The sequence below is a fragment of the Phocoena phocoena genome, chromosome 1 (assembly GCF_963924675.1).
Source record: "Phocoena phocoena chromosome 1, mPhoPho1.1, whole genome shotgun sequence".
NCBI classification, from domain to species: Eukaryota; Metazoa; Chordata; class Mammalia; order Artiodactyla; family Phocoenidae; genus Phocoena; species Phocoena phocoena.
The window spans coordinates 38,478,982-38,535,474 of NC_089219.1; the positions used below are offsets into that span (position 1 = coordinate 38,478,982).

At 46.2% G+C, this 56,493-nt stretch overlaps 3 protein-coding genes across 4 annotated transcripts; 1 reads left to right on the plus strand and 2 right to left on the minus strand.

Moving 5' to 3' along the window:
- Positions 1-482: 482 nt before the first annotated feature.
- Positions 483-3,516, minus strand: MOB3C (MOB kinase activator 3C). The gene is made up of 3 exons (XM_065891051.1): positions 3,099-3,516; positions 830-1,032; positions 483-512 (listed from the first exon to the last, which is right to left on the minus strand). Exons 1-3 carry the CDS (start codon positions 3,514-3,516, stop codon positions 483-485), a joined length of 651 nt encoding a protein of 216 aa, XP_065747123.1.
- A 21,450-nt stretch (positions 3,517-24,966) lies between these two features.
- ATPAF1 (ATP synthase mitochondrial F1 complex assembly factor 1) lies at positions 24,967-50,991 on the minus strand. Of its 2 annotated transcripts, XM_065882153.1 has the most exons (9): positions 50,663-50,991; positions 45,795-45,903; positions 42,661-42,711; positions 41,851-41,913; positions 38,855-38,905; positions 37,618-37,665; positions 33,758-33,853; positions 31,964-32,071; positions 24,967-26,012 (listed from the first exon to the last, which is right to left on the minus strand). In XM_065882153.1, exons 1-9 carry the CDS (start codon positions 50,989-50,991, stop codon positions 25,818-25,820), a joined length of 1,050 nt encoding a protein of 349 aa, XP_065738225.1. In that variant the 3' UTR covers positions 24,967-25,817. The 2 variants fall into 2 exon arrangements, with proteins under 2 accessions (XP_065738225.1, XP_065738233.1); XM_065882161.1 differs by lacking the exons at positions 31,964-32,071; positions 33,758-33,853 and having other exon boundaries at positions 25,818-26,012.
- Positions 50,992-54,707: 3,716 nt separating this feature from the next.
- On the plus strand, positions 54,708-56,181 carry TEX38 (testis expressed 38). The gene is made up of 2 exons (XM_065896017.1): positions 54,708-54,808; positions 55,446-56,181. Exons 1-2 carry the CDS (start codon positions 54,772-54,774, stop codon positions 56,021-56,023), a joined length of 615 nt encoding a protein of 204 aa, XP_065752089.1. The 5' UTR covers positions 54,708-54,771; the 3' UTR covers positions 56,024-56,181.
- Positions 56,182-56,493: the final 312 nt, after the last annotated feature.

Below are 56,493 nucleotides of genomic sequence, written 5' to 3' on the forward strand. Positions count from 1 at the left end.
TATGGAGGGCCTACTATGTGCCAGGAACAGTCTAAGGCACGTAGCTCTCACAGACACACCCCACAGTCAAAATCATACACGTACACACCGATATACACATGTCATCCGTGTCCACTCACTCATAGGCTGCTCACGCTCTTGCATCTTTCTTGCCGTCACTTCAGCCACATCCACGTTCCCCAAACAGGCTTGGCAACCACCGTGGAAGGGTCAAGTGTCAGAGCAGACTAGACTTCATGCTAAGGGTTTAGCTGCTCCTTTTTACCTGTCTGCCCACCTTTAAGCTCTTCCCTACTCCACTCACAAACAGTCAGGGGGACATGTGGGCAGACTCCTGAGAACCAGAAGTCCAGGGGCTTTGGGTGTGTGGAGGGGCCCCAGGGCCTTCAGGTCCCTCTGCTACCAGACTTCTGAGGGTCCCCTCCCTGGCCACTCTGTGTTCAGATGGTCCATCTGATGGGCAACAAGGTCCAGGTCTGGGCTCAGTGACAGATCCGCTCTGTCATCTCCCTCTGCAGAGACACAAGGTGGGGAGGGGTCAGTCAGAGCTCAACCTGCCAGGCAGCCCGTTTCCAAACCACAGGGCCCGGCTACTCTTCTGCCTGAGCCTGGCCCCTTCCCGCCACCACCGCCTCCCAACTCCAGGCTGCAGATCTGTGTTTGTAAACTGATACTTGAATGAAGTCGCTATTAAAGTACAAAATCCATTGTTAAATGAATTGCGGTCCCCTAACATATCCGCTTGGATATTCTTAAAGCAGGTAGCCTTCGGATCTGAAAACTCAGAGGCTAGCCCCGGTGGGGGAGGGCAGTAGGGGCTTGGCCTCACCAGTGGTTCCAGCTCCCGCTGGTCCACCAGGCTGAACTCACGGATGAAGTAATAGAAGTGCTTGTAACAGGTGTTGACGTGCGCCTCGGCCCCCATGCTGAGAATGCTGTCGAAGTGGTGGATGTAGACATGCACAAAGACGCGGAAGAGGCGGGTCAGGATCTTGGTGCAGACCTGCTGGAAGTTCTTGGGGAAGGGAACTCCTAGGGGGCGGGATGGGCAGATACGGGGCATCAGCAATCTGATGATGAAACTCTGCCCAACCCTGCCCTCCCCGACACAGGCAGCCTCTGCCCAAGATGGCCTCTTCCCTAGCACACTTCCCTGTGGGAAACAGAGATCAAGGTTTGCTTTCTCCCATACTTCCCTTTTTAATGAAACACTGTGCCTCTCCTCTGCTGAAATACAAATCATCTTCTGATTTTCCCATCACCCTGAACAGGACTCTGCTACTTTGTTGGGTCACTGACCAACCCTTCTTAGACTATAATAGAAGTTATGCCAAAACTCTCCCCAGAAACATGTGCATCTGTAGGTGCTCGCACACAACACCCTTGGATGCAATTCCAAGGAGAGTTCATCAATATCTGGGGTCCATTTTTAAGAATAGGGGCCTTCAGGATTGAGTCCTGACTTCCCAGCATGGCGCCTGCTCAAGGCCTTTCATGATCTGATCCTGACTTGCCTCTCCAGCCCTACCGACTCCTTCCCCTTCGCAACATTCACACGGCAGGCCCCAGACGCTAATCCTGAGAATTACTAAATCTTCATGAACAAGTTCATATATCTCTCAGTCCTTCAAACAGTCAATAAGACTCACAAGAACCTTCCATCTGTGAGCCAGGCCCTGTGCTGGGTCCTTTGCACCTTTAGCCTGGTATGATAATGGGTATGGCAGCCATTCTAGATATGATAAAACAGAGGTGCATAAATGTGGAACCACTTGCCCAAGGCCACACAACTATTAATTAGTACAGACTGGAGGCAGGATTCAAGCCCTCTTTGCACTGCACTGCAGCACCCCTCGGATAAATGCCACAGACCCTGCCAGAGACAAGGTCCAGGACCTGTGAAAAAGGCACAATTTCTGTACAGTCCCCCATGCTCATGGTGGAGATCTTGGTGGCTACTCTCTCTTCTCTGCTGTGGCAGAGCCATCCCAGGATTAAGGCACAGGCACGGGATCTCACAGGCCTGGGGGTGAAGACTAGAAGGGAACAAGCGGTCAGACGCAGGCCCACACTGACTCACCCCACTCCATGAGGCCCTTCCCCTTCCTCACTGCTCTCGGGTGGGGCTGAGCCCTGTCTCCCTGTGAGCCCTTCCAGGCCCAGCCCAGGTCCCTCAGACTTGTCCTGTCCATCTAGATGTGGGGCCCTGGGCCTCAAGAGACCTGAGCTGGTTCTGAGTCCCTCCTGATTCGGTGCACTCTCCCTCTCTCGGCCTATTTCCTCTCATGTGAAATGAGGATACCCATGTTGGACATGATAGTGCAGGAAATGGAAGGCCACTGACTGGGGAGGGGCGTGGGCACTGATTTGTGACTCAAGGCCCTCAGCATTCAGACTTCTCCCCTCCGGGCCTGACCACCCTGCCCCGCCCATCTCTGATTCCCATAGCCTTAACACAGATGAACAGGAGGCCAGGTGGGGCGCGGCTGCTGTGATGAACACAGGGTCATGCCTGCTCAGCTCTTGAGCCAATACCGTGTCTTGCTGCCCTTGGGTGGGGAAGCCGGGCCAGGATGACATCATTCATCTCCTCTCCCCACCCTCACCTGCCCAGGCTGCCCAGCTGAGAAAAGAAAAGGCGCCATGGATTGGGCTTGACAGGGAAAATTCTGCCTTCAGAGCCCACTGAGGAGGACATACCGTCTGGCCCCCATGGGGCCCCACCCCTTTCCCTTTCCTGGGGCCAGGAGTCAGAGGGGACTCCCAGGAGGCAGCAAGTCAGATCAGCCCAAGCAGGGCGGGCGACCTAATAGGAGCACATTGAGGCACTTGTTCTGGAAGGTTTTGAGAATCACAGTGGTCTTGCCAGGGTGTTCCCTGGAGGGACACTCAAGCTTCAGACAAAAAGAGACCCCAAACTGGGAGCCGGGCAGCCCTAGCTCAAGATGCTCAATCTTGAGCAGACACCATCTCCCTGAGCCTCCGTTTCCTCTTCTACAACATGGCTGTATCAAGCTAAATGCCTCATCTGCGCGATGGGCCCCGCTGGCTCCCTTCCTCCCTAGCCAGACCCGACCTGCCTGCCAGGCGGCACTCACCCACGCGCGTGGGAAAGACATCCTCGTCGTTGATGAGGCCCTCAATCCAGTCCATGAGCAATGCCATGTAGCGAGGCGCCGAGAGCTTGGCCGGCCGCCGGTACTGGCGCTCGTCCTGCCAGCGGTACTCGTAGCGGGGCCCGCCGGCCATGACCGGGCAGCTGGTCTCGCTGCAGCGCTCGGCCATGGTGCCGTAGATGAGGTTGATGCGGTTGAAGAAGTCCACCACATGCACGGCGATCCAGTCGTCGATGTTCTCGCCCGGTGGCAGCCTCACCACACTGCGCAGGTCCAGACCCGACTTGAGCGACGCCTGCGCCTTCTTATACAGCTCAAAGCGCTGTGTGCCCGGCTCGAAGCGCTTCCGCGGCCTGAACGTCTTGTCTTTGGCGAACACCTGCTTCAGGCACAGCGCCATGGCCAGGAGAGGCCAAGGGCTTGGGGTCCAGGGGCAGGCCCTGCGGATGCCCTGCCAGGGTCAAGGGCATGGGGGAGCATGGTAGTCAGGTCCTTACCAAATGGGCTTGACTTCCCAACACATCATTTCCCTCCCACCTCTCAGCTTTTGGCCTGGAATTCTCTGCCTGGAATCTAAATCCTCCTCATCCCCACAGTCCAGCATCCTGCCCTATTTCCAGATACCCTAGCTCCCCCTGCCAAGCGTCCACAGCCCTCTCATCTTGTCTAGTTTCCTCTCCACTTTCATTGTGTCTCAGAGAGGGCTGGGCCTGGGCTCCAGACAGGTGCTCCTCAGACTTGCTGTGAACCATTAGAGAGCTGGCAGAAGCTTCCTGCAGGCAGAGGCCCCTGCAGGAGGCAGGGGCCTGGACAAGATGACCTCTGGGGATCCCATGGGCTAGTTGGTAAAGCGTGGGAGAGCCGGCCTGCATTGTCCTGGGGCTATGGGGAGAGCCCCCGCCCTCGGCTTCCTCTGAGATATCCCACAGTCCATCCGGCCACCGGGGATTCCCAGGGAGCACAAGGGACTTTTCTACCAAAAATGTACTTTCCTTTTATTACCCTGAAAGGAAAGAGCTCTCATATGGCCAGCTGGGTGGCCTCTGAGTGTGGCTGCAGGCACTGGAGGGAGGGGGAGGTGGCAGGTCTAGAAGGGCACCACTTCCTCCAGCACGGGCTGGAGATCCTTCCTCCCAAGCTAGCCTCCTCCAGCCTGAAACACAAACCAGAACAGCCGGCGGCCCCTCCCACTGCACCTGACATTCAGTAGACATTCCTACAGCACATACTATGTGCCCGGCCCTGGAAGGTAGGAAAATGCAGTCAAATCACCCAGCTGGGCCCATCCAGAATTCAGAAGGATTTGCTTTGCCTCTTAGAATTGAAGGATCTCAGTCTCCGAACAGACTTTGGGGACGGTGATAAGAGCCCCAGGCTTTGAGGCTGGAGACCTGGGTTCTAGTTTCATCCACCACTGCTGGGTGACCCCTACAGCAGGCATGGATTGGGCCATGCAACTTCCTCCGTCAGTCACAGGCCAAGTTCCTGGGACTTCCAGGGTAGTCACCTCATCTCCCCTGTGTGTGTGAGCTCTTGGGAAATGCAGAGCCAAGTACCCACTGGAATTAGCCACACGAGCACAGATCCTGACCCCAGACTGAGCACTAAGGCTAAGTGTAGGCTAAACACTGAGCTTTTTGGCTGCAGGCTGAACTATGACCTGGCACTGACCCTGGTCAATTTAAGTCCTGGACTCTAACCCTAGACTGAGGCTTGAATACAGCCACAAAGCCTGGCCTTGACCTCAGAGCTGACACTGGAGTATTTTCCTTTCTCACATCTCTAGAAATACTGGGACAGGTTTGGGGAAGGGGGGGTGGGAACAAGGTGACAATTGGGTGTAACCAAAGGTACATGTGGGTCATCATGTCAGACAAGTCAAGCTAGTGGAGAAGTCTAAAACACACAACACACAGGCCATGAAGGGGAAGTCAAGTAAAATGAGAGGAGTTTGGAGAGTAGGGGCAGGTCTCCCAGCAGGATCTTGTCCTCTTGAAAAAACCTCAAAGATGTGGCAGGTCATCCATCCCCTACCCCTCAACTTCTCACCCAAAGAAGTTCCCAGTGTGGGACTTCCTGATCCAAGAGGAGATTTCCATGCTTGAATTGCGCCTGCATTCTAAACTCTGCTTGGGGCAGGAGCTTCCAAAATCATTCACACTGCAATTAGGTTGGGTCCCTGGGCTCTCCACCTTTGCACAGCCCCCCTCAGTGACAGCTACTAACAGACCCTCACCCTGGCATTCAACACCTCACCCTAGCTTTCCTGCCTCACTTCCCTACAGAAACTACCCTGGGCTTCTTCCTGATCCCTGAACATCCCCCCAACTCCTGCTTCTGTGTGTTTTCTTACACTGGTCCCTTGGCTTGACTCACACTGTCAGGTTGAATGCTACCTCCTCCCACAGCCCCTCTACTGAACCCAGATCTCTTTGTCCTTAGGTGGAGATTACTCTTTGGCCATTTGGTCCCCCACCAGCCCCACCCCCCAGCCTTGGTCAGGGCCAGACACATAGCGGATGCTCAGGCTTTAAGGAAAGCTCAAAATCAAGAATCATAGGATTGAAATAGCCCTGAGAAATCAACTGGCCCAACCCACTTCTTGTATGGATGGGGAAACTGAGGCCCAGTAAGGGGACTTGAGGAGACTGCATTCACACAGCAAGTTATAGGCAGGGGATCTCCAATGGCAGAACTGGACACTGGGATAAGGTGGGGCATGACAACTAGTAAAGGGCTATTTTCCTGCACTGCCTGGTCGCTGGTCTGGTGGAGATAAGGGGAAAGGAGGGGAGTGGAGGGAAAGGGGAAGCATCTTCCCATCAACTAGACCAACCTAATTCCTGTTCCCCCAGCACACCGAGCCTTCCCCACACCCCACAGCAACTTTGGTGTCCTAACCAGTGAGCTAGAGTCCCACCTTCCTGCTGCAGAATTTCAAGGCCCGGGTCTTTCCCCAGGAAAATGAAAGCTTGGGGGTGGGGGGATGGATAGATGCCCTTGTATCCGTGCCACTTGTCTGTCTTCACTTCCCACTCCCATCCCTTTACTGAGTTTCTAACTCTCACAGAATCTCTGTCCCCTCCCTGAACTTCCGAACCATGGCCATTCCCTCTCTTGGCCCCAGTTTCCTAACTCTGGATGTCCTTTCACTCCTAAAGTGGCTAGTGATGGCTTGCTCCCCGGGTGAGCATCTGGGTTTCCCAAATGAAGACTACAGAGGGGCCCTGCCTGCTTCTGATGCTCAGCCACACCTGCCACTCCCCCAGGCCTGACCCAGGATCTTGGCCCCGGTCTGAAACCAGAATCCAGCCTAGAGTAGTGCGTGTGTGTGTGTGTGTGTGTGTGTGTGTGTGTGTGTTGGTGTGTGTGTGTTAATGTGTGTGTGGTGTGTGTGTGGGGTGTATGTGTGTTGTGTGTGTGTTGGCGTGTGTGTTGTGTGCGTGTGTGTTGTGTGCGTGTGTTGGTGTGTGAGTGTGTGGTGTGTGTGGTGTGTGTGTTGGTGTGTTGGGGGTGGGGGCAGGCGGGAGGGCTGAGGGCAGAGATCCAAGAGAAAAGTAGAGGCGAGGACTCCCAGCTCTTCCCCGCGGCGCTTGGCCACCTACGACCACTCCTCGGCCTCTCCCAGGACCCCTGACGCCCCTGCCTCCCCAGCCCAGCCTCCAGGACAGACGGGTCGTAGGACCCAGAGGAGCAGGCCTGAAATTTCCGCCTCCGAAGACACGCCCTCCTCAACCGACTCGCCTCAACCCCAGCCCCGACTTTCCAGCTCAGAACTTCGGACACGGATCGAGGGCTGTGGCCAGCCTGCTCGGGCACAGGTCGCCTCGGGACGGTGCCACGCCGGGACGGCCGGAGAAATGAAAGTGGAAATGAGGCTGGGCCGTGTGCGCGGCGGCGCGCGAGGGGCACTCACTCACGGGGTCCGCCGGGTGGGCTAGCGCGAGTCCACTCTGGCCGCGAGGTCACATCCCCAGCAGGCGGTCCCCTCCTTTTGCTCGTCGCCGGCCGCGCCGGTCCTCTCGCCCGTCTGCCTGCCGAGCCCGCGTCGCCCTCCCGCCCCAAGGCGACGCCAACTCCGCCCCGGCCCTCCCTGCCCGGCCACGCTGCGGCCAGGGGGCGGGGAAGGGGCGGGGAGAGGGGACCCCCCCCAACCCCAATACCCCCGCCTTTCCGGAGAGTCTGTATCGCTCCCCCAGCTTCCCAGGGGCAAAGGACTAAGAGCTGGCCCTCTCAGGAGGGCCAAGGAGGCAGCCTCAACTTCTTCGACTGTAAAATGGGGACAAGCCCAGCTTCTGTCTGGAGCTGGATAATGGTGGTTTCCTTGCCCTCCTAGAATCTTCTGTGTCTTGCGTGTCCCTGAGCTGGAGATCACTATGCACTCCCATACCCTCAGCTCCTGGCATAGTGCCTGGCACATAGCAGGCACTTAATGAATGAATGCCTTGGGTACAATGAGCTGAGTCCCTTACCCCAGCACTGAAAGGACTGGCCCTCAAGGGTGCTCAAATCACAGACTTTCACCTCCCCCACCAGGGCTAGGGTCTTGGCTTAGGCTGGGCAGATTCTCCTCACTCCTGGGCGGAAGTCACCCCGTTTCCCCCCACCACATTTTTGTTCCAGCAGTTCCCACTTTGGGATATCTTCTTTCCTTCCTTTCTTCCAGCCAAATCAAAAGACTTCAAGACCTGATTTGCTTTTGCTACTTTTCTCCTTGGGTTCTTCCCCTGAGGGCAGACAAATATTCTGCAGCAGCGCAAAATGCACACGGTGCGCCCCAGGCCCAGGGACCCAGGCTGGCTCTGCCCTAGGGTGGCAGGGAAGGTTCGAGGCCTTCTAGGGTGGGAGAGCCAAGGCAGACAGATGGGCTACAGAAGTCACCTTGGAGGGGTATGAGAGGTGAGCAGGCAGGGATAAGGGAGAGCTCGAGGCAGGAGATGGGCATTTACATGGCACAGAAGCCCCACTGGGCTCCCCTTGTGTCTGGATCTTCTGCTTGCTGGATGGCATGAGAACACACTGGATCCTTAAAAATCTTAGCTCATAGAACTGAAGATTCTTTCTTTTGTTGAATACCTATTTTTATCCCAGTCTAAAGCTCTCTTTTTTTTTTTTTTTTTGGTGTCTGAGTCTTAACTCAGCCCCAGGTCCTCTGTAGGCCAACATTTGCATGCTCTAGTGTATGCAGAAGGAATTCAAACCTAGTCCTTCATTTATTTGATTTTGTAATTAATACGCTTTATTGAGCATGGCTGTGCACTGAGAGCAGGGGATCAGGTGACGGAGCTGACCCAGTTGCTGGCCTCAGGTGCTGACAGGTCAGCTGGGGGGTCAACACACAGAGATAACACAAGGTCAGAGCTTAGTCATCCAGTTGTGAGAACACGGTTATGGACTGACAGCGAGCACTTGGTAAGTGTGGAGTTATCGGCGTGAAACACATGGAATACCCAAAGTGGGTGCTTTGAGGAGAGTTTAAAGAAAGCAGTGTTTAGAAGTATAGTCAGGGTGTAAGGAAACCACAGGGATAGCATATCACCAAAGGACTAGTAGCCCTTTGCTGTCTATCCTGAGCTGGAGGGAGGGGTAAAAGTGGGAGCCATGAGGATGGCATTACTGACCAGAGCTGTGGCCCGAGCTCGAGGGACATACCCAGCCCACAGCAATCATACTGCAAAGGACTGGGGGTAAAAGGGGCCCCACTTCCCTCCCTCTGATTTCTGGCAAGAGTTCCCCATTGGCCAAATCCTACCAGAAGCCAAGGGCAAGGGAACCAGTTGATGCAGCCCACAGAGGTCAGCCTCCTGGGACCTGGAGCTTGGAGGAGGAGGTTGGAGTGCATCTGGAGGGGCAGCGGACTCAGCACGTGGGCCCAGGGACTTTGACTTCACAAAGGAAGTAGAAACTGCTTGTGCTTTCCTTATCATTCAGTTCTAAATGTTTCATAATTTCATTGTCATTTCCTCTTTAACCCATGGATGATCTAGAAGTGTGTTTTCTAGTTTCTCAACCTATGGGAGGTTTATATCTCTTGTTGACTTCTAATTGTATTTCATTGTGGTCAGAGACCATGGACTGTGAGATTCTTTGGAATGTGATGTGACTCCCTCTGTGGCTTTGTACATGGTCATTTGCTGTACCTCTGAGCTGGGTTTTATAAGATAGGCAGGAGTTTGCTTGCTGAAGAGTGAAAAGCATGGAATCTTACACCGTGGGAAATTTAGATGATCCATTTTGAAGAAACTTCAGAAGTTCCCAGCTTATCAACAGAGCCCCTGGGTGTTTGCCTCAGTACAAGCTGACAGGCTGGCATGTGGGATGGGAGGCAGGTGGAAGGGTTGGGAGAAGCCAGAGATAGCCCAGATCCCACAAATATCCTGTACCCGCTTCCTGTGACTCTCAGTCTGGGCTAGAGAGACTGTGTTCTTCCAGGAGGCTCTGTTGGGGCTGAGAAGACCCAGACCTTGGAGAACAAGGTCCAGGCTTTACCGTGTATTAGCTGTGTGTCCTTGGGTTACTCCTGCCCTCTCTGATGGCATGCTGTAATACCACAGCACTGCCTACCTACACAGGACAGGCACTGTTCCCTGTCACTGTGTCCTGAGTATAAGTGCTCAAATAAGGCCATCTCTGAAGCTTGGCAGGAGTCGTCAAGGACCTAGTTGAAGATGTACCCTCTCCCACTGCACAGCCCAGGCTCCTTGATGAGAGAGCCAAGTGGCAGTGGAGTGGTGTCCAGACCTGGGCTCCTGCCCTGCTCTGTGTCTCTGGGAAAGCCTCTGCCCCTCTCTGGGCCTCACTTTTCCCCATCTGTACCGCAAAAGCATCTTCCAGCCATACCATTCCAAGTACCTTATCAAGACCAGCTTCCTGCTCCTGCCTCTGTGGGCCTATACCCAGTGACTCCACTGATACAGAGTGACCTCTCCCTGGGAGCTCCCCAGCCCCTCCTATGCCAGGAAAGGCCCGCCAATCCCAAACTTCTCCCAGAATGAGCAATGAGTCCCAGCTCACCCCACCAGGCATCTGGCTGCTCCTGTAGTCTGATGGAGCCCACCTTCTCCTCACTCTCCCAAGAAAAGGTTTCTATTTCAGTTTCTGCCCCTCCCTGCCCAGAAGGTGGGATCTCCCATCCTGGGTCTTCCATCCTGGCACACTGAGGAAAAGCAAAGGACACCCTCATGGCAGTAAGAATAATTAAGGTTGGACTTCCCTTAGCTTGAAGAAGACAAGTTTCAAGGGAATGTGACAGGGGAAGACAAGGTTGAGAAGTATGTACATCAAAATTTTGTGGGACCTCTCTGAGCCTATTTTCACTTCTGTAATACAGAAACAACAACAACTGGGACTTCCCTGGGGGTCTAGTGGTTAAGACTCCACGTGTCCACTGCAGGGGGCATGGGTTCGATCCCTGGTCGGGGAACTAAGATCCCACATGCCGAGTAGCATGGCAAAACAAAACAAAACAAAGAAACAACAACAACAATAGTAATAATAAGTCTCCCATGGAAGAGCTGTGAGGATCAGATGTGCTAGTCCTCATAAACAGCAGAAGGCTGCAGCCAGTTTTTCTGGGGGTGCTGCCTTCAAGCTCCCTGCAGGCTTTTGTGTAGAAGAGGGATTGCACTTATTTCTCTGGTCCTGGAGGGCACGGGTCAGAGACCAGGATAACACGAGGAGACACTTGGCACATCAGAACTCTCCAACCATGCAGCCTGGATGGCTACACTCACTTCTCTGGAGGGAAGTGTGCAAGCGAAAATGGCACAGCCCCCCTGTGACATGGGCTTCAGAGGGTTTCAGTCCCTTTGAAGAGCAGGAGTGCCCTCCTGACCTTGAGAACCTTGCCCATGCTCCAAGGTCCTCCTCCCTCTCAGCTCCCCATCCACCTCTCGAGTTGGAGGCAAGGAGACCTCTAGAGGCTGTGGTGGAAGCCTGGGGTGCGTAAGGACCTTAGGACAATTTCACAGCCCCCCGACCTGACCCCCAACATGGCCCTGCTAGGTAGGCACTGCCCCCTCCCCCAGGTGCACGCCCTCCAATCACTTGGGTTTGTTCTCAGCTCAGAAGGGTCCCAGGAGTGGAGGTGATAGTCGGGTGGGGGGAGGTTCACCAGTGTCCCAGGCTCAGACTTCCATAGAACCCACCACGAAGCCTGCACAGGACGTTCTGTCCAACCCTAACCCCTCCTCTGCCACAGTGGTGCCTCACATTCAGCCTCTGAAGCTGCCTGCCTGGAGCACCACCCCAGTTCAAAGCCCTTCTCCTACAGGCAAGCCTCTTCAGACTGCCCCAGCCCCCATGGCATCTTCTTCCTTCCTCCGCAGTATCCTTTCTCCAAGTGTGTTCAGTAACATGTGCCTCAGAGTTGCCAGTGGGGATGGAGGTTCCTTACAGAGAACCATCTGATTCTGACTAGGCCTGGAAATCTAACTATCAGTTATATGAAGGACTGGGAATAGAGGAACAAGTGAAATGACACTGGGGGATGAAATCAGCAAAATCCAGAATGAGGAAAATTCTATAGGTTAGATTCTCAGTAAATAAATAGCAAGAAAACAAAAGAGATGAGGGAACACCTATTAGTTAAAAGTGACAATATGGAATATTACTCAGCAATAAAAACAAATCAACTATTGATATTTGTAACAACTCGGATGGTTTCAAGGGCATTATGCTGAGTGAAAAAATTCAGCCTTAAAAGGTAATATACTATATGATTTCATTTATATAAATTCTCAAAATAACAAAATGATAGTGATGGAGAGCAGATCAGTGGTTGCCAGAAGTTAGAGTTGGCAAGGTGCATGCAACTATAAAGACATAGCACATAAACCATAATGGAAAAGACTATGAAAAAGAACATATATACATATATATGTGTGTGTATATATATATATGGATCACTTTGCTGTACAGTAGAAATTAACACAACATTGTAAATCAACTATACTTCAATAAAATAAATTTTAAAAAAAGATAGCACAGAGGACTTTGTGGGTGACAGTTCTGTATCCTGACAGTTCTGTATCCTGACAAACCTACGCATGTGATAAAATTTCATAGACTTATATACAAAAGGAAAAAAATGAAAAATGAGTACATACAAAAACTGGTAAAATGCAAATAAAGTCTGTAGTTGTAATAATATTGTACTGGGCTTCCCTGGTGGCGCAGTGGTTGAGAATCTGCCTGCCAATGCAGGGGACACGGGTTCGAGCCCTGGTCCGGGAGGATCCCACATGCCGCGGAGCGGCTGGGCCCGTGAGCCATGGCCGCTGAGCCTGCGCGTCTGGAGCCTGTGCTCCGCAACAAGAGAGGCCGCGACAGTGAGAGGCCCGCGCACCGCGATGAAGAGTGGCCCTCCCCCGCCGCAACTAGAGAAAACCCTCGCACAGAAACGAAGACCCAACACCGCCAAAAAGAAAGAAAGAAAGAAAGAAAGAAAGAAAAAGAGTGCCTCGTGAATAAGGCAAGTCAGAGAAGCCTAAGGAAATTGAGCAGAGGTCACTCACTAGTGAGGCGATAAATTCAAAAAAAAAAATAGTACTGATGCCAATTTCCTGGTTTTGATAATTCTACTGTGGTTATGTAAGGCTATCATTGGAGGAGGCTGGGCAAAGGGTACACAGGAATTCTGTATCATTTTTGCAACTTTTATGTGAGTCTAAAATTGTTAAAAAATGAGTTTAAAAAACTGACTTAAAAGACTATCCAGTTGCAAGGTATGGATCTTATTTGGATCCTGATTTGAACAAACCAACTGTAAAAAGAAAAGTTATAGGACTAACAGATACACACTACTATATGTTAAATAGATAAACAGCAAGGACCTACTGTATATAGCACAGGGAACTATATTCAATATCTTCTAATAACCTCTAATGGAAAAGAAACTGAAAAAAATACATATATATATATATATATATATATATCAATCATTTTGCTGTACATCAGAAACTAGCACAGCATGGTAAATCAACTATACTTAAATTTTTTTTAAAAACCACCAAAAAATTAGGAACACTATTAATAAAATTCATCATGAATAGATCTAGGGTGAAAATCAAATTATCATCTCCATTTGACAAAATCAACACTTGATTTTTAAAAGTAACTCTGTAAGATAGAAATCAAGGGCATTTTTCCTAATGTGATAAAATATATGTTTTTCAGAGCCAAAGGAGTAGTTATGGTACTAATATTTATTTTTTTAAGAACTGCTAATTGTTTAGCGGTAATTCAAGAATCATTTCTACTAAAGTCACAAACAAGATGAGGATGTCCACGTCTATTATTTAACATTATATTGGAGGTAATAGCCAATGCAATTAGGTAAGAGAAAGACATCAGAAGTGTAAAAATGGAAAAGAAGGAAAATGCTATTATTTGCAGACAATACGGTTGTCTCCCTAGAAAACGCAAGAAGTCAACTAAAAATTTATTATAAACAATAAGAGAACTCAGTAAGGTAGCAGAGCACAAAAATATACATAAATTAATAGCTTTCATATATTCAAACTACAGCTAGCTAGAAAATATAATGGAAAAAGAAAGTCCCACTTACAATGGCAACAAAAAATGATAAAATAACGAATAATAAATCTAACAAGACCTGCAAACCTATATGAAAAAACTTTAACACTGATGGATACAAAATAAGATGAGCAAATGGAAAGATATGCATTCTCAGATAGAAACACTGTCATTATTAAAGATGTTGGGACTTCCCTTGTGGGGCCGCCTGCCAATTCAGGGGACACTGGTTCAAGCCCTGGTCCAGGAAGATCCCACATGCTGCGAGCAACTCAGCCTGTGCTCCACAACTACTGAGCCTGCACTCTAGAGCCCAAGCTCCACAACTACTGAAGTCCACGCGCCTAGAGCCCGTGCTCTGCAACAAGAGAAGCCACCGCAATGAGAAGCCCGTGCACTGCAAGGAAGCGTAGCTCCCGCTCGCAACTAGAGAAAGCCCGCTCACAGCAACGAAGACCCAACGCGGCCAAAAAAATTAATTAATTAAAAAAAAAGATGTTGATTTTCCCCTAAATTAATGAATAAATTTAATCTGATTTCAATAAAAATTCCTATAATGTTAAAAAAAGTTATGAGACAATTGGGGAAATTTGAATATGACTGCACTTTTGATAGTATTAAGGAATTATTGTTATTTATTTTAGGAATTTTTAAAAAGTACTTGTCTTTTAGAAATATAAATGGAAGTATATATGGATGAAACAATATGATATCCAGGGTTTGGAGGAAAAGTGGGTGGGGATATAAATGAAACCAGATTGTCATGTGTTGAAATTTTTAAATGTTGGATCATAGGGACCTGGTTTCATGCTATTATTGGCTCAATGTTTGAACATTTCAACAATAAAATGTTTAAAAAAGGAACTACACTAAGGGCAGATTTCTGGGCCTCTTCGCATAAAGATTTTGTTTCAGTGTCTCTGGGGTGAGCCCATGAATCTGCCATTTAGCAAGCTCCCCAGTGGTGTTTATATAGAAGACTAAGGTTTGAGAACCTCTATTATGGACTGAATGCTTGTGTCCCCCCAGATTCATATGTTGAAACCTAACCCCCACTGTGATGGTATTTGGAGACGAAGCCTTTGGGAGTTGATCAGGCCATGAGGGTAGGGCCCTCAGGAATGGGATTAGTGCCCATATAAAAGAGACTGGGAATTCCCTTCCCCCTTCCACCATGTGAGGACACAGTGAGATGACAGCTGTTTATGAACCAGGAAGGAGGTCCTCACCAGACACTGAATCTGTGGATGCCTTCATCTTGGACTCCCCAGCCTCCAGAACTATGAAAAATAAATTTCTGTTGTTCATAAGCCACCACATCTATGGTATTCTGTTATAGCAGCCTGATGGACTAAGATAACCTCTTCCCGTTCCCCATATACTATTGGTACTTGTGGGGTGGGGTAAAAATGGGAGACTTCCAAGAGGGCTAGGGTGATGTCTTCTAATAATAAAAGTGGTAAATTAGTATAGTTTTACCATCTTACAGAGGCAGCATGGTGGGGTGGAAACAGTATATCTATTTCATTCATTTGTTCATTCATTCATTTATTCCATAAGTATTTACTGAGGGCTCATTAGATGGTAGGCACTGTTCTGGGGCCAGGTGCAGATACTGCCCTTGCTTTGTAGGTGATGACAAAGCCTCAGTCTTCTGAGGAACTTCCACTAGGCCCAGGTGTCCCACTTCATAGCTCGTAAGACTGAGGCTGCAGAAGATGCTAAGTAAGCAGCAGGTCAGAGAGGGGGTGGTTCTTAAAGGGGAAGGGTCCTTGGCTACCACTCAGTCTCATCTCAACAGAGTACATGAGAAAACTGAGGAGCAGGGAGCAAAAGGGATCACCCCACAGATAAATACTGATGATGACAGACATTCTCTGAACCGTCTCTACACATGTGCTGGAGATGCATTTTGTCTTTTCTTCCTCTCATCAACCCTGGGAAGGAGGGAGATTTGTCTTTCTGTAGCTGTTAAGTTGTCCTTCCCTCCAGAGGGAGGGATGGAGGGGCATGAAAGAGAGAAAGACAATCCCCTTAAGGGGGAAGAACGCCTTGGACATGTTAGGATGACACCCCAAACTCTGCCCTGCAGTTCTCTTTGGGAGAACCCCTAGGTGCCATTGTGGCTTCATTTCCTGGAAATGGGAAAACTGTGTCCCCCACATCCAGGAAGCAGCAATTCAGGCAGTGGGCAGGAACTACTTCTTGGTGGAGACCCACACTGTACTCCGTGGAGTTTGGATTCCATGGCAAGTACAGCCTGTGACTTCCTGAAGTTGTTATCCAGCTGGTCATGGGCTGCATTTGGGCCTTTTTCAAGAAGCATCTGTAGGAGCACAGCATTGCCCAAGGCTAAGAGAACTAAGGGCGTGTGCTTTTCTCTTCCAGGAAGTCTTCCTGCCTTATGCCAGCTGCCTGGAACCAACCCTCCTCAGGGGGGAGCCCTTGGCACAGAAAGTTCTTAGTGCTTTGCAGAAATGCTCCTTGCTTAAGCCCATGAGATGATTGTCTTCCCTTTGGATTGTAAACCCTTAAAAGTGGGTTCTTATTTCTTTTACCTTCTCCCCTGGAACACTGTAGCAATAACTGACTGTCGTATGGAATTTTCTGGTTCACAAAGTGCTTTCATCACTCCAGACGTTTTTGAGTCCTGCAACAACCATGGGAGGTGAGTATTGGCAGCAAAAGGTGACATGACTTGGCCAAGGGGTACAGCCTGAAAGTGGCAGAGTTGGGACTCAAACCCACGCCTCCCAACTCCATTCATGGTCCACCCTCTTGCCCAACATTGCCTGAGCGCTTAGCAGATGTAGTCACATGACCCACCCTGTAGGTTAGGGAAAGGAGAACAAATTTGAAAGGGGGTAGGCACTTTTCTAAGAGTGTTCTGGGAAAGTAGATGAATGCAGACATTTGTACCTGGATCCGTGTTAATGCAATTAACAGCATTAAGATCATCAACCATCCTCAGTAACCTTGACACCACCTTAGATTTCTTGCTTACTCTTTGATACCCTGGCAAAATCTGCTGGGACAGGTCATACTCCATACAGATAGCACCCAAGAAAGAACGTCACTTAGTGTGAGCCGAGGGTAGAAAAGGAGAAGGAGATAGGAAGGAGACCAAGTACAGAGAGAAGGGGTTCAGGAAACAGAAGGCTACTGGAGGGTCACTTGGCTTCTAGGGTGGAGGGTCGCCTGCCTCTGGGAATAAGGCACGTGGTAGATCACCTCTGAGATACCCAGAGCTTCCCTGACCGTGAGAGCAATTCCTTCTCCACCGGGGCACCCAGAGGACACAGTGCAGGCTGCTGTCTCTGAGAAAAAGTGAGAAGGGCGAGAAAGTTCCAGCCAATCAATCCCAGCTCCAGTGGGGTGTGAGTCTCCCAGCTGAGCTTTGTAGCTGAGTTTCCATCCATTCTCCATCATTGCTGCCTGCCCAGCTCTCCATACATCATCCGCCTCTGCTCCCTCACCACAGGCGAGAGCAAATGCACATACGATGGATGGAGAGCTTCAGCCTACACAGGCAACACACAATTCTCCATGCAGCTACAGGGGCCAGGCACAATAACCCAGTGCAACAGATAATCCAGCATTGGGCTCCAGGGGTCATGGGACTGCGGAATTCTCAGCTCTCACAACTGAACGAGGAAGCTATCTGGACTTCAAGGGTCAGAAGGCCTCTGCTTTCCTCTGTCATCCCTCAAGGTCCTCACCCAAGACATGCTAGGAACAGCTAGCGTCTCCCCAGAAATTGTCCCTACAAGCAGACAATAATCAAATCCTTATTTTTCAGATATCTTCCACTTGTGTTGCCTGGGACAAAAGTGCAGAGAAAATTTGCAACAAAAGGACGGAAGGAATGTTGCTACCAATACCCTGTGTGATGTAGGGGAAGTCATTTCACCTGATTTGGGGTCTTTTTCCTCAGCTATAAAATCACTAATTTTTGCAGGGGTTCCCAAACCAGGCTGAGCCTCGGAATTACCTAGAGATTTTTTAAAAAATTGTTTTCCAGACCAAAAGAATCCATATTTCAGTGGTGGGGCCCAAGAATCAACATCTTTGGCAAGTTCTTCAGGTGTTTCTGATGCCCAACCAGGTGGGTAAATTACAGGCTTTGGTCTCTTTAAGCTGTAAACTGTTATGTGCAGTGAGTCGACAAGGAATTAAGTAAGTAGCGGTCTGTAATCAGGAGTAACTTGGTCTGATAAGCTAAATAATCTGGCAGGCCCTGCACCTTGGCCTGGAACTTCAAGTGCCACCTGGCTCCTGACCCAGATGTCAGCTCCCAGGCTCTGAGTCCTGCATTCACGCCTCCCTTTCTTTGTCCAGGTATGGGCACTGGGTCCAGACAGCTGGTGGTTAAGGAGAGAGAAATAGTGGTCATTCCAACCTGTATGCTCTGGTCTGGGCTTAACCCAGCCTTCCCCTCCTTGCTCCCGCCCGCCAGCTTGTGAATCCAGCCTTGAGATTCCCCAATTCCTAATGTCATGCTCTCTGGCATGATTACTATTGCTCAAGCCTCTTTAAATTCTTGGAAGAGAATTTCTGAAAATGGCAAATACAGTGCAGGAAAAATAGCACAACAGAAACTTGTGTTCTAGAAGTAGAAGATCTATGTTCCAGAAGCAGAAGTTCCCACCTCGTCTATATAGGAGACGTGTGCCTTGAAAAGGTAAAGAACTTAATCTAACAGCTACTACTCTGTACTTTTATTATGTGTGAAGTATAGAGCTAAGTACTCTACAGGTATCATTTAATTATTTTCTTAACTTTTGAGATAGGAACATTAATTTTTAAATTTACAGGGGAGAATACAAAGGCTCAGAGAAGACTTCCCTGGTGGCGCAGTGGTTAAGAATCCACCTGCCAATGCAGGGGACACGGGTTTGAGCCCTGGTCCGGGAAGATCCCACATGCCTCAGAGCAACTAAGCCTGTGCGCCACAACTACTGAGCCTGCACTCTAGAGCCCGTGTGCCACAACTACTGAGCCCTTGCGCCTAGAGCCCATGCTCTGCAACAAGAGAAGCCACCGCAATGAGAAGCCCCTGCATTGCAACAAAGAGTAGTCCCCGCTCTCCACAGCTAGAGAAAGCCCGCACGCAGCAATGAAGACCAAACACAGCCAATAAATAAATAAATTAATTAATTAAAAAAAAAAAGGCTCAGAGAGATTGAGTAATTTGTCCAAAGGCAGAGCTGAGATTCTAATTTAGTCCTTACTCTTAACATTTATGATGCTGTCTCCCCAGTGTCCTCATTTGTAAGATGGGAGTAATGTTATCCTCATAGTATTGTTGAAAAACATCAAATGGAAGAAACTTAGGCAGTGGAAGCAAATATCTCAGTCTGTTGGAAATCACACACCAAGTGAGACTCAGGAAAACACCTCTGTGCTTCCTCTTTTCCCCTGCGAAATCAGTGTCAAAATATAAGATCTGTCAGCTTCTTCCCACCTGACCAGAGGCAGAGCCAAAATGCGAAAATAAATGTAGGTTGAAGAAATAAGAATGCAAGGTGGGGATTCATGACAAATCATGAATGTCGGAACAATAACAACAAAAGTGATCTGGGGGGCTTCCCTGGTGGCGCAGTGGTTGAGAGTCCGCCTTCCGGTGCAGGGGACACGGGTTCGTGCCCAGGTCCGGGAAGATCCCACATGCTACGGAGCGGCTGGGCCCGTGAGCCATGGCCGCTGAGCCTGCGCGTCCGGAGCCTATGCTCCGCAACGGGAGAGGCCACAACAGTGAGAGGCTCGTGTACCGCAAAAAAAAAAGTGATCTGGGGATCACAATGGACCAAAAGTCAAACATGACCCAGTAGTGATGCTTCAAACCAAGGCAAGGATTTTTGTGTGTGTGTGTGTGTGTGGGAGGGGGTGGAGTAAGTGAAACACTTGAGGGGACACCTCTGATTACCTCTGATTACTGCCATGGCAGGTGTAGAAGAGCACCAAGGAAAAGCGAGTACCACATCTGTAGGGAGGGACACGGGTTCCCGGCAACAGGCAACTTCAAGTCAAGATGTGATGGGAATGCTGGGCTGAAACCAGTCAGATGAAATGATATAGGGATAAGTGTAGAGACCCAAAAGTCAAGAGTTCCAGGTAGGAAAAGCCATGTTTGACAGCAGATCCTGGGAAGACAGCTGAGGGTGGAAGTAGGGACAAGGTTGAGGGGAGGGCACGGTGGAGAGGCAAAGTGGAGAGGTGACTTCAGAGTGGGCCAGGCCAACTTCCAAAGGACTTCCATCCTAAATCCACTCTGGTCACCCCACAAGATTATATTTGGCTTAACTCCAGGCCCCAACGGTGAAGCAGACTCTGGTGAGTTTGTCCAGAAGCATGGGCTGGGGTTTTGGGTCATATAAGGAAAGACAGAAGGTTGCTCCATTTGCTGAAAAGACTCCAAGGCAACTTGAGATCTATCTTCACACATCAGCAGGAGATGCTGTGGGGTAGAAAAGCAACAGACTTTTCTGGGAGGCTCCGGTTATGTGGGGCAGAACAAAGCCCAGTGAGGGGAGGGAGAGATGGTTAGATTTCAGTGCATGGTGGGGACAAACTCGCAATCACTCAGAGCTGTCTCTGCAGGGCCCAGGTCAGCTAGCAGGGTAGAGAGCTTGCAGTCCCTGGAAGTTTTCGAACAGTTGCCCAATGGCTTGGAGATGCTGTAGGCAGGGCTGCTGTGGTGGGTGGGAGGTTAAACTTGACCAGGTTTTCTTGGAAACGGTTTCTTCAAATGACAGCTTATGGGAAGCCCAGTAAAAAAACAAAAACAAAAACCTTGCTTCTCTCTGGTTGAGTTGGGGATAAGGACCAGGCTACCAGGATCCCCACCTCTAGGAACTGTTGGGATGTTCTTGAAGTACAGTTGAAAACTAGTTACTAGATAGCGTATGAGATCTTTTTAATGCTAAGCCCTGGTAAACCAAGACAGGAGCTTGAACGTGCCAGGCTGGTAAAAATAATTGTTTTGCTCCCCAAGTTTGTTCGCTGTCTCAGTTCCTTTTGCTTACAAACCCTGGACCAGCTGCCTCCTCTGATGGCTCCTTGGCTTTGTTTTCACATGCGGCCTCTGCAGTAAGAACAAGTGAAATGGCCACTGCCTGGGGCTGGCCTGGGGCATAATCGCGATGGGTTTGCCAAGGCTGGGTCTCATTGTACGAGGGATGTTTGCGGACACAGGTGGTCTGAGCTGAGCGGTCATCCAAGAGGAATTTATTCAACAGTCACTGGTATCCTCTCTCTCTGTGCTGGGCTTCATGCTGGACCCTGGGAATACAATGTCCAGTAAGATATGATCTGTGTCTCTGAGGAGTGTCCAGTCTATGGGAGAGACAGCCTTGTAAAGGCAGAGCACAAAATGCTGGGGAAGCTCAGGGGAGTACACACCAGGTGGGGACAGCGTAGAGGGGGTTAAGTGCCAGGGAAGGCTCTGGTAGAGATGTTTCGGTGGAGCTTTGAAAGACAAATAAGAATTAACTTGATGAAGGGGGAAAAGCTGGCAAAGTCTATGCTAAGATCAGAGCAGAGGGAAGAACAGCACAGTGTATTTGGGGAACTGCCGGTCATCCAGACTGACTGGAGCTAAGGGAGTCAGAGGGGCCTAGCAATAGATGCGCCTGGAGAAGTCACCAGAGACCAGTTCTTAAAGCTCTTGTGAGCTGATCCAAAGGGACTTTGTTCTGAAAGCTCTAGGCAGCTTGGGAGGATTCATAAGTTGTATGAACTGATTTTTGTTGTGGCTCTTCCAGTTCCTGAGGCCCAGAGGGCTCAGAAGCAGCCCTGTGAATTTGAGGGATGAGCCTGCTCAGTGGGCGTTACCAACGATACCATTAAGTCTGGAGCACGGCCTTCTATTCCTGGCTTGGTTCCTGATGCAGCGACCTTCAAGTCATCTCTTGCCTTTTCGTGCACCAAGTCCCTCCTTTAGCAGAATAGGGATAAAAATGCTGCCACCACCCTGCCACATTAAGAGAATTGCCAAGACCAAAATGTTCCACGTGGTATGAAACAGAGCACAAAAAGGTCCTCCTTTAGGTAGAACATGATGGCTCTTGAAAGAAAGTTTGGATGAATCAGAAATGTATAATGAGTGCATTCTGTTCTTAAGTTGTTGGCAGGATAACTGGCACACCTGTTTCTCAGAGCAAGGGCATGTTCAAGAGACACCCATGACTTCTTAAGGCCTGAGCGGGCTATTGGAACGGGTTTGGGGTGATTGGGAAGCTGCCCTCTTTTCTGAGCTGGAGGTGGGGGAAGGCAGGGGGTGCAAGGAGAGCAGCAGCACATCCCACCAACCAGCAGGTTTCTGCTGATCTCATTGGGTTGTTAGAAGGACTGAGACAATCCGAGTAAAGGGCTGGCTCATGGTAAGCCCCCAATAATAGATGTTAGTGGTATTGTTAACGTGTATATATTTTGAGACCAACTCTGAACTCAGAGTGCCTCCTGTCTCTTGGATGGAATATATATTCTTTGAGATTTTAATATCATCTACCCTTTATTCCCTGTTAAGCCATGGGTGCTTCAGGGCAGGTACCACGGTCTAGCAAGACATGCATTCCCCACAGCACCCAGCAGCGTTCTCTAACCCTCCTTGCCCCTCTTCTGAGACGGCACTGGTCAGTTTGCCTTGTATTGTAGTTAGTATTCATGTCAGTGTCTTGCCTCACTGAACTCTGAGCTCATCAACGCTGGACTGAACCTTTAAATCTGTGCCCAGAAACAAGCATGCTTAGCTTGGCCCTGCTTCAAGGCCTCAGCACTTGTGGATCTCCTTACCTGGTACTTTCCCCAGCTCCAGCATCAGCTGTCACCTCTGCAGAGATGGTGTTCCTGACCATTAAGTTATTGCCTTCACTCCACATTCTATCATATTTTAAAATTTTCAGTATTTGAAATAATCTTGTTGGTTTATTCATTTGTCTTCTCCACAAGAATATAAGCTCCATGAGAACAGAGGCCTTAGTTGTCCCTTCATTGCTGTATTCCCCAGTTTCCTATAATTGTGCTTGGCATATAATAGGTGCTCCATAAATATTAATGAATGCTGAATTGGTTCTAAATTAAATGGCTGGGGGAGTGGGCCTTTGTACCTCTTCTCCAAGACTGAACAACAGGTCAGTATTGCAGAGATTGCAAAAAACAGAGCATGTGTCTCCTGCTTCCCAACTGCTTGGGGAAGAAAGAAACAGCAGTATAAACATCAGAACAAGACAAGGCAAACTCTTACCAGGCGCTAGATGTGAGGCACAGAATCAGAGGCAAGAGACACAGGTGGTGGCTGGAACACAGCTTGAGTGCAGGGACCATCGTACTCACTCCACTATGTCAGCACCTAACTCAGAGGTGGTAGAGGAAGTGCTCTGTGAGCGACTATAGAATTGCACTGAGCAGACAGCCCACCCAAGTGCAGGAGGTTAGCTGAGATACAGAGAATCTGTGTTTAACTTGCTATCTTCCTACTCAGTTAAGTTTTCGACCTGTGTGTGTCGAGAGAGCCTCTTAATTTCAAACTATTTAAATATAAGCATATACAGAACAAGATAATGTTTTGGCTAACATCCATGTCATTTATTTATTTAACAAAAACCTGAGTATCTTCTCTGTTCCAGACCATGTCCTTGGTGCTGAGAATGGAGATAGACCCTGGCCCTCAAGGAGCTCACATCTGGGGGAAAGATACGTACATGAGTAAATATAATGTAGCGTATGCCGAGGGGACCCCTACAGGAGGCAAAGAGCAGAGGGACCGGATTCTACGGTTCATGTCCACAGGAACGAGAGACCTGGCTAACGGGTATTTTTTGTGAAGAACAGATAAAGGTAGTGGTCCTCAGAGTGTGGCTGGCTAATTATCTACATCAGAATCATCTGGAGCACATATTAAAATGCAGATTCCCAGCACTTCCGCAGGTTGGGCTTTGGGACCTGGGAGTCTGCATTTTAAAGTGTTCTAGGTAATTCCACTGCAAATTAAAGTTTGAGAATCCATTTGCTTATAAAACTGGAATGAAGAATGATCTGCACATCTGAAATGCTCATTTGTGTTGGCCTTTGGAGAGGCAGGGCAAGAAGGGAGGAAGAGGGGAGATGACATTTATTAAGCTCTGTATAGTCTCCATATAAGTTAATTTAATTCACACAATAATCCTGTGAGGTAGATATTATTACTCTCATTTTACAGATAAAGAAACAGAATTAGAGAGCTTAAATAATTTGTTCAACATTTGGAGCTAATGAATCCCAACACTGAACCTAGATTCACTTAACTGTAAAGCCTGTCCACTTTCTGTAACACCATGCTGTACCAGGGGACTGATTAATGTAACAATTTTCTTTTAGTTCTTTGCCAGATCTTGCTAGGTAAATATAAAGAACAGCCAGATGGTACTCTGATCATGTCCGAAGTAACTGGCCATGGATACATACTGCTCTGGCGAGTGGGGGACTCAGGGCAAAGCTGGGAGGAACAATAAAATGAGCAGCCAGTTCTGGCTTCTTTCCCCATCATTTTCTCACCTTCTGGTGGAGGTGTGATGAAAGGTACTATGGCTAAAGCCTGGGTCCGTCTGGAGGGAAAAGGAAACATATCCATGAAAGTAACTCCACCTGATATCAAAGATTCCTGGGACTCCAAACATCCAGACTCAAGTTTCTCAAAAAAATTAACTGTCAGGAACAGAGGCCTGAATTTGCATTAGGAAACAGCTCAACCTTAAGAGAAACTGTGAAAGACCAGCAACGTTTCCAGGTTAAACAAACACTATCTCTTTCTACACACAGACTCAGAAGTACAGCAAAATAAACACAGCTCAGAAAATAATGGGAAGTCCAACCCCATTTAAAGGACTTGGGGACAAGCCCAACTTATAAAAAGTCTCCTGTAATAAAGAAAACACACACACAAACGGCAAATCCTGGTTACGTTCCCACTCACTATATTGTGTCATTCGCCAGACCATAGGCAGGAGCAGCAAAGTGGAGCGTGTTAGATGAAGAAAAGGAAAGGTATTATAATAGAGGCGGCTGACGACAATACTGGGGGCGGGGACACGCTCTGGGGCCTCGAGTTCAGAAGGCAGGTGTGTAACCGCCACCGGCTTCTACCGCTGAGCTTGGAGCCACAACAGTGGCACTACTAACCAAACCTGAGTTTCCTGTGCTGGAGAGCTTCTTTCTTATTTCTGGCATTTCAAGCAACTGCTGAGTCCAAAGATGAGTTTTGATGAAATCAGCCCACAGTACTGACGCTATGGATAGCACACAGCTTAGATTTCACTATTTAGTGTAACAAAGATTATAAGCCAGACTTTATTTTATTGCTACATTTTCCCCACACCCAATATGGGTACATTTGCTTCCACCTACCTTTTCTATAATACTGGCATGGTTTAGAGTTGTTAAAAAAAAAAAAAAAAAAAGCCAGTCTGGATTCATCCTCTCTTTACAAAAGTGTTGATTTATTTATACTGCACTTGATTCAGCCCCTCCAAATACACAGCTTCCAACAGGCAGAGTTAGAGAAGCAGGCACCAGACCATAGTTTAAAAATATGCAGGCAGCAGGCACTGCACCCGTTTAACTATGACTGAAATCTGCTGATACTTCAAACCAGCTACACTAAAGCCATCTCTGGGGGCATCTAGACGGAGTCTTAATCCTGATGGCAATATCTGGTTGTTCTAAAGGATACCTGGGTTATGCCTTTGGCCAGCCAAGTGGGAAGAGTATGTAGAGCCCACATCTAACTACAGCAGGTCTTCAAGCTTATTATCCTGTCACAGTTTATAAAGATGAGGAACTAATCATTTGGGAGCTGTGCGGTCAAAATGTCCAGAAAACAAATACACTATTACAGTGTGTAAAATCAAGTCAACCATCTTGTGGATGCTTGGCTGTCTCTGGTTATGACCTCAAACACTTAAAAAGGAAACCTCAAGTATGCTGGGAGATAATGATCAGAATGCTTGGGTACCTTGGTTCCTGACTATCAAGTAACAGGGCTCACCGCCATGTTACTTCTTGCAATAAGCATACAGAGCAACTCCTTAGAGACTGCTCATTATCGATGCTGAGCTCCCGAGAGGTCGGGGGTGGGTAGGCTCAGGACTATCCAGGGCTGAGCAAACTCTGTACACCAGCCTTACAGCTCTAAGTCTTATCCTGGTTCTGAGAACATTTCAGTTCTGCTCCAAGTCCACTTTGTTCCAATTCAGCGATGACAGACATATATTTGAACTCATTTGGTCTGAAGTTAAAGGTCTCCACTAACGCGTAGGTCTCTTTTCGATCAGTGGCATAGAAAAGCTGAACTTGGTTGGCAATGCACTGTGCCTCAGCAACATTCTGAAAGGTAAAAAGAACAGTCAGGTCCTTTCCAGCACAGCGCCATGAAGCTCTGTGTCTAAGTCCTACGGCAGTTGGGGGCCCTCACCCAGGAGTCACTGTTGCAGAAAGCTTCCCTGACATCCCAAGTCTTGGTGAGGTGCCCCTTTTCTGTGTATTCAAATTACCCTACACGTCCCTCTAACATAGTATGTATCATACTGTATTGTATCTGTCCTTTTTTTCCTCTTTTTCTTTTTTGTCTGTCTTCCTTTGTGTGAATTTCTCAAAGTATGTGCTTCTTTTACATCCTGTACCCAGTGAAATCTGGTGAATGTTTGCTAATAAATTAATGCATATGTTAAAAATTTCCCTCTTCTTTCAGTTCTTTAGTAACTGTTAAGTTTACCTCAAGGGGGAAAAATAGCAATAGTTACCCAGCTCCAAGAACCAGTTTGTGAGTTACTACTAAGTTCTTGACTAACCAGACATACTCTTGAATAAAACCTGTTCCTCATACCACCTCAGTCAAAGAAGTAGTGCCAAAGCCAGCTGTAGTTTTACAATTTGTCCATAAAGTCTATGACACAATGTTTTTTTCTTTTTGGCTGTGCTGCGTGGCTTGTGGGATCTTAGTTCCCTGACCAGGGACTGAACCCAGGCCCTCGGCAGTGAAAGTGCGGAGTCCTAACAACTGGACAGCCAGGGGATTCCCTGTGACACTCTTTCTTCCCTGTGATGGAGCCTCGTTTCTCCTTCCTTGAGTGTTGGCTTTACGTAGTGACTTGCTTCTAACAAATGGACTAAAGTGGAATGATGAAAAATGACTTCTGCTATTCAGTCACAGAAGACATTGCAGCTTCTGTCTTGCTATCTCTCTTGAATCACTTGCTTTGGGGAAAGTCAGTTGCCATATCATGAGGACATTCAAGTAGCCTACGGAGAAGCCAGTGTGGCAAGGAAATGAGGCCTCCTACCAACAGCCATGCAAGTGGGGTCAGAGGTGGATCGTCAAGCCCAATCAGCCTTCAAATGACTGTCGTCCTTGCCAACATCTCGACAGCAACTTTGTGAGAGACTCTGAGCCAGAGCTACCCTGACATGCTGCTCCTGAACTCCTGACACACAGAAACTGTGAGGCAATAGATATTTGTTGTTTTAAGCCACTAAGTTTTGGAGTAGTAATTTGTTATGCAGTCATTTCTAACTAATCCACCTGCAGAGCCCCAGGGAAAAGAAGGGGCCACCTTCTCTAAAGCTCAGTAGCAGGGAAATGGTGACCAGACCACTCTGTGTAACAGAAGTGGGATCAGGACACAGGCTACACTCTTGAAACCTTATAAGAGAGTTACTTCAAAAACTCTTACTTTTGCTTCCTATACATTCTCTAGTGCCAGCTGATCAGAGGCACTTATTCACGATTACAATGTTCACACAGCCAAAACCCAACCCCAAGCGATAATGGAAAATTCCTACTAAAACTGTCAAAAGTGTGCTATGTCTAGCTACGGTGATGAAAAGAGGTTTATAAATACCACAGCCTGCTTCACCTCCATTCCCTCCTATGGGTCTTGCAGGTCATTTCTCATAAGCAGGCACTGATCTCTGAGACTGGATCTTCAATCAAAAGCCATTTTCCAAAATGCTGACTATTTCAAATTAATAGAATTTTAGAGCTGGAAGGGGCCTTAGAGATCACCCAGTCCTCATTTAATGGACCAGGAAACCAAAGCAGATGAGGGTCAGGGATAGACCCAAGGTCATATGGCTAACAAGTGGCAGAGCAAGGACCAGACCTCTGGACTCCCAGGCTGGTACTCCCTCCACTTCACCCTGATAGTATTTCTGGTGGGGCAAATAATTAAGACTGATCAAGGTCGATAACTCTACTTCATCATTTTTACCTTTCTTATATTCAAACATGCCTCAAGAACAAACCATCTCTAAAGCAAGTGCATAATCTGAGGCAGATACCACCGCTCTCTGAGGCCCTGAACTGTAGGGCCTGTGAGTCAACTTTTATTTGAGGCTTAGGATGGTGGAGGTAAGGGTAATTTCAGTTGTGTACATTCTAGAACAGTGATGCTCAAACTGCAGAGTCCTAGGTGGAGGTGCCTCTGGTCCATTCACCTCTCGTTCAGCTGTTATATCCTGGGGTTTTACATAATAAGATTCTGTGTGGATAAAGGGCTCTGACCACTAGTTTGAAGACCATTAGAATGGTGGGTAGAGAGTTAAGATATGGAGATATGTGCAAATGTCTCTCATGGAGGATTATGGAAAGCTCCCCTGCACCCCAAGCCCTGCCCACTTATTCACCCCCGCCTTTTATTCTCTCAACATGAAACAGTAGTCTCTTCCCTTTCCAAGACCCAAGAAGATAAACATATTAATTCCTTATGTTGCTCAACAAGGAGGTTTATTAACAAACCTGATTCCTCCCTCTCTTTCAATCTTAATAGCTACAATCAAATTACCAAGTCTTGCCCATTTTATTCCCTATATATTTCTGGAGACATTCTCTCTCCTCCATCCCTACTACCACTGCTCTAGTTTAGGTCTTTACTACTTCTTGCCCAGACTATTGCAACTGTATTTTAAGTGATCACACTGACCAGGCTAGAACTAAAAAATATTTAGGAAGCAAATACTTAAGGTTAATGGTCTTAAAATCCAACTCTTTATGGGTCAACCCCCATTCAAAACCCTTTAATGATCTTTTTGTGCCCGCAGGATAAAGCTGATCCTTTAAACACAACCCACCAAACCTCCTTTTTTAATATACCAGTGATAGCAAACTGTTTGTAATACCCCAAGTCATTTTATGCCTCCTAGCATTTATGTATTCTATTTCCACCACCTGGAACATTCCCCTCCCCCTCCCCCTCCCCACTTTACCCTGCTAAACTCCTGCTAATCTTTGAGGTTCAGCTCAGGTGTCATCTCTAGGAAGGCTTCTTCCTCCTTCTGGGCCAGGGACGCTCCCCCTGCCCCCTCCCCCAATGCTGTGCATGTCTCTATCCTAGCACTTACTACATTCCAATGAAATCATCTGTTGACACACATGTGGACACAAATAAGGCTTTCTAATACTATACTAAATTTTCATCATTAAAGTGAATCAGTTCAGAAGAAACCTCTAGTTTCCAGGTATTTCTATTCATTTGCTTTACTGTATTTGGAAACACCATGCCTAAACTGCAAACTCATGCATGAGTGTGCAGGGGATCATATATTTATATTACATTTCTAGGTTTCCCATCTCTGAATCGTGTATCTCTACACTAAATTCTAACATGTCTAATTCTGTACTACATTAGAAACTCACAGTCAAGTTGACTTATACAAGGCAAATGTATGTTGTCTGGTATGATGTTAAATGTTATAAGGCTAGGAAGCAAATTTCAATAATTATGGGTCTGAGACCACTAGGGTGAGGTGGTGTAAATGCTAAAACAGAAAGGGTCTCCTCTGACCTCTAGAGTCCACTTCTAATACAGTTAGATATTATGCTTTGCTGAAGATCAGAAAATGCAGTATAATCTCTATGTCACTCACTCCTGTGGTCAAATTTTAAACCTTATCATTATTGATAACTATATCCCCTCCAAATCTCAACTTGAAACATCCGTACTTTGTGTACTATTTCCTATATTTAACACTCACTCCCAAATTAAAAAATCCTTTAACTCAAGTAGGACTCGCAGTTCTGTCTCTAACCTTTCTCATGTTTCCACTTCCCTCTTTATCCAACTTGCACTCCATTGTCAGTAATTACAATCATTCCTTTGCATTCACTTTTAAATTCCTGGTCCCTATCTTGCTTCATTACATCACTTGGCTAAACCATAACCCTAGTTAAATCCAACTCTCGGTCCTCCCTCTCTGTGCTTGTACCCGCACACCCGTTCTCTCTTGCATTTTCCTAGATCACATGTCAACAAACACTTTCTGGAAAGGGAGACACTGTTAATATTTTAGGCTCTATGGCCCTACAGTCTCTGTTGCAGCTACTCAAGTCTGTTGTAGAGGTAAAGCAGCCATAGATAACATGTAAATGATAAACATGGCTGTGTTCCAATAAAATTTTATCTACAGACACTGAAATTTGAATTTCATATACTTTTCACAGGCCATGAAATATTAGTCTTTTTTAGTTTTTTGTTTGTTTGTTTGTTTCCTCAACTACTTAAAGATGTAGAACACATTCTCAACTCATGGGCCTGTCCTAGACAATTTCACACTTTCTCTTTTCCACCCAAAAGTCCAACACCTATCCTTCCATCCTCACTCTCAGCTGACGATCTTTCTTTTCACTAAGCAATCTGAAGAGAACTTCTTACAAGCTACCACCACCTCTATTCGTTTAACTGTATTTGTGTCATTATATCCTGGCTTCTCTCCTGTTGTTACGTTTCTGGCAAAGATCAACCCCTCATTCCCAAGACTCACCCCACTCAAAAGCACCACTTCAACAACTCTCCAGCCTCCTTCTTGTCCATTATCAATATTTCCCTCTCTACTGGATCTTTCCATCAGCCTATACATATAATGTTATTTCTCATTTAAAACAAAACCAAAAAAACACTCTCATCCCCACTTCTTACACCCCATTCTCTCCTTCCCTTCTCAAAAACATCCCTTGAAAGACGTGTTTATGCTTACTCTTTCTCTTCCCATTCTTTCTTAAATGTACTCCACTCATGCTTCTGTCCTACCACTCCTTTGAAACTGCCCTTATAAAGGTCCCCAATGACTTCCATGTTGTGAAATCTAGTAAATTCTCAGTCCTCATCTCATTTGCCCTACCAGCAAGTGAGATTTGGCTAGTTGAGTACCCTTGTTCCTTGAAACATTTTATCTTAGCTTCCAGGGGCTTCTACCATCTTAGTTTTCCTGTCTCACTGACTCTTCCTTTTTAATCTTCTTTGCTGATGCTTCCTCATCACTCCAGGGCTCAGTTCTTAGACCTCTTCTCTTTTCTACCTTAATTAACTTCCTTGGTGATTTCATTCAGTCTCATGGCTTTAAATAACAACCTGTATGCTGACTACTCTCATTTTTCTCTCTCTAGCTTGGACCTCTCCCCTGAACTCCAAGCTCATGTATCTAACTGCCTACTACTTGGATATCTAATAGGCATCTCAGATTTAATGTGTTGAAAACTGAGCTCCTGGTCTTCCTCCCAAACCTCTTCCGCCTGCAGTCTTGTCTGTCTCAGTTATTGGCAACTCCATTCTTCTGGGTAGGATTTGGGGTGACTTCCAGTTGAGTGTGATGGGTTAGAAGGAAGAATGGGAGAAATGGGACTGAACAGTTACAGGAATAACAGACAAGGAAGGAGAGTCTCAATTATGTCCTAGACTTGGGGCTTACTGCTACTATGAGATACTAGATGAGTAGCATAACTTTTCCCTTTCTTGTATGCAGCTGATTAAGAGACAGAGGAAAAATAAGTGGGTGTTGTAATAAAGAACCTCAGGAGGAAGAGGCACTAACGTGCCCACTATCTTGAGGACATCCTGAACTTAAACCCTGCCAGATAAATGAGACTGAAATGAGCAAGGACTAGACGAACAGGCTGAACAGTAATCATAAAACTGCTCCTGGCCCTGGATATGTAAAGAACAAACACAACAGACATCATTACCTATGGGCATATGGTCAATGCTCTATCCCAGGAAATGGGAAAAGGAGGAAGGAAATTCACTATGTATGATGAATGCTGTACATGTGAACAGTGTGGAGGAAGATAAAAGATTAAGAACTATTATAGACTTTGAACCCTTCCCTACATTTAAGAAGCCATTTACTCGTCCATAGTCTCTTGCCTGAAACCCCTAGGGCCAGATGTGTCTTGGAGGCAGAATTACTGGATTTTAGAAAGGTAACAAGTGCAGATACCATATAACTGTATCTGAATACCTTCAGGGTCACCAGGTAAGTCCAAAGAGGTAAAAGTTGATTCTTACCAGAAATGTGGAATCCATTTCTGCTGTCATCAGCACTATGCCCTTTTCTTCCTTAAGTTCAGGGTAGTGATATAAAATCAGCTGGCTGGCTGCAGCTTCCCCTCGGGTCTGTAAGGGGGAACACTTAATCAAGGCTCAGTAAGGTGCCACCAAAACAAAACTGCGACTTCACAGCAATAGAGAGTCTGGAGGGAATTCTGGCTCTTAACAGCCCCTTGGGTGGCTGGTGAGTCGGAGGACTGGCACGTGGCGGTGGCCAGGTCTGCCAAGGCACATCGAAACCGACAGCTTGCACAGTGTTATTTGTGTCTTCAATTGAAAAAGGTTTGGCTTTTCTCCCGGAAAATGTTTACAGTAGGCAGTGAATCCTTCATCACGGCCATATATTTAAAAACAAAACGGCACAAGCAGCTACCAGATCAAGTCCTAAATAAAGCAATATGCCTGTGTAATTGCCGCCTTTATGGACTAGTGCATTTCACAGTTGAAATCTACTCCCCTTGGCTGGCTCTGAGGACTGAGCTCTTTTAAGCCGTAGCAAACAGCTGGAGAGTTTGCACATGGGCCAGATTTGTAATGTGCAGTTTTAAAATATAATCTGGGTGGGAGGAAGGGGGGAAAGAAGAATGGGAACATCATAATTTCATGAAGAAGGGACAGGGCAGTGGTGACTAGACCTCACTCCAGACTAGGAAGAGAGGCTAGGTTCAAAGCCTAAGCACTCATATAGTATAGAAGGAAACAACTATACATTCAAAAGATCTCTGGGTTTCATCTTTAAAATTTCAGCAAAAGTCCTTTTAATTATCAATACCTAATTATTGCTAGGGTACTCTTAATAATAGTTCAGCCTCAGTTCTCTCGTACGTACTTCAAATACACATCATTTTGGTCATAATTATGCTTCTGGATCTTTTTCCTATACTTGTATATGAGCTTCACGAAGGCAGTCCTAGCGTAGTTTCCAACACAACAGCATAATGGTTAAGTTCATAGACTTTGGAGTCAATAACCTGGTGTCAAGCAAACCCAGCTCTACCACTTACTAGCACTGTGAACTAACTTCTCTGAGCCCACTATTTATTTTTCTTTTCTTTCTACTATTTTTTTTTAAAAAAACAAACACAATATAATTTTTGGATACCATCACAAGGGCTACAGTCATGAGCAAATTCTCATTCTGTTTTGTGCTCCCTTTACCCCAACTTCAAAGCCATTATAATACATTCTTGTTTTTGCCAGATTCAGCCTCCAAATATAGAATGTCAATCCTAGTGATGATCTCATTTAAAATACTTTTATTTTAAAAGCTTCAAATGCTTTGGATCAAACTTCTTAATCTAATACTTGGGAGTAAAACAAAGAAAAAGGAAGGAGGGAAGCAAACAAAACGACATCTGTGAAATGAAAACTATGCATCTAGCACCTTAGAAAGTGCTGACCTGGTTAATAAAACACATGTAAGACAAAGAGCCTACCTTAAGGTTATAAAGATAACCATCACCACTCACCCATGTTTGTTAAGTGAGGTACATGCAGTAAATGCTATAGATGTATGGGGAAGAGAGCAGAGAGCCAGAAATAGTCAGAGAACGCGTTTTGGGATCTTTTCAATTTCTAGGTAGTGAGCGGGGCCTAAAAAGCTAGCCCAACAAAGTATGACAATTCATCAGTGCTACAGCAAATCCTGCTGGTAGTCAGTACATATTATGTGTCCTCAAGCCTCAGCAAGGGCTCATAATAACACAGAGGGGTAGGCCTCCTTCATCTAGGGGCTGAGCACAGGCCACCTACCTGAATATTTATAAGTGCAGTGAAATGGAGTTCAGTACCTGTCCACTGCCCGACAAAAAACTCATAACCTTCCCTTCTTGGCAGTGCACACAGAAACTGTGGGAAACAAATACATGAGGAGACAGATGAATAAATAAAATCATTTGCTCTATGTCCAACCACCTGTGCCATTCACTCCATTTCTTCAAAGTTTGGGTTTTAAAACTTTTTTAAATTATGAAATTCATATGTATGTGATAATGTAACAAACACTCATACACTACCCAACCCACCTAGGAAAGAAAGCATTAGAGATCCAGCTGAAGCTCTCTCTGTAAACCCATTCTAATTCCATTCCAGTATAACAGGTAAACTGCATTTGGTGTCTGTCATTCCCTTTCAGGTTTTTATACTTTTGATGTATAGGTATACATCCATAAACAAGAAATAGTACTGTTTGCATGTTTAAAAACTTAAATCGTATCAAACTATATGTATACTTTTTTTTAACATCTTTATTGGAGTATAATTGCTTTACAATGGTTATATGTATACTTTTGCAACTTGCTTTTTTTTACTTCACATCATACTTCTGAGATTTACTCATGTTGATAAGTATAACTTCTAATTCATTATTTTCACTGTTATATGGAATTTGACTACAGAAATTTACCACAATTTTATCTATCCTTCTTTTGATGGACTTTTGGGTCTTTTTCAATTTCTAAACTTTCTAATGCTGCTGCATTAATTTTTGTCACAATTATTGTAATCACTTCATGTTCTACTATCTGAGGCTGATACTGAAGCATGTCTCTAAACACCAAGAAATAATTAGTTTTATGCTCAAGATGAATTGGGGAGGAGTGGTGAAGAGAATGTTTGGTGCCAGAACAAACAAAGTATAATCAGTCCAATATGCATTAGTCATGGAATTGTCTCCTTACTGCTAACCACCAAGGCTCTGTTTTATTATTATTACATGAGATAACCTCAGTGCCTAATGGGTAAACATTTTTTTTAAAGCTTTACTGAGGTATACTTGAAGTATAAGTTGCATATATTTAAAGTGTACAATTAGAATCGTTGTGACATATGTATACAGTGAAACCATTACCACAACCAACGCAGTGAACATATCTATCATCTCTAAAAATTCCTTTGTAATTCATATCTCCCTCTCTCCCACTGCTCTTAAGCAGCTACTGACTTGGTTTCTGTCACTACGGGTCAGTCTTCATTTTCCAGAATTTCGTATAAATGAAACCACAGAATCTATACTTCTTTTTGGTCTGGCTTCTTTCACTCAGCACAATTGTTTTGTGATCTATCCATGTTGGTGCATATATCAATAGGTCATTCCTTCTTATTGCTGAATCTTACTCCATTATGTATGTATTGTATATGATGTATATGTATACACACACACAATTTCTTTATTCTTTCACCTCTGATAGAGTTGGGTATCTTCAGTATTTGGTTATTACAAATAAAGTTGCTATGAACACTTGTATACAAGTCATTGAACGGACATATGCTTTCAGTTCCCTTGGGAAAATATCTAGGAGTAGAATGGCTGGGTCTTATGGCAGGTATATGCTTAACTTTTAAAGAAACTGCCAGACTCTTTTCTAAAGTGGTTGTACCATTTTACATTATTACCAGCAATATATTAGAGTTCCAGCTGTCCCATGTCCTCACCAACACTTGGGATGGTCAATCTTTTTAATTTTAGTCATCTAGTGGTATCTCACTGTGGTTTTAATTTGCATTCCCATTATGACAAATGATGTTGAACATCTTATAACTTCCATTGCACTTCATTGGTGAATTGTCTGACTCTTTTGCTCATTTTTAAATTGGGTTGCTTGTCCTCTTATAAAGTCATAAGAGTTTTTAGTATATTCTATATACAAGTCACTTGTCAATATATGTTTGCAACTATTTTCTCCCAGTCCGTGGCTTACCTTTTCATTTTCACAACAATGTCTTTTGAAAAGTAGAAATTTTTAATTTTTTTTATTGTGGTAAAATAGACATAACAGTTACCATTTTAACCATTTAAAGTGCACAATTCAGTGGCATTAAGTACATTCACAATGCTGTGAAACCTTCACCACCATCCATCTCCAGAACTTTTTTCATCTTCCCAAACTGAAACTCCATACCCGTTAAACAGTAACTCCCCACCCTGCTTTCCGCCCATCCCCTGGCAACCACTGTCCTTCTTTCTGTATATGAATCTATTCTAGGTACCTCATATAAGTGGAATCATACAGTATTTGTCCTTTTGTGACTGGCTTATTTCACTTAGCATAATGTCTTTAAGGTTCATGAATGTTGCAGCGTGTGTCAGAATTTCCTTCCTTTATAGGCTGAATAATGTTCTACTGCATGTATGTATCACATTTTATTTAACCATTCATCTATCAGTGGACACTTGTGTTGCTTCTACCCTTTGGCTACTGTGACTAATGCTGTTATGAACATGGGTATACAAAGAGAAAATTTTAATCTTGATGAAATCTCATTTATTGATTTTTCTTTTATGGTTTTGTGCTTTTTGTGAGGTATCAAAACTTAAATCTCTGCTAAGCCCAGGTCACTAAGATTCAATCTAAGATTTTTTTTTTTCTAGATCATTTTTTTTTTGGCGGTACGCGGGCCTCTCACTGTTGTGGCCTCTCCCGTTGTGGAGCACAGGCTCCGGACGCGCAGGCTCAGCGGCCATGGCTCACGGGCCCAGCCTCTCCGCGGCATGTGAGATCTTCCCGGACTGGGGCATGAACCCGTGTCCCCTACATCAGCAGGCGGACTCTCAACCACTGCGCCACCAGGGAAGCCCTTTTTCTAGATCTTCAGTTAATTTTTGGATACTGTGTGAGGTAAGAGTAGAGGTTCATTTTTTTGCATATGGATACTCAAATTGTTTTGCACAATTTGTGGGACATGTGTTGAAAAGATTATCCTTTCTCTATTTAATTACCTTGGCACCTTTGCTGAAAAACAACTGACCATGCATACGCTGGTTTACTTCTGAATTCTCTATTTTGTTCCATTGATCTATTTGTCTGTCTTTATGCTGGTACCACACTGTCTTCACTACTGTAGCTTTATGAAAAGATAGTCTTGAAATCAGGTAATGTAAGTTCTCTAAATTTGTTCTTCTTTTTCAAAACTGTTTTGTTATTCTAGGTCCTTCGGATATCCAAATAAGTTTTTTAAATTGGCTTGTCAATTAAAAAAAAAGCCCATTAGGATTTTGATTGGTATTATAGTTTATCTAGAGATCACTTTGGAGAGAAATGACAACAATATTGAGTCATCCAACACAGTATATCTCTCCATTTACTTAGATGTTTTTTATTTTCTCTCAGCAATGTTTAGAGGCATTTTTTGAGAATCTTAGAAATTAGTATAGACACCAAGTCAGCTGATCCATCTCACCTATTCCCTTTCTCTTAGGTCTTCTGGCAGCTCAATACCCCAGCAACAATTTCATAATTCCTTTTAGGTATATATAATCAAAATAGCATGGCCAAAACTGAAAAGAAACTGCCAATAAAAGAGAAACTTAAAGGAGGCTGAAAAGATTAAGGTCTCAGGTATTGCTTTCAACATTCACTTATATTAATAAATAAAGATCCACATCAGAAAGGGCTGAGATGTTTCAGAGAGCTAAACAGCCACAGGCTTATTGGGCCAAACCCACATGATTTCATAAGGCTAAAAATCTTACTTATCAGTACAATCAATATGTGAGCATCTTTGTTAAATAACTATAACATGTGAGATGGTATGGAGCATGAAGAGATTGGTTAGGAAACATCCTTGTCTGGCAGCACTGATAGGCAATCCTCATATGGTCACTGGACACTTACTGTTGGACAGGACTGAGCTCGGTTCCAGATCAAATCAAACTTCTCTTTCTGTAGGTTAGAAAAGAATAAAATTCAAAAACAAGTAAACATAAAAGGCCACAATCACATTTAAATTCACCAAGACTGAACTCTAGAACTAAAATACAACTAAAACAACCCCAAGTTCCATCATCTACAAATCCCTCTTACAACAAAGAGGAAAAAGCAGAGGTACGCTTTCCTGTTCAATATCAGAATTATGTGTGAAGACTGGATACTGCAAATGCTCTAACTCTTCAGGGGACTCTGCCCAGTGTCAGAGACAACAGGTCACTGAGTTTGTCCAGGGAGAGCTAAGAAGGCCTGTTCAAAAAATGAGTCAGCATTGGAGACCTAAAATGTCATGAAAAGTGCCGAGCCTTCTGAATGTTGCACTCATGAAAGGGTATATACGTAAAAGATCTTTTTATTTTCTTAAAAGAAAATAAAAGATAGCAATACTCTCACAACAACCAAAAGGCCTGGCTTTATTTTTCCATCTGTAAGTTTTCCTCCTTAAACTTATACCTGTAAGCTCAGTATATATTTGGGTGCTTGATACAAACTTAACCTAAAGCTACTTCCTCTTCAGAGAAGAACAATTAAAGAACTAGCTGATAACCCAGTACATTAAATGCTTTCTTCTGGTAGAAGGCAGCAGGACATAAGCCAGAAGAAGTCGGCAGCCTTCCTTCCCAGTCACAGATCTTAATGGTCAAGCAGTGGGCCGTTACCATCTCCAAGAAAGCAATTTTGAGAAAGGAAAAAAAAAAAAAGCCACTTGCTAAGGGGAAATGCGAGAAAAAGTCTAGGAGGAAGCTCCAAGTCAGCTCAGGTACAGGTCACTCATAGACAGGAAGGGAAGAAAGCTAGGCCAGAGGCCCTGTCCTAAATTCCAACAGCTTGGCTGGAAAACACCAAAAAGAAATAAAAGACACTTGGAAATTGCTCAGCAACACAAACTTACACCATGCTTCCCTGTCAGAGACTTGACTCAAAGAGACATTTCTAAACCAGAAAGATGAAAAACAAAAGCCATAAATATACCATATGGAGCTCCCAATCTTTGGTGCTCAGGGTATAATAAAAACCCTCAGAGCTATAAATGTAAGTTCTCAAGAGGCAATAAACATAGGAAAAGTAAAAGCAACTGCCTGCTAAGGTTAGAGCCCTGACCTTCATGTTATAACACTCTCATTTTCCCCTCCAAACTACTTACAGGAATAACTGCGTAGACTGTATCTTTTGCTGCAAAATACTGCTGCCAAATCTGTACAAAAAAGAGAGAGTGTCTGTGACCATCAGTAACCTTTTCCACCTGTACCAAGAAGTGGTGACAGCTTTCATTGCTCAGAGTAATATGCTATTTGATAACAGGGAGGAAAACCCAACGTAATACTTTTATTACTAGTACATGATTACAAAAAAGATTTAATACCACCTACTCTTCTAGATGATTAAACTGTAACTCTTAATAACAAATTCCTATCAGAGAAATGGATTCTGAGACCTTGTTAATCACTTCTCCCAAGGTGTGCCTTGTGTGTAATAGACAAGCTTTTTTTTTTTATCATATGTTCTCTCTTCTCTCCCAAAACCCGCACTGTCCGGCCAACTGTGGGCCCTCTCAGAGAGCCAGGATCAGTCATTCGGAACCCAGGGTCTGAAGTCAGGCAGATCTGGACGCAAATCCCAGCTCTTATCATTTGCTGGCTCTGCTACTTTGGGAAAACTACTGGAAATCACTAAATTATATCAATATACTCATCAATAAAATAGTAATATTAACCTTAGAGGATTACTGTGAAGACTACTGAAATAATGTTTGTGCTTAGCACAACAGAATTACAATGCAAACCAAAGCCAAGGTGCTCCGAGGGCAAAAAAGAGGCACTTAATCCAAGTTAGGGAACAAGTGGCAGAGGAAGGGACACTTGAGCTGTATCCTGAAGAATGATCAGGAGTTAGCCAGGTGAACAGGGAGTCTGGGAAGAAAAACAGGTAGGAGAGAAGATAAGAGACACATTCTAAGCAGAGAATGACAAGCAGTAGCAAAGGCAGAGGTTGGGGAAGGCATCATAGCCAAGGTGACACCTGAGGGTATTGAAGACTGGGTCACCTTCCTTTAGAGCTGCTCTGCTTTGTCAACATTCCCAGGAAAATGGGGGGGGAGGGGGGCAACTGAAGATACTAATCAAAGTGTGATCTCACCAACACAAAGCACAGAAGGACTATTGCCTCCTAGGACCTCACTCTATCAATGTAGTAAGGTTGCTTTTCTTTTTTTCCTTTTTTTTTTTTTTGCATGTCAAAACACTGTCTCATTTTTTTTTTTTTTTTTTTTTTTTTTTGCGGTACACGGGCCTCTCACTGTTGTGGCCTCTCCCATTGTGGAGCACAGGCTCCGGACACGCAGGCTCAGCGGCCATGGTTCACAGGCCTAGCCGCTCCACGGCATGTGGGATCTTCCCGGACCAGGGCACAAACCCGTGTCCGCTGCATCGGCAGGCAGACTCTCAACCACTGCGCCACCAGGGAAGCTCTGTCTCCTCATTTTAAGGACAGCATATCCTGCTTATTTTTATTTAATTTGTATTGGAAGATAGTTTATGAATCCACACTGAATTTATGAGACTGACAGACGTTCCCTAACATAGTTGACCTTGGTTACTCAAAATTATATTAATGAACACAAATTTGTATCTAAAAATATAGGTCTAAATGATATTTGTCATATGATGATCAGGCCTCCTGGGCCTGGCTTCTCTCCCCACTAAAGGACATGCCTGGTGTCCACTTTCTATTGGCACTTCTTCCCAAAGGCAGTTTGAGGTCTCCTGGAGACTTTGCATTAAGCCTCTACTAACAGAAGTTAGAACTCTGCGCTGTTCTCTTTTCGTTTTTGTGTTTGTCTTTCCACTAGGCTGAAACCCCTTGAGAGCTGGGGATTCTCTCATTTATTTCTATGCCTGGCACAGAGGCTGACATTTAATAACTGTCTGCTGAAATCAATGACACAGCGCTCAAGGACACCCACAGCAATTGGCACAGCTTCCCGTAAGGGAATATAATGTAGAGTCAAACAGACAAGGGTTTGAGTCCTAGCTCTGCCACTAAGTTGCTTCATGTCTTTAAGTTACAGTTTCCTCAGCTGTAAATTGGGAATAATAGCACCTACTTTATAAGGGGGTTATGAGAATACAATGAAATAGTGTATATAAAGCACTAAGTACAGTACCTGACACGTAGTATACTGCTTTTATTATTATTTTGATTCTCTCAATATACCTAAAATATAATTCATGGAACTATAAGGAATGCCAATAAATAGCTTATTATATTCTAATTAAAGAGAAAAGAATCAGATGTGAAAATGTAAATAGCATTTACAAATGCTAATTCAAGCAATATGGAATGCTTGGTATATGGAATGACCAAACAAGCGGAAGAGATCACACGTGGTTTGAAGGAAGGTGTCCAGGAAGCTTCCTGCAGAAGGTCCTAAAATAATGGAGGACTCTGAATGTCAAGCAAAGGAATATGGGAAGTCACTGAATACTTGAGAGCAGGTTACTAACATTTATTTTTATTTATTTATTTAAAAACACAAATATAGCACTTATTCTGTGCCAGGCACTGTTCCAAGTACTTTATAAATATTAACTCATTTAATTCCCCAAATAACTCCATGAGGTAAGTACTATTATTATGTCCACTTTACAGACAGGGAATCTGAGGCCCCCAAAAGTTAACTAACTTATCAAAGTCATTCCGCTAGTAAGTGGCAGAGCAAGGACTTAAAACTGGCAGCTTGGTCCTAGAGTCTGTTCTTAACCAATACACTATGCGAAGCAGAACTTTAGGAGGATTGAACTGGTGAGGATATGATGGGGGAGAGGGGGTGGGAGAAGTAAGAGCAGGGAGACCTATTTAGAAAGGTAGTCATCCAGGCATAGAGTAGTGATGATTTTAAATAAGATGTGGACAACAGGAACGAAAGAGAAAGGGGAAATGTCAGTTGACTAGATATATAGGAGTGAGACCAAGTTTTTGTATGCACTATTTTTCATGTAATTCATCACTTTTGCTTTCAATGATTGCCTTTCATTTTGGCTAGAAAGAGGTGTCAGGAAATGTATGCTCCTTTCTACTTTCAGATTTGGTTCACAGAGCACATATTTTCATGAAGTATGACAATTCATTTTCATTCATTACCTGTTTTATTTCTTCTGCAGTTTTGTCTTTCACCATCTCAATGTTAAAGATTGAACTGAGGGTCTGAAAGAGAAAATAAAAGGCAATTAACACCCACAATTAAAAAAATAAAACAGTTTAACTCTATCTGTAAGCCTTGTGGGAAGCAACATGGGAGGACAGTAAAGCAGATCTTCAGTAAGTGGAGAATGAGTATAAGAAAACCCACATGCTCAGAAAAGGGAGCCCCCAGGGCAGGTTTCACAGTTCTATTTTCAGGGAATATCTACTGGTACTTCCCAAATGTTTCATGCTCACTAATAAGTGTTGCAGCACTTTGCAGCTCCTAAGAGGAGAAAGTTCGGTTGTTACCTTTAACTGCTATTCTGCCAGAAGTGGCTCCTTATTTGCAAGTTAAATGACAGAGTAAACATGTTTTTATTTGATTTTTTAAAACTACTTCCTGGGACTTCCCTGGCAGTCCAGTAGTTATGACACCACACTTCCGCCACAGGGGGCACGGGTTCAATCCCTGGTTGGAGAACCAAGATCCCGCATGCTGTGCGGTGTGGCCAAAAAAATAATCTACTTCCTGTAGAAAGTAGGAAGTAGTACACTACATTTCCTTCACATTTCCTCTAGCACCCCCAGGACCCACACTATACTAGGAGTCATATCAAGGTCATAACAAAAATTCGTAGAAATATCTCTCATCTCCACAGTTAGAAAATCACAAAATCACCGAACCACAGTAAATATGTTCAAACTTGCAGCCTCTTGTTATGGATGTTCCATATGAATTCACGCTTGGATATTTAATTAGAAACCTACCTTGTCCTTGGTGAATCCTCTGCTCATACGCTGTTTCCCCAATGTGTCTGTCTGAAATATATAATGGGACAGGATATTAATCTATACTTTACTTAGGAAGAAGACCACCCTCCCTAGGTGAGGTGCCCAATAACTCACTTAGTAATGTTGCACCTCAGAACTCACTTCTCTCCACTCTATACAGTAACTGTACACACTGTTCTAAGAGTTACTGTTTGTGAGACAACTTTTCTTTGACTGATTCTGAGATACAGAGATGAGAAAGGAGTTCTTTGTTAGTAAACACCATCTACTGGTACTGAGAGTCCATTCTATCCCTGCCACCATGGATGAGGGAATCCTTCCCAGAACAAGCCTACTTGGGTTTCCTGTGCTCTCCTTCCCAGTGAGCCACAGAGGAGGTAAGAATGGAATGATGTATTTTCCAAGCTGCTTCTTATCTGTGACGACAGCACTTCTGAAGTCAGGCAACCTCAGCAGACTATTGAGTCTTTTCTAGTACTCCATCTTAGTATTCCCTCCCTCAAATTAGACTCCCCCTCAAAAAAGGCCAGGAACAACTGAAAGTGATTATTTTCTCTCCTAGCCCACTCTCAGATAAAGGTCATGGCCAGGAAATACAATTTTGAGTTGTTTCTGACAGTAGGGATGTGTTGTTCTGAGTTTTCCATTCAATTTCTGTGCCTTTCAGAGAGGAGTGCGATCCACACCTGGGATTCTGAAGCTGAAACATACTTTCTGCATTAAACCCTGTTTTTTCATTACTCTGTGCTTTAATGAATCCAAACCTTTCATAAATGATGTCCGTAGAACCAGTACCCACAAATTAGACAAAAGCGTGCTGTAGAAAAACCTACTGGATACACCCTATGTGCCCAAAGTCTCAAGAGCAATTAATGAAACATTTAAAGCATGTCTACTACAGATGCTTTGGAAACCTATGGGGACCTGTTTTTTTGTTATCACAATAATTGACTGGATGGTTTCACCTGCATTTATGGGAGAGGCAGCGGTGCTAAATGAGCTGCAATTTTGCAGACGAGTTCTCCATAATGAATTCTCCCTCATCCCACACAACTTTCCAATTCTAGCCAGACCTTCCCTCCTTCCTCCCCCCTTTCCTTTCTCTTTCTTTCTCCTTTTTAAAACAGTTTTATTCAATACTGAATTTTTCAGAAATGCAACTACTATGTAACTTAAGAGAAGACTGTACATTGTGGAATCTCATGAGGGTCACTGATAACAACACTGTTTATGGTTTGGGAGTTTTTATAATTACCAACAACCCGTACCAGTTTGCATTTGTTGCTTATGTATTCATGGTGATTCCATACAGAGGTGAAAGAACCTGATGACTGTACTAGGTCTCACAGCATAGTTGTGCCCAAGAACTTACATGCTGAAATCTGTATTTTATTTAAAAAATATTTCCCTTTATTACAGTTAAGTCATTATATTTATTTTCCCCCCTGAAATTATGTGTGTAGGTGGGTTATATTGTCTACATTTCATTTCAGGGTAGAATTAGAGAGAATTAAATACAATTTATTATAAAAAGGGGATGTTGGGTATCATGTGGTAGGGAACCAATGACTCAAAGTAAAGAAAAGGCTTTAGAAATGTAGCCATTAGCTATTAGCCTTCCTCTAGCTAGATAAGAAAGACAGTAAGTGAATATTTACCTAAGAGTTGCCATAATTTAAATTAAATCTTTACTTATTCTGCTCTTGTCATCATAAAGCTGAATTTCTAAGTCTTGTTTCAAAAAGACTTCCCAGATAATATTGAAAGTTTATAATACAGTAATATTTCCCATAGCTATTTATTTGTAATCTTGACACTATGTTTGCTAAAGGAAATTACATTTGATAAAATATTTGTAGTAGAAAGTTATTTGTTCATATAAAATTGTAAACCACGTTTATCACAGGTTGAATTTCTCCCCAACCTTGTAATGATTAACCCATTAACTATTCTTATTCTAATTAACTCAACCAGTTATTAAAAGACTGAGTGGATTCTCTTAAAATTTAGGATACCCAAGGCAAAAAAAGTTATTTTCCAAGTAAAATAAACATCTCTCCTTTTACAATGTAGAACCCCAATTTTCCACTGTAACTACCTTATTTCAGGCTCATGCAGCCCACACCTGGATATATTCTCCCTGGCTTTGCCTCTTCCCCTCCAATTTGTTCTGTGCACCACCTTAGATTAGTATTTTTCAAATCATACGTTGTGAAATCAAGTTAGTGGACTGTGGCCAAAGTTTTTTAAAAGATGAAAATAATAATAAGAGTGCATTGCATGTATCATTAGTAAAAGTAAGCATTTGTTTCAGTTATAATAATATACATATATGTGTAATGAATTGCAATGTAAAATATATTTCTTACCGTGGGTTATGGTCAAAAAGTTTGAGAAGCACTGCATTAGATTAATCTTCCTATACAACTGTCCCCTGGTATCAGTCAGGGATTGGTTCCAGGACACCTGAAGACACCAGAATCTGTAGGTGCTCAAGTCTCTTATATAAAATGGTGTAGTATTTGCATATAACCTACACACATCTTCCCATACACTTTAAATCATCTCTAGACTACTTATAATACCTAATACAATGTAAATTCTATGTAAATAGTTGTAAATACAATAAATGCTATGTAAATAGCTACCTGTAAGTGGCAAACTCAAGTGTTGCTTTTTGGAACTTTCTACAGTTTTTTTTTCCCCTGAATACTTTCTATCAGCTGTTGGCTGGATCCACAGATGCAAAACCTGTGGATGTAGAACCTGCAGGTAGGGAGGGCTGACTATACACAGCTTTCAACATGCTTTTCCCCAGCTCTGATTCTTGTTTAAGGGTGATAAGAGCTAACATGTATTAAGCACTTTTTTCCTCCCTGATCCCTACATGTGTGCCTTGCCTCGACCACTCGATTATACACCCTGGGAGCAGAGATTACCCTTTTCATCCCCTTATATCTCCACCATGACTACAGTACCTTGCCAGAAAGAGCAGAATACCATTTATGGATGGAGCTGATCCCCTCAATGAGCCCACTCCCAGGATAAGGGTCAGGAGTGGGGATGTAGAGCACTGGTGAGCCAACAACACCCAAAGGGGTAGGTCTTACCTTCTGTTCCACACATTTGATAAAGTCACCTTGCTTGGAGTGCCCCACTGGCTGCTTCCGAAACTCACTGCACTTCTCCAGTCGGGACTCAAAAGCAGTTGGGTCAGACCTGATCAAAGGTAAACCAAAGGATAAACCACCTGGGCCTTTCTTTTTTAAATAAATTTATTTATTTAATTTATTTTTGGCTGCGTTGGGTCTTCATTGCTGCACGCGGCCTTGTCTCTAGCTGTGGAGAGCAGGGGCTACTCTTCGTTGTGGTGTGCGGGCTTCTCATTGCGGTGGCTTCTCTTGCTGCAGAGCACAGGCTCTAGGTGCACGGGCTTCAGTAGTTTTGGCACGCGGGCTCAGTAGTTGCGGCTCACGGGCTCTAGAGTGCAGGCTCAGTAGTTGTGGCACACGGGTTTAGTTGCTTCGCAGCATGTGGGATCTTCCTGGACCAAGGCTTGAACTCGTGTCCCCTGCACTGGCAGGCGGATTCTTAACCACTGCGCCACCAGGGAAGCCCACCTTTCTGGATTTTGAAATAACAAAGCACCATGTTCCACTTTCACAGAGAGAGGACACAGTCAGAGGCTGAAGGATTTGTCTTAATTTAGTTAGGCCTGAGCACAGGCCTACAAATCAAGAAAGTGGAAAGAGAAATCCACTTATTCAATTGTTACTACTCCTCAAGGGGCCTGTGTAACATTTTTCTCCTGCAGGATATTCCCTAGGGTGACACAGGGCTTGCTCCCTCAGGTATTTACACTCTGGGTATTTGGAACTTAAATCCTTAAGATGGGAAAGGTACTTTGTGGTCATCTTGCTGGGTTAGATGCAACAATCCTCAGGCAGGAATCCCAGGTGTCCAGCTCTTACCGGAACACATCTAATTCTTAGACATCTCCCTTCCCTCCCCGACTAGGGCAAATCTCTATTTATTCAGATCCCAGCAACTCAGAGGCTTCAGGCAGCCTATTCTGCAGATTCAGCACCTGAGTTCTCCTTGACCCTCTCTCCAAAGAACCTGCTCCAGTTGAAGGATCATCAGAATTTGTCCTTATGTCAAAATGGGGCTGGTCTTCAGGTGTGAAGTCCAGGTTGGGGCTGCCATCTGTTAAGAATGCTTCAGGCTGTGTAGCTGACAATATTTGGCTGTGTACACTTTGGTGAAGATGTCATCCAGGGGCTCCAGCTCCCGGGCCATGAGACCTGTAGTGTCATGGGTGACATCTGCAGGCTCCAAGGGCATCCTGGTTACCCCTCTGGTCCTTCTTGGTCAAGGCAATGGAGGGCGCTTGTCCTCCATGTAACTCCTTTCTGGAGGTGATGTCGAACACCATTCCCTTCACTGCCATGTACTTGGATAGATCACCCTCCCTTCCGGAGAAGACCAGCTCCTCCTCGATGAAGAGCTGCACCAACGGCCTCACCTGGTAGGGTGTGGCACCTGCCTGGCTAGGGCTGCAAGTACCAGGGCCTAGGTTAGTGTTGCCAGTGAGCAGATGGAGATGGTGAGGGGTGGCCCAGGCAGTGGAGCCCTGTGTACTCTCACCCTGGATATCTTTCATTACTAAAACATTTTGAGTCTAAGTCTACCTCTCTGTATCTTTCACTCCCCCAGGAACAAGAGAAAATGTCTAGTTCTTTTTATGAGTACCTGAAAATTGCTCTTATGTCACCTCCTAAGTTTCTCTTCTCTAGGTTGAATTTCTTCAGTTTTTTCAGCCTCTCTTCATATACATGATTTGTAAATCATTCCTTACTGTGGACCTGCTCTCTCGGCATGTTCGTTTATGCACGCTCTAGATACAGTGGGCCTAAAGCTCTCACCAGTGTAGAGTGTGATGCAAAAACCCAGGTACTGGACTGGAGTGGGGTCAGCAGGGCACACAGCCTTGTCTTGCCGTTGGCTCACACTGAACTGGGGTTATAAGTGCTCCAAGAGCCCAGGTTTTAGTGAGTATGCTACAGCACTAACCAATCAGGACTATAATTCCTTTTAAAATATCTCACGATAGCCTACCTGTTGGTCTTGGGCCTCACGGCGAAGCTCTGTTTTGCCTCTTTCCTTGATGACTTGGTCCAGGTTCTACTGATCCTTTCTTGGCCCTGCTTTCACTGCATACCTCCCTTTTCCTCTACCTCATGTTCTTTTCCCTTTTGTAGCCGCAGTTTTCCCTCCCATCTCACTCAACTTCTTCTAGGACTTATTCCTTCCTCTCTCCCTTTCACTCATTCAACAAACTTGCCTTGTTGTCTCTCGCCTGTTGGTTGACTTGCTGGGCTTCAGAGATACAGCAATAAATAAGAAAGAGTCCCTACCTCAAGGAGCTTACTATCTAGTAGGACAGAAAGACATGTAAATAAGTACATGAGAGTGCTACAGGTATTAAGATGAAAATTTGCTCAGATATTCCCAAATGGCTAAGGTCGTTTCAGGCTCTGTTGCTCCCCATACCTGGAACACCTGCCCCCAACGTCAGTCCTTTATTCCTTTGCGCTGGGCCATAGAGCTAAAAGGAAGTTTTGGTATTAGATAAAGCTAGGGAGACTGGCAGGTGCTAGAGCACAAGGGCCTTGCATGGAACACTAAGGATATGGAGTGGCCTTGGAAAGCCACTCTTTAGGAGATAGCAGTAGTATGTGTAAACACTGACACAGGAATGATCTAGTGGGGAAGGAAAGTAAAACCAGTCATTCATTTGTTCGTGAATAAGAATGAACAGGAGCTGTGAAGTATTCAGTATATTAGTAGACCACTCTTCTGAGATGCTTGTCTGTGAAAGGGATCAGTGAGAAAAGGCTGAAGGGGAATGTAGGTCAAGAAAAGGTTTTTAAGATGACAAAATACTTGAGTATATCTGAATGCTGTTGAAGGAGAGCAAAAATCCTCATTCATTTATTCTGTCATTCTTTCAAAGAAAGATCATTATAGTAGCAGTGACATGGACTGGGGGTAGATGGGTCTAAGACCAGAAGTGAGGAAGACTAGTTAGAGCAGGGGTCCCCAAGCCCCGGGCCACGGACCGGTACCATTCCGTGGCCTGTTAGGAACTGGGCCACACAGCAGGAGGCAAGCAGCGGGCAAGCGAGCGAGGTTTCATCTGTATTTACAGCCACTCTCCATCCCTCGCATTACTGCCTGAGCTCCGCCTCCTGTCAGATCAGCGGCAGCATCAGTCTCATAGGAGTGCAAACCCTACTGTGAACTGCGTACGTGAGGGATCCAGGTTGTGCGCTCCTTATGAGAATCTAATGCCCGATAATCTGAGGTGGAGGTGAGGCGCTGATGCTAGCGCTGGGGAGTGGCTGCAAATACAGAGTACCATTAGCAGAGAGGTTTGACTGCACAGAGACCATAACAGATCAATTGCTTGCAGACTCCTGTCAAAACCCTATCAGTAGGGACTTCCCTGGTGGTCCAGTGGTTAAGACTCCACGCTCCCAATGCAGGGGGCACAGGTTCAATCCCTGGTTGGGGAACTAAGGTCCCACATGCTGCACAGTGTGACCAAATAAATAAATAAATAAATGTCTTGGGGCTTCCCTGGTGGCGCAGTGGTTGAGAGTCCGCCTGCCGATGCAGGGGACACGGGTTCGTGCCCTGGTCTGGGAAGATCCCACATGCCGCGGAGCGGCTAGGCCCGTGACCCATGGCCGTTGAGCCTGCGCTCCGCAACGGGAGAGGCCACAACAGTGAGAGGCCCACATACCGCAAAAAAAACCAAACCAAAACAAAAAAAGCCTATCAGTGAGTGGCAAGTGAAAACAAGCTCAGGGCTCCCACTGGTTCTGCATTATGGCGAGTTGTATAATTATTTCACTATATATTACAATGTAACAATAACAGGGCACATTAAATGTAATGTACTTGAATCATCCCGAAACCATAACCCGCCCCCCACCACAGCAGTCTGTGGAAAAACTGTCTTCCACAAAACCGGCCCCTGGTGCCAAAATGGTTGGGGGCCGCTGAGTTAGAGGATGACTGCAATATTCTGGGTGAAGATGATAGAGTAAATTAAGGCTGTGGAAGTAGAGATGAGCTAGAACTCAAAGAAGTTACAGCATCAGTCTTAGGTTTCCTTTCCTAAGACAACTGTCTGCCCATCCTGCCAGATTCTCTCCCAAGTCCCTTCAATTTTCACTTTTGATCTCTTTCAGCTCTTCCCAGGTCAACTCTTTGGACCCTCCAAGGCCCCCTTATACCCACCTCAACCTCCTCTAATCTCCAGGTCCTTCTCTCTGGAAGGTGAAGGGTAGTGTTAGGAACCCCGGATTCCAAGTCAGAGAAATCCCAACCAGCTGTGTGACCTTTGGCAGGCCGCTTACTCTCTCTGATGCTCAGTTTTCTCATCTTAATGAGAGAGTTCAACTGAGAGCCAACTGTAACACTATTAATCTTTGATGCCCTGCCCCCACCCAATCTCCTTTCCTTACAGTCAGGGTCCTCAGCTAGAAGCCTGGGAACCCGAGTCCTAGGACAAGGCTCAGCTGCCTCAATAGGTGACCTTGAGCAAGTCAAGTCCCTTCTCTGGAAGGCTCCATTTTCCCATTTCGATAATGAGTACAGGTCTCTCGGAGTTGCCTGCCTCTTAAGGGCTGTCGTAAGAGTCGACCTCAGCGTTTTGAGAACTAAAGCAGACAGAAAGACAACTGGGGCTTCGCAGAGACTCCCGGCTCTCACACTAGCTGTGTGATCTTAGGCAAGTGACCAAGCCTCTCTGAGCCTAGATAACCATCTGTAGAGTGGGGACAGTGCCAGTGATCCTCTAGCAGGGCTGCTGGAAGGGCTGAGAGCGCCAGATACAGATACACCAGGAGCGCGGGCCGAGCGCCTCCCCTCCTCCCTGCCCGCCGCCCGCCGCCGTCTGGGCCCGCACCTGCGCAGCTGCTGGATCTTGTCGCGGTAGCGGTCGTAGAAGGGGTTAGCCTCGATCTCTTTCCCGACCCCGCTGCCTTCGACGCCCCCCGCGGGCCGGCCCGAGCCGCGGCGCACCGGGAACACGCGCAGCTGCGCGGGTGACACGAGCCCCAGGCCTAGGGCGCGGCTGCGCACCGCGCACAGGCCGCGGTAGAGGCCGGCCACCTGCAGGACGGCCGGGCCCGCGCCACCCGCTGCCGCCACCACGGCAGCCATGGCCACCCCCGCCTCCTCCTCCTCCTCCCCGGGCACGTCGGCCTCGGCCCGCGGCCCGCGCGCCCGTTCCATTGCCCTCCGGGTCCGCCGCGCCCGCGCTCCAGCAGCGAGGTTCCGCGCACTCAAGGTTCCGGGTGCCGGTGAAGCGCGCGGTGGGAGGCAGGGGGTTCGCCGCTCCTGCCCCGGGCCCCGCCCGCGCCCCGCGTGCTCTGCAGCTTTAGCGCCCCCGCCCAGCCTTCTCGCCGAGCCTGCGACCAGCAGCCCTTGCGGGTTAAGTCTTCTCTTGAAAGCTGCTTGGACCTACTGGTCCTCACCGAGCTTGCTCCCTTTTAAATTCTTTAGGCACGTGCTGGAGTAGTCATCCTTCAGCATCGAAGGCCCTTTCATCAGCTGTAATCACAGTAGCAGCTTCTCTTTATTGAGCGTTTCTACGTGCAGGACACTATTTGCTTCATACTGTGTGAGGCAGGTTTTATCCCTATTTTACAGACGAGGAAACTGAAGCTGAGAATCATTAAGAGACTTGTCCAAGACTTGTCCAAGGGCTGAATTCTTTTAAAGATGCCAGCTGCCTCTGAAGCCTTTTCTTCCTCTGCTTCCTGACACCCACCTTGAACTCCAGCCAAACTGAACTACGCTTCTCCCCAAAGAGACACCTGGATTTGTCCTTGACAAGTCTTTATACCTGGAATGCTGTCTCTCCACCCAATGCCACCATCTTCTTCACCCCCTGAACCAGGTGTGAGTGAACTCCTGGGGTCAAGAACGGTGACATCAACACCTGGTCTCACCTGTGCCCAGCACAGGGCCAGGCCTGGAGCAGGCCCCCTGTGATGGCATTGATCAGTCTGCCCTCATGAAAGTTCTCCTGTCGGGTCTTACCTGATAGAAACCCCTCTTGAATGATGGACCTCTTAGGGTCAGGGACAGTGCCTTCAACTCTGCTCAGTCCAGCCTGCACTTTTGGAGATGGGCCTTGGGCCCTGGCCTGTGCTGGGAGTAGTGTGGTAAACCCTGAGATTAGCAAGTCCTTTAAGTGTGCCAGCCTGTACCTGCCTTAGCATCCTTGCACTGGCTGCTCCCTTTGCACGTGGCTATCTCATCATCATCTAGGGCTCAGTTCACAAGTCAGCACCTCAAAGGGACTTTTCTTGATGCACCCCCATCACTTTATATTCTTTATCCCACTACCTTATTTTCTTCAGAGCAGTTAAGGCTACCTGAAATTCTTACATATTTATTTCCTTGTTTACATTAATTCATGGAGCTTACATTCTAGTGGGGTGAGACACAATATGTATACATACCTACATACATACATAAATAATGTTAGGTGATAATACATGTTATGAAAAAACAAAGCAGGCTAGGAGAGACAGAGATAAGGGGCCAGTTGAGCAGAGACCTGAAGGAATGAGGCATGGTCTGTGTGGATATCTGGGGGAAGAGCCTTCCAGATGGAATAGCAAGTGCAAAGGCCTTGATGCAGGAGCGTGCTTGCCCTGCTTGTGGAACAGCAAGAAGGTTATTGTGCGAAGTAGGCATGGGGAGGGGTAGTTTGATCGCTCAGGGCTTTGTAGGCTTTGGTTAAGGACTTTGGTTTTAAATCTGAGTGAGGGTCCTCCTTGGTGGTGCAGTGGTTAAGAATCTGCCTGCCAATGCAGGGGACATGGGCTTGATCCCTGGTCTGGGAAGATCCCACATGTCGTGGAGCGACTAAGCCTGTGTGCCACAACTACTGAGCCTGTGTCTAGAGCCCATGAGCCACAGCTACCGAAGCCCGCACCTAAAGCCCATGCTCCGCAACGAGAAGCCACTTCAATGAGAAGCTCACGCACTGCAACGAAGAGTAGCCCCCACTTGCAGAAACTAGAGAAAGCCTGCACATAGCAACGAAGACCCAACGCAGCCAAAAATAAATAAATAAAAATAATTTATAATAAAAAAATTAAAAAGGCTCATTCTGACTGCTGGTGGAATATAGGGCGTGGGGGACAAGGATGCAAGCTCTCCCAAGGGTAATTAATTTGTCCTAGTTTACCTGGGATTTTCCTGATTTTAGCATCAAAAGTCCTATGTCCTGGAAACTCCCTCAGTCCCAGGCAAACAGGGATGGTTGATCACCCTAAAGGGAGACCAGGTGAGAGAGGGTGGTACTTGTATTAAAGTGATGATGATAGAAAAATGGTCAGATTCTGGGTATGTTTTGAAGGCAAAGCCTAAAGATTTTGCTACTGGAGTGAACGTGGGTGTGAGAGAATGAAGGGCGTCAAGGGTGACTGTCAGGTTTTTGGCCTGAAGAACTGGAGGGAGAGAGTTGCCACTTACAGAGAGGAGGAGGCTGGAGTAGGTTTTGGAGATGGACCATCAGGAGTTTGGTTTTGGAGATGGACCATCAGGAGTTTGGTTTTGGACATGGTAGTTTGAGATAACTTAACAGACTGGCAAGGAGGGATGTCAGCCAGGCTTTTGGGAGTATGAGTCTAAAGTCCTGAGGAATGGTCTGGGCTGGAGGTAAAACGTTGAGAGCTGACAGTGTATATATGGTAGATATGCTATTTAAAGCCATGAGTCTGGGTGAGATCACTGAGGGAATGAATGTGGACAGAGGGCTGAGGACTGAGCCCTCGGGCACCTGACATTTAGAGATCAGGGAAAAGAGGAGAAACTAGCAAAGGAGACTGAAAAGCAGAAGCCAGTGAGGTAGAGCCCAGAGTAAGAGGAACCGTGAGAGAAATCTGTGCTCATTAGTGCCCCAAGTCCCACACTGGGGGCTTAAAGAGGGAAGTACTTAGATGGTGCCCAGAAGCTGAGCTAGGCCTAGTGGTGCAACCTTCAGGCAGGCTGACGTGGGTTTAGTTAGGGGAGGGCTTTCTAACTGAGCTGCCCATAAATGGATCAAGCTGCTTCAGGAGGTGTGGGCAAGTCCCTGACCCAAGCAATTCCCCACGTATTAGTGCTGGGTAGGGGAGATCTGCGTCTAGGGCTCAATCATGTGCTGGGAGTTGGACTACACAACTCGCAAGGTGCCTTCAAACTGGAGACGGTGTGATTCTGGGAAGCCAACTGATAGAACTTTGTCACAGAGTAGGGGGTGTTGAGCTGAGCCTTGAAGGATAAGCAGGTGTTCAGTGGTGGGGAGAGTGGGGAGGGGCACTCCTAGGTGGAGGAGCAGTGTGAGCAAAGCTCCAGAGACGTGAATAAGCAGGGTCTGGTCTGGTCAGAAGGGAAAGGTGTGTGAAGGATGGGGAGGAAGGTGAAGCTGAAAAGAGATGTAGGGCCAGATGGCGGGGAGCTCCCATACGGCCTGATGCCCCGGAAGCACTTGCCAATACTCGCTGAAGGAAGGTAATGAAACAAAAGAGAAACTGTAAGAGCCAAGGAAGGAGGTGTTGACCACATAGCTCCCTTGAGTGGGTTGTCTCCTGACAAGTCAGTCATAGCAGACTTGACGGCAGGGCTGCCCACTGCTCTGGGTGCTCCCTGCCCAGGGATCCATCAACTGTTCCTTAAAGCCTAGGGACAAAATAAGCCCCCGAGGAATCTAGGGCCCTTTCCTGGGGGCTGCTCTGTGGGTCAGAGGTAGGGGGCCGACAATTCAGAGGGTGGGTCAGTCCCTGGTAGAAGCAGTAGAGATGCGCTATGCCTAGGAAACACCACTGGTGGAGTCTGTTCCTTCCATTAGGCTTCACAAGCATTGCCCTTGGATGCTCGGTGTTCAGAACTCTGTGAACCACCTTTAGGGAACAATGGGGTCTGGGAATTCTGGGGACTCCTATTGGCTAGACAGATGGGTAGGTGAACTCCCTCTCCCCAGAGCCATCGGCCAGCTAGGTACCAAGGTTTGACCTTATGGATTCCCAAAGGGAGGACCTCAGCCTCCCTGGTGGTAAATGTGCTCCCTCCCCAAATCCCTGCCCCTTGCTTTATGCCCTAGGCTTGGGGGCACTCAGGGAAGACCTTTTGCATGGATGGGGGTGATGGCTGCCTGCGTGGAAGCATGCTAAGAGTTAGGACAGGGTTTCCTCTAGAAAACTATGGATTTCTTGAGGACATAGACCATGTCTCTCTGACGGCCCAGAGTGGGTACCACAAATACCCCAGGACATCACAGCTGAACGGTTAGGGGTGTGGTGGAATGGGATGGGACATTGGTGTCCCGTCGACTGGTAAACTTTTACTTTCTTGATGGGCTTTGCCTTTAGTGAGGCTTCTCATTCTGATGGATCAGACGGGGCCAGGGTTGGGAACCAGAGGCTTGAGTAAGCCTGGGCAGGTCATGCCCCTCTAGACCTAGCTTTTCTTACCTGTGAAGAGTGAAAGGTGGCCTCTTAAACTCCCTGGAAATCCTGCTTTGACTGATTAAAAGAATGATGAGACCAGTCAATGAGAAAAGGAAGGAATGGAGAGAGTGGTTAAGTGGAGGGAACGATTGGTGAAAGGGCTAAGCAGAGGAAGGAGAAACAGCTGAGACCCCAAGCTACAGCTATCAGCCAGCTTGCTTTTTTTCTTATTGCCTTCCTTAGTGTGGGTGTCACTGTACTTTGGATTCCTGGGGCTGTGCTCTGTGATAACCGGCGGCTGCATTCTCTTTCTGCACTGGAGGAAGAACCTGCGGCGGGAAAGGCGTGCCCAGGAGTGGATGGAGGTGATGCGAGCAGCCACATTTACCTACAGCCCGCTGTTGTACTGGATTAACAAGCGACAGCGCTATGGCATGAACGCAGCCATCAACACGGGCCCTCCCCCTGATGCCTCTAAGACCGAGACTGACACCCAGAATTCAGATCACCCGTGGGAGTTGGACGTCCCCGAGAGTAGGAGCTATGCTACTCAAGACAGCAGCCCCAAGGTGGAGGCCCCCAGCCCCCTGCAACCTGCAGTGCAGCTGATCCCACAGCAGCCCCTACCTTCCCCGGTGCTGCGGCCCCAGGCCAGCCCCCGACTCCCGATTCCCATTTTTCAGGAGGTGCCCTTTGCCCTCTCGCTGTGTAACCTACCCCCGATGCTGAACCACTCAGTCTCCTACCCTTTGGCCACCTGTCCTGAAAGGAACATCCACTTCCATTCCCTCCCCACACTGGCCCAGGGGAACCACTGCTGAAATGTCAAGCTGTCTGCTTCAGAAGTGTAGCCTCCTCTCACTGAGGATGGGAGCTGGAGGTATCGGGGCAGTGCAGGAAATGGAGCTGACCTCAGGGAGGTGGTACTGACACAGAGGCCAGGGCCCATCTAGATGTCACATAATGAAAGATTTAAAAAAGTCCAAGGCTCCCTTGTGTCTCATTTGCTGTTAGGAGGGAAAATGTCTGAGGGGGGCACTTCACAAACCAAGCTGAAGGTCAGAGTCTCACCAATACCAATGGGAACTGAGGGTTGGCTGCGGGGAGACACGCTGAACCAGTAGTTGTGATGGGCTCAACATCCCTCTAAACAGTATTTAAGAACAAAACCGTATGCCAGACCCTGGGCTAGGTACCCAAAGGCACTGCCATTCTGTGGGACATTAAGCACAGTTGCAACAAGAGTGACAGCCACTAAGGATGCATGAACGATGGTGACTGGTAGTGGCCA

Excerpts from the sequence above, each read along its gene's own strand:
- MOB3C (XM_065891051.1), bottom strand. The coding sequence starts at position 3,516 with ATGGCGCTGTGCCTGAAGCAGGTGTTCGCCAAAGACAAGACGTTCAGG. Across the intron at positions 1,033-3,098 it reads TGTCTTTCCCACGCGCGTGG|GAGTTCCCTTCCCCAAGAAC; the intron begins GTGAGTGCCGCC and ends CCCGCCCCCTAG. Across the intron at positions 513-829 it reads AGCGGGAGCTGGAACCACTG|AGGGAGATGACAGAGCGGAT; the intron begins GTGAGGCCAAGC and ends GTGTCTCTGCAG.
- ATPAF1 (XM_065882153.1), bottom strand. The coding sequence starts at position 50,991 with ATGGAACGGGCGCGCGGGCCGCGGGCCGAGGCCGACGTGCCCGGGGAG. Across the intron at positions 42,712-45,794 it reads TCAAATGTGTGGAACAGAAG|ACAGACACATTGGGGAAACA; the intron begins GTAAGACCTACC and ends TATATATTTCAG. Across the intron at positions 41,914-42,660 it reads GAGGATTCACCAAGGACAAG|ACCCTCAGTTCAATCTTTAA; the intron begins GTAGGTTTCTAA and ends TTTCTCTTTCAG.
- TEX38 (XM_065896017.1), top strand. The coding sequence starts at position 54,772 with ATGGATTCCCAAAGGGAGGACCTCAGCCTCCCTGGTG. Across the intron at positions 54,809-55,445 it reads GGACCTCAGCCTCCCTGGTG|TGTGGGTGTCACTGTACTTT; the intron begins GTAAATGTGCTC and ends TGCCTTCCTTAG.